This window comes from Schistocerca americana, chromosome 10 (genome assembly GCF_021461395.2).
Source record: "Schistocerca americana isolate TAMUIC-IGC-003095 chromosome 10, iqSchAmer2.1, whole genome shotgun sequence".
Lineage (NCBI taxonomy): Eukaryota > Metazoa > Arthropoda > Insecta > Orthoptera > Acrididae > Schistocerca > Schistocerca americana.
This window is the reverse complement of record NC_060128.1, coordinates 99,834,168-99,906,256: the sequence shown is the minus strand read 5'-3', so window position 1 is coordinate 99,906,256 and position 72,089 is coordinate 99,834,168. Positions and strand designations below refer to the sequence as shown.

Genomic DNA, 72,089 nt, shown 5'->3' with positions numbered 1-72,089 from the left:
TCGTACACTGGTTGCAGGTCTCGTACACCCCTTCTCGATTATCATGTTTTCCGACAACAGTGACATTATTCAGCAAGATATTGCACCGTGTCACAAGGCCAGTAGTGTGATGGAGTAGTTCAAGGAAGACAGTGACCACGTGACCACAGCGCTGGACGCTGGCGCAGTGCAGAGCGTTGTATGGTCTGATGGAATCCGATACGATCATCATCATGCCAATCGGAGGGCGCGAATCCGCCGTCTTCCAGGACAACAACTCCTTGACACCTGTACTGTGGGACGGGGACAAGCTGGCGGCGGCTCCATTATGCTCTGGGGGATATCCATGTGGGCATCCAGAGATCCAGTGAAGCTCGTACAAACCACCATGACAACCAAGGTGTATCGTACACTGGTTGCAGGTCTCGTACACCCCTTCTCGATTATCATGTTTTCCGACAACAGTGACATTATTCAGCAAGATATTGCACCGTGTCACAAGGCCAGTAGTGTGATGGAGTAGTTCAAGGAAGACAGTGACCACGTGACCACAGCGCTGGACGCTGGCGCAGTGCAGAGCGTTGTATGGTCTGATGGAATCCGATACGATCATCATCATGCCAATCGGAGGGCGCGAATCCGCCGTCTTCCAGGACAACAACTCCTTGACACCTGTACTGTGGGACGGGGACAAGCTGGCGGCGGCTCCATTATGCTCTGGGGGATATCCATGTGGGCATCCAGAGATCCAGTGGAGCTCGTACAAACCACCATGACAACCAAGGTGTATCGTACACTGGTTGCAGGTCTCGTACACCCCTTCTCGATTATCATGTTTTCCGACAACAGTGACATTATTCAGCAAGATATTGCACCGTGTCACAAGGCCAGTAGTGTGATGGAGTAGTTCAAGGAAGACAGCGACCACGTGACCACAGCGCTGGACGCTGGCGCAGTGCAGAGCGTTGTATGGTCTGATGGAATCCGATACGATCATCATCATGCCAATCGGAGGGCGCGAATCCGCCGTCTTCCAGGACAACAACTCCTTGACACCTGTACTGTGGGACGGGGACAAGCTGGCGGCGGCTCCATTATGCTCTGGGGGATATCCATGTGGGCATCCAGAGATCCAGTGGAGCTCGTACAAACCACCATGACAACCAAGGTGTATCGTACACTGGTTGCAGGTCTCGTACACCCCTTCTCGATTATCATGTTTTCCGACAACAGTGACATTATTCAGCAAGATATTGCACCGTGTCACAAGGCCAGTAGTGTGATGGAGTAGTTCAAGGAAGACAGTGACCACGTGACCACAGCGCTGGACGCTGGCGCAGTGCAGAGCGTTGTATGGTCTGATGGAATCCGATACGATCATCATCATGCCAATCGGAGGGCGCGAATCCGCCGTCTTCCAGGACAACAACTCCTTGACACCTGTACTGTGGGACGGGGACAAGCTGGCGGCGGCTCCATTATGCTCTGGGGGATATCCATGTGGGCATCCAGAGATCCAGTGGAGCTCGTACAAACCACCATGACAACCAAGGTGTATCGTACACTGGTTGCAGGTCTCGTACACCCCTTCTCGATTATCATGTTTTCCGACAACAGTGACATTATTCAGCAAGATATTGCACCGTGTCACAAGGCCAGTAGTGTGATGGAGTAGTTCAAGGAAGACAGTGACCACGTGACCACAGCGCTGGACGCTGGCGCAGTGCAGAGCGTTGTATGGTCTGATGGAATCCGATACGATCATCATCATGCCAATCGGAGGGCGCGAATCCGCCGTCTTCCAGGACAACAACTCCTTGACACCTGTACTGTGGGACGGGGACAAGCTGGCGGCGGCTCCATTATGCTCTGGGGGATATCCATGTGGGCATCCAGAGATCCAGTGGAGCTCGTACAAACCACCATGACAACCAAGGTGTATCGTGCACTTGTTGCAGACCTCGTACACCCCTTCTCGATTATCATGTTTTCCGACAACAGTGACATTATTCAGCAAGATATTGCACCGTGTCACAAGGCCAGTAGTGTGATGGAGTAGTTCAAGGAAGACAGTGACCACGTGACCACAGCGCTGGACGCTGGCGCAGTGCAGAGCGTTGTATGGTCTGATGGAATCCGATACGATCATCATCATGCCAATCGGAGGGCGCGAATCCGCCGTCTTCCAGGACAACAACTCCTTGACACCTGTACTGTGGGACGGGGACAAGCTGGCGGCGGCTCCATTATGCTCTGGGGGATATCCATGTGGGCATCCAGAGATCCAGTGGAGCTCGTACAAACCACCATGACAACCAAGGTGTATCGTACACTGGTTGCAGGTCTCGTACACCCCTTCTCGACTATCATGTTTTCCGACAACAGTGACATTATTCAGCAAGATATTGCACCGTGTCACAAGGCCAGTAGTGTGATGGAGTAGTTCAAGGAAGACAGTGACCACGTGACCACAGCGCTGGACGCTGGCGCAGTGCAGAGCGTTGTATGGTCTGATGGAATCCGATACGATCATCATCATGCCAATCGGAGGGCGCGAATCCGCCGTCTTCCAGGACAACAACTCCTTGACACCTGTACTGTGGGACGGGGACAAGCTGGCGGCGGCTCCATTATGCTCTGGGGGATATCCATGTTGGCATCCAGAGATCCAGTGGAGCTCGTACAAACCACCATGACAACCAAGGTGTATCGTACACTGGTTGCAGACCTCGTACACCCCTTCTCGATTATCATGTTTTCCGACAACAGTGACATTATTCAGCAAGATATTGCACCGTGTCACAAGGCCAGTAGTGTGATGGAGTAGTTCAAGGAAGACAGTGACCACGTGACCACAGCGCTGGACGCTGGCGCAGTGCAGAGCGTTGTATGGTCTGATGGAATCCGATACGATCATCATCATGCCAATCGGAGGGCGCGAATCCGCCGTCTTCCAGGACAACAACTCCTTGACACCTGTACTGTGGGACGGGGACAAGCTGGCGGCGGCTCCATTATGCTCTGGGGGATATCCATGTGGGCATCCAGAGATCCAGTGGAGCTCGTACAAACCACCATGACAACCAAGGTGTATCGTACACTGGTTGCAGGTCTCGTACACCCCTTCTCGATTATCATGTTTTCCGACAACAGTGACATTATTCAGCAAGATATTGCACCGTGTCACAAGGCCTGTAGTGTGATGGAGTAATTCAAGGAAGACAGTGACCACGTGACCACAGCGCTGGACGCTGGCGCAGTGCAGAGCGTTGTATGGTCTGATGGAATCCGATACGATCATCATCATGCCAATCGGAGGGCGCGAATCCGCCGTCTTCCAGGACAACAACTCCTTGACACCTTTACTGTGGGACGGGGACAAGCTGGCGGCGGCTCCATTATGCTCTGGGGGATATCCATGTGGGCATCCAGAGATCAAGTGAAGCTCGTACAAACCACCATGACAACCAAGGTGTATCGTACACTGGTTGCAGGTCTCGTACACCCCTTCTCGATTATCATGTTTTCCGACAACAGTGACATTATTCAGCAAGATATTGCACCGTGTCACAAGGCCAGTAGTGTGATGGAGTAGTTCAAGGAAGACAGTGACCACGTGACCACAGCGCTGGACGCTGGCGCAGTGCAGAGCGTTGTATGGTCTGATGGAATCCGATACGATCATCATCATGCCAATCGGAGGGCGCGAATCCGCCGTCTTCCAGGACAACAACTCCTTGACACCTGTACTGTGGGACGGGGACAAGCTGGCGGCGGCTCCATTATGCTCTGGGGGATATCCATGTGGGCATCCAGAGATCCAGTGGAGCTCGTACAAACCACCATGACAACCAAGGTGTATCGTACACTGGTTGCAGGTCTCGTACACCCCTTCTCGATTATCATGTTTTCCAACAACAGTGACATTATTCAGCAAGATATTGCACCGTGTCACAAGGCCAGTAGTGTGATGGAGTAGTTCAAGGAAGACAGCGACCACGTGACCACAGCGCTGGACGCTGGCGCAGTGCAGAGCGTTGTATGGTCTGATGGAATCCGATACGATCATCATCATGCCAATCGGAGGGCGCGAATCCGCCGTCTTCCAGGACAACAACTCCTTGACACCTGTACTGTGGGACGGGGACAAGCTGGCGGCGGCTCCATTATGCTCTGGGGGATATCCATGTGGGCATCCAGAGATCCAGTGGAGCTCGTACAAACCACCATGACAACCAAGGTGTATCGTACACTGGTTGCAGACCTCGTACACCCCTTCTCGATTATCATGTTTTCCGACAACAGTGACATTATTCAGCAAGATATTGCACCGTGTCACAAGGCCAGTAGTGTGATGGAGTAGTTCAAGGAAGACAGTGACCACGTGACCACAGCGCTGGACGCTGGCGCAGTGCAGAGCGTTGTATGGTCTGATGGAATCCGATACGATCATCATCATGCCAATCGGAGGGCGCGAATCCGCCGTCTTCCAGGACAACAACTCCTTTACACCTGTACTGTGGGACGGGGACAAGCTGGCGGCGGCTCCATTATGCTCTGGGGGATATCCATGTGGGCATCCAGAGATCCAGTGGAGCTCGTACAAACCACCATGACAACCAAGGTGTATCGTACACTGGTTGCAGGTCTCGTACACCCCTTCTCGATTATCATGTTTTCCGACAACAGTGACATTATTCAGCAAGATATTGCACCGTGTCACAAGGCCAGTAGTGTGATGGAGTAGTTCAAGGAAGACAGTGACCACGTGACCACAGCGCTGGACGCTGGCGCAGTGCAGAGCGTTGTATGGTCTGATGGAATCCGATACGATCATCATCATGCCAATCGGAGGGCGCGAATCCGCCGTCTTCCAGGACAACAACTCCTTGACACCTGTACTGTGGGACGGGGACAAGCTGGCGGCGGCTCCATTATGCTCTGGGGGATATCCATGTGGGCATCCAGAGATCCAGTGGAGCTCGTACAAACCACCATGACAACCAAGGTGTATCGTGCACTGGTTGCAGACCTCGTACACCCCTTCTCGATTATCATGTTTTCCGACAACAGTGACATTATTCAGCAAGATATTGCACCGTGTCACAAGGCCAGTAGTGTGATGGAGTAGTTCAAGGAAGACAGTGACCACGTGACCACAGCGCTGGACGCTGGCGCAGTGCAGAGCGTTGTATGGTCTGATGGAATCCGATACGATCATCATCATGCCAATCGGAGGGCGCGAATCCGCCGTCTTCCAGGACAACAACTCCTTGACACCTGTACTGTGGGACGGGGACAAGCTCGCGGCGGCTCCATTATGCTCTGGGGGATATCCATGTGGGCATCCAGAGATCCAGTGGAGCTCGTACAAACCACCATGACAACCAAGGTGTATCGTACACTGGTTGCAGGTCTCGTACACCCCTTCTCGATTATCATGCTTTCCGACAACAGTGACATTATTCAGCAAGATATTGCACCGTGTCACAAGGCCAGTAGTGTGATGGAGTAGTTCAAGGAAGACAGTGACCACGTGACTACAGCGCTGGACGCTGGCGCAGTGCAGAGCGTTGTATGGTCTGATGGAATCCGATACGATCATCATCATGCCAATCGGAGGGCGCGAATCCGCCGTCTTCCAGGACAACAACTCCTTGACACCTGTACTGTGGGACGGGGACAAGCTGGCGGCGGCTCCATTATGCTCTGGGGGATATCCATGTGGGCATCCAGAGATCCAGTGGAGCTCGTACAAACCACCATGACAACCAAGGTGTATCGTACACTGGTTGCAGGTCTCGTACACCCCTTCTCGATTATCATGTTTTCCGACAACAGTGACATTATTCAGCAAGATATTGCACCGTGTCACAAGGCCAGTAGTGTGATGGAGTAGTTCAAGGAAGACAGTGACCACGTGACCACAGCGCTGGACGCTGGCGCAGTGCAGAGCGTTGTATGGTCTGATGGAATCCGATACGATCATCATCATGCCAATCGGAGGGCGCGAATCCGCCGTCTTCCAGGACAACAACTCCTTGACACCTGTACTGTGGGACGGGGACAAGCTGGCGGCGGCTCCATTATGCTCTGGGGGATATCCATGTGGGCATCCAGAGATCCAGTGGAGCTCGTACAAACCACCATGACAACCAAGGTGTATCGTACACTGGTTGCAGGTCTCGTACACCCCTTCTCGATTATCATGTTTTCCGACAACAGTGACATTATTCAGCAAGATATTGCACCGTGTCACAAGGCCAGTAGTGTGATGGAGTAGTTCAAGGAAGACAGTGACCACGTGACCACAGCGCTGGACGCTGGCGCAGTGCAGAGCGTTGTATGGTCTGATGGAATCCGATACGATCATCATCATGCCAATCGGAGGGCGCGAATCCGCCGTCTTCCAGGACAACAACTCCTTGACACCTGTACTGTGGGACGGGGACAAGCTGGCGGCGGCTCCATTATGCTCTGGGGGATATCCATGTGGGCATCCAGAGATCCAGTGGAGCTCGTACAAACCACCATGACAACCAAGGTGTATCGTACACTGGTTGCAGACCTCGTACACCCCTTCTCGATTATCATGTTTTCCGACAACAGTGACATTATTCAGCAAGATATTGCACCGTGTCACAAGGCCAGTAGTGTGATGGAGTAGTTCAAGGAAGACAGTGACCACGTGACCACAGCGCTGGACGCTGGCGCAGTGCAGAGCGTTGTATGGTCTGATGGAATCCGATACGATCATCATCATGCCAATCGGAGGGCGCGAATCCGCCGTCTTCCAGGACAACAACTCCTTGACACCTGTACTGTGGGACGGGGACAAGCTGGCGGCGGCTCCATTATGCTCTGGGGGATATCCATGTGGGCATCCAGAGATCCAGTGGAGCTCGTACAAACCACCATGACAACGAAGGTGTATCGTACACTGGTTGCAGGTCTCGTACACCCCTTCTCGATTATCATGTTTTCCGACAACAGTGACATTATTCAGCAAGATATTGCACCGTGTCACAAGGCCAGTAGTGTGATGGAGTAGTTCAAGGAAGACAGTGACCACGTGACCACAGCGCTGGACGCTGGCGCAGTGCAGAGCGTTGTATGGTCTGATGGAATCCGATACGATCATCATCATGCCAATCGGAGGGCGCGAATCCGCCGTCTTCCAGGACAACAACTCCTTGACACCTGTACTGTGGGACGGGGACAAGCTGGCGGCGGCTCCATTATGCTCTGGGGGATATCCATGTGGGCATCCAGAGATCCAGTGGAGCTCGTACAAACCACCATGACAACCAAGGTGTATCGTACACTGGTTGCAGGTCTCGTACACCCCTTCTCGATTATCATGTTTTCCGACAACAGTGACATTATTCAGCAAGATATTGCACCGTGTCACAAGGCCAGTAGTGTGATGGAGTAGTTCAAGGAAGACAGTGACCACGTGACCACAGCGCTGGACGCTGGCGCAGTGCAGAGCGTTGTATGGTCTGATGGAATCCGATACGATCATCATCATGCCAATCGGAGGGCGCGAATCCGCCGTCTTCCAGGACAACAACTCCTTGACACCTGTACTGTGGGACGGGGACAAGCTGGCGGCGGCTCCATTATGCTCTGGGGGATATCCATGTGGGCATCCAGAGATCCAGTGGAGCTCGTACAAACCACCATGACAACCAAGGTGTATCGTACACTGGTTGCAGGTCTCGTACACCCCTTCTCGATTATCATGTTTTCCGACAACAGTGACATTATTCAGCAAGATATTGCACCGTGTCACAAGGCCAGTAGTGTGATGGAGTAGTTCAAGGAAGACAGTGACCACGTGACCACAGCGCTGGACGCTGGCGCAGTGCAGAGCGTTGTATGGTCTGATGGAATCCGATACGATCATCATCATGCCAATCGGAGGGCGCGAATCCGCCGTCTTCCAGGACAACAACTCCTTGACACCTGTACTGTGGGACGGGGACAAGCTGGCGGCGGCTCCATTATGCTCTGGGGGATATCCATGTGGGCATCCAGAGATCCAGTGGAGCTCGTACAAACCACCATGACAACCAAGGTGTATCGTACACTGGTTGCAGGTCTCGTACACCCCTTCTCGATTATCATGTTTTCCGACAACAGTGACATTATTCAGCAAGATATTGCACCGTGTCACAAGGCCAGTAGTGTGATGGAGTAGTTCAAGGAAGACAGTGACCACGTGACCACAGCGCTGGACGCTGGCGCAGTGCAGAGCGTTGTATGGTCTGATGGAATCCGATACGATCTTCATCATGCCAATCGGAGGGCGCGAATCCGCCGTCTTCCAGGACAACAACTCCTTGACACCTGTACTGTGGGACGGGGACAAGCTGGCGGCGGCTCCATTATGCTCTGGGGGATATCCATGTGGGCATCCAGAGATCCAGTGGAGCTCGTACAAACCACCATGACAACGAAGGTGTATCGTACACTGGTTGCAGGTCTCGTACACCCCTTCTCGATTATCATGTTTTCCGACAACAGTGACATTATTCAGCAAGATATTGCACTGTGTCACAAGGCCAGTAGTGTGATGGAGTAGTTCAAGGAAGACAGTGACCACGTGACCACAGCGCTGGACGCTGGCGCAGTGCAGAGCGTTGTATGGTCTGATGGAATCCGATACGATCATCATCATGCCAATCGGAGGGCGCGAATCCGCCGTCTTCCAGGACAACAACTCCTTGACACCTGTACTGTGGGACGGGGACAAGCTGGCGGCGGCTCCATTATGCTCTGGGGGATATCCATGTGGGCATCCAGAGATCCAGTGGAGCTCGTACAAACCACCATGACAACCAAGGTGTATCGTACACTGGTTGCAGACCTCGTACACCCCTTCTCGATTATCATGTTTTCCGACAACAGTGACATTATTCAGCAAGATATTGCACCGTGTCACAAGGCCAGTAGTGTGATGGAGTAGTTCAAGGAAGACAGTGACCACGTGACCACAGCGCTGGACGCTGGCGCAGTGCAGAGCGTTGTATGGTCTGATGGAATCCGATACGATCATCATCATGCCAATCGGAGGGCGCGAATCCGCCGTCTTCCAGGACAACAACTCCTTGACACCTGTACTGTGGGACGGGGACAAGCTGGCGGCGGCTCCATTATGCTCTGGGGGATATCCATGTGGGCATCCAGAGATCCAGTGGAGCTCGTACAAACCACCATGACAACCAAGGTGTATCGTACACTGGTTGCAGGTCTCGTACACCCCTTCTCGATTATCATGTTTTCCGACAACAGTGACATTATTCAGCAAGATATTGCACCGTGTCACAAGGCCAGTAGTGTGATGGAGTAGTTCAAGGAAGACAGTGACCACGTGACCACAGCGCTGGACGCTGGCGCAGTGCAGAGCGTTGTATGGTCTGATGGAATCCGATACGATCATCATCATGCCAATCGGAGGGCGCGAATCCGCCGTCTTCCAGGACAACAACTCCTTGACACCTGTACTGTGGGACGGGGACAAGCTGGCGGCGGCTCCATTATGCTCTGGGGGATATCCATGTGGGCATCCTGAGATCCAGTGGAGCTCGTACAAACCACCATGACAACCAAGGTGTATCGTACACTGGTTGCAGGTCTCGTACACCCCTTCTCGATTATCATGTTTTCCGACAACAGTGACATTATTCAGCAAGATATTGCACCGTGTCACAAGGCCAGTAGTGTGATGGAGTAGTTCAAGGAAGACAGTGACCACGTGACCACAGCGCTGGACGCTGGCGCAGTGCAGAGCGTTGTATGGTCTGATGGAATCCGATACGATCTTCATCATGCCAATCGGAGGGCGCGAATCCGCCGTCTTCCAGGACAACAACTCCTTGACACCTGTACTGTGGGACGGGGACAAGCTGGCGGCGGCTCCATTATGCTCTGGGGGATATTCATGTGGGCATCCAGAGATCCAGTGGAGCTCGTACAAACCACCATGACAACCAAGGTGTATCGTACACTGGTTGCAGGTCTCGTACACCCCTTCTCGATTATCATGTTTTCCGACAACAGTGACATTATTCAGCAAGATATTGCACCGTGTCACAAGGCCAGTAGTGTGATGGAGTAGTTCAAGGAAGACAGTGACCACGTGACCACAGCGCTGGACGCTGGCGCAGTGCAGAGCGTTGTATGGTCTGATGGAATCCGATACGATCATCATCATGCCAATCGGAGGGCGCGAATACGCCGTCTTCCAGGACAACAACTCCTTGACACCTGTACTGTGGGACGGGGACAAGCTGGCGGCGGCTCCATTATGCTCTGGGGGATATCCATGTGGGCATCCAGAGATCCAGTGGAGCTCGTACAAACCACCATGACAACCAAGGTGTATCGTACACTGGTTGCAGGTCTCGTACACCCCTTCTCGATTATCATGTTTTCCGACAACAGTGACATTATTCAGCAAGATATTGCACCGTGTCACAAGGCCAGTAGTGTGATGGAGTAGTTCAAGGAAGACAGTGACCACGTGACCACAGCGCTGGACGCTGGCGCAGTGCAGAGCGTTGTATGGTCTGATGGAATCCGATACGATCATCATCATGCCAATCGGAGGGCGCGAATCCGCCGTCTTCCAGGACAACAGCTCCTTGACACCTGTACTGTGGGACGGGGACAAGCTGGCGGCGGCTCCATTATGCTCTGGGGGATATCCATGTGGGCATCCAGAGATCCAGTGGAGCTCGTACAAACCACCATGACAACCAAGGTGTATCGTACACTGGTTGCAGGTCTCGTACACCCCTTCTCGATTATCATGTTTTCCGACAACAGTGACATTATTCAGCAAGATATTGCACCGTGTCACAAGGCCAGTAGTGTGATGGAGTAGTTCAAGGAAGACAGTGACCACGTGACCACAGCGCTGGACGCTGGCGCAGTGCAGAGCGTTGTATGGTCTGATGGAATCCGATACGATCATCATCATGCCAATCGGAGGGCGCGAATCCGCCGTCTTCCAGGACAACAACTCCTTGACACCTGTACTGTGGGACGGGGACAAGCTGGCGGCGGCTCCATTATGCTCTGGGGGATATCCATGTGGGCATCCAGAGATCCAGTGGAGCTCGTACAAACCACCATGACAACGAAGGTGTATCGTACACTGGTTGCAGGTCTCGTACACCCCTTCTCGATTATCATGTTTTCCGACAACAGTGACATTATTCAGCAAGATATTGCACCGTGTCACAAGGCCAGTAGTGTGATGGAGTAGTTCAAGGAAGACAGTGACCACGTGACCACAGCGCTGGACGCTGGCGCAGTGCAGAGCGTTGTATGGTCTGATGGAATCCGATACGATCATCATCATGCCAATCGGAGGGCGCGAATCCGCCGTCTTCCAGGACAACAACTCCTTGACACCTGTACTGTGGGACGGGGACTAGCTGGCGGCGGCTCCATTATGCTCTGGGGGATATCCATGTGGGCATCCAGAGATCCAGTGGAGCTTGTACAAACCACCATGACAACCAAGGTGTATCGTACACTGGTTGCAGTCCTCGTACACCCCTTCTCGATTATCATGTTTTCCGACAACAGTGACATTATTCAGCAAGATATTGCACCGTGTCACAAGGCCAGTAGTGTGATGGAGTAGTTCAAGGAAGACAGTGACCACGTGACCACAGCGCTGGACGCTGGCGCAGTGCAGAGCGTTGTATGGTCTGATGGAATCCGATACGATCATCATCATGCCAATCGGAGGGCGCGAATCCGCCGTCTTCCAGGACAACAGCTCCTTGACACCTGTACTGTGGGACGGGGACAAGCTGGCGGCGGCTCCATTATGCTCTGGGGGATATCCATGTGGGCATCCTGAGATCCAGTGGAGCTCGTACAAACCACCATGACAACCAAGGTGTATCGTACACTGGTTGCAGGTCTCGTACACCCCTTCTCGATTATCATGTTTTCCGACAACAGTGACATTATTCAGCAAGATATTGCACCGTGTCACAAGGCCAGTAGTGTGATGGAGTAGTTCAAGGAAGACAGTGACCACGTGACCACAGCGCTGGACGCTGGCGCAGTGCAGAGCGTTGTATGGTCTGATGGAATCCGATACGATCTTCATCATGCCAATCGGAGGGCGCGAATCCGCCGTCTTCCAGGACAACAACTCCTTGACACCTGTACTGTGGGACGGGGACAAGCTGGCGGCGGCTCCATTATGCTCTGGGGGATATTCATGTGGGCATCCAGAGATCCAGTGGAGCTCGTACAAACCACCATGACAACCAAGGTGTATCGTACACTGGTTGCAGGTCTCGTACACCCCTTCTCGATTATCATGTTTTCCGACAACAGTGACATTATTCAGCAAGATATTGCACCGTGTCACAAGGCCAGTAGTGTGATGGAGTAGTTCAAGGAAGACAGTGACCACGTGACCACAGCGCTGGACGCTGGCGCAGTGCAGAGCGTTGTATGGTCTGATGGAATCCGATACGATCATCATCATGCCAATCGGAGGGCGCGAATCCGCCGTCTTCCAGGACAACAACTCCTTGACACCTGTACTGTGGGACGGGGACAAGCTGGCGGCGGCTCCATTATGCTCTGGGGGATATCCATGTGGGCATCCAGAGATCCAGTGGAGCTCGTACAAACCACCATGACAACCAAGGTGTATCGTACACTGGTTGCAGGTCTCGTACACCCCTTCTCGATTATCATGTTTTCCGACAACAGTGACATTATTCAGCAAGATATTGCACCGTGTCACAAGGCCAGTAGTGTGATGGAGTAGTTCAAGGAAGACAGTGACCACGTGACCACAGCGCTGGACGCTGGCGCAGTGCAGAGCGTTGTATGGTCTGATGGAATCCGATACGATCATCATCATGCCAATCGGAGGGCGCGAATCCGCCGTCTTCCAGGACAACAGCTCCTTGACACCTGTACTGTGGGACGGGGACAAGCTGGCGGCGGCTCCATTATGCTCTGGGGGATATCCATGTGGGCATCCAGAGATCCAGTGGAGCTCGTACAAACCACCATGACAACGAAGGTGTATCGTACACTGGTTGCAGGTCTCGTACACCCCTTCTCGATTATCATGTTTTCCGACAACAGTGACATTATTCAGCAAGATATTGCACCGTGTCACAAGGCCAGTAGTGTGATGGAGTAGTTCAAGGAAGACAGTGACCACGTGACCACAGCGCTGGACGCTGGCGCAGTGCAGAGCGTTGTATGGTCTGATGGAATCCGATACGATCATCATCATGCCAATCGGAGGGCGCGAATCCGCCGTCTTCCAGGACAACAACTCCTTGACACCTGTACTGTGGGACGGGGACAAGCTGGCGGCGGCTCCATTATGCTCTGGGGGATATCCATGTGGGCATCCAGAGATCCAGTGGAGCTCGTACAAACCACCATGACAACGAAGGTGTATCGTACACTGGTTGCAGGTCTCGTACACCCCTTCTCGATTATCATGTTTTCCGACAACAGTGACATTATTCAGCAAGATATTGCACCGTGTCACAAGGCCAGTAGTGTGATGGAGTAGTTCAAGGAAGACAGTGACCACGTGACCACAGCGCTGGACGCTGGCGCAGTGCAGAGCGTTGTATGGTCTGATGGAATCCGATACGATCATCATCATGCCAATCGGAGGGCGCGAATCCGCCGTCTTCCAGGACAACAACTCCTTGACACCTGTACTGTGGGACGGGGACTAGCTGGCGGCGGCTCCATTATGCTCTGGGGGATATCCATGTGGGCATCCAGAGATCCAGTGGAGCTCGTACAAACCACCATGACAACCAAGGTGTATCGTACACTGGTTGCAGTCCTCGTACACCCCTTCTCGATTATCATGTTTTCCGACAACGGTGACATTATTCAGCAAGATATTGCACCGTGTCACAAGGCCAGTAGTGTGATGGAGTAGTTCAAGGAAGACAGTGACCACGTGACCACAGCGCTGGACGCTGGCGCAGTGCAGAGCGTTGTATGGTCTGATGGAATCCGATACGATCATCATCATGCCAATCGGAGGGCGCGAATCCGCCGTCTTCCAGGACAACAGCTCCTTGACACCTGTACTGTGGGACGGGGACAAGCTGGCGGCGGCTCCATTATGCTCTGGGGGATATCCATGTGGGCATCCTGAGATCCAGTGGAGCTCGTACAAACCACCATGACAACCAAGGTGTATCGTACACTGGTTGCAGGTCTCGTACACCCCTTCTCGATTATCATGTTTTCCGACAACAGTGACATTATTCAGCAAGATATTGCACCGTGTCACAAGGCCAGTAGTGTGATGGAGTAGTTCAAGGAAGACAGTGACCAAGTGACCACAGCGCTGGACGCTGGCGCAGTGCAGAGCGTTGTATGGTCTGATGGAATCCGGTACGATCTTCATCATGCCAATCGGAGGGCGCGAATCCGCCGTCTTCCAGGACAACAACTCCTTGACACCTGTACTGTGGACGGGGACAAGCTGGCGGCGGCTCCATTATGCTCTGGGGGATATCCATGTGGGCATCCAGAGATCCAGTGGAGCTCGTACAAACCACCATGACAACCAAGGTGTATCGTACACTGGTTGCAGGTCTCGTACACCCCTTCTCGATTATCATGTTTTCCGACAACAGTGACATTATTCAGCAAGATATTTCACCGTGTCACAAGGCCAGTAGTGTGATGGAGTAGTTCAAGGAAGACAGTGACCACGTGACCACAGCGCTGGACGCTGGCGCAGTGCAGAGCGTTGTATGGTCTGATGGAATCCGATACGATCTTCATCATGCCAATCGGAGGGCGCGAATCCGCCGTCTTCCAGGACAACAACTCCTTGACACCTGTACTGTGGGACGGGGACAAGCTGGCGGCGGCTCCATTATGCTCTGGGGGATATCCATGTGGGCATCCAGAGATCCAGTGGAGCTCGTACAAACCACCATGACAACCAAGGTGTATCGTACACTGGTTGCAGGTCTCGTACACCTCTTCTCGATTATCATGTTTTCCGACAACAGTGACATTATTCAGCAAGATATTGCACCGTGTCACAAGGCCAGTAGTGTGATGGAGTAGTTCAAGGAAGACAGTGACCACGTGACCACAGCGCTGGACGCTGGCGCAGTGCAGAGCGTTGTATGGTCTGATGGAATCCGATACGATCTTCATCATGCCAATCGGAGGGCGCGAATCCGCCGTCTTCCAGGACAACAACTCCTTGACACCTGTACTGTGGGACGGGGACAAGCTGGCGGCGGCTCCATTATGCTCTGGGGGATATCCATGTGGGCATCCAGAGGTCCAGTGGAGCTCGTACAAACCACCATGACAACCAAGGTGTATCGTACACTGGTTGCAGGTCTCGTACACCTCTTCTCGATTATCATGTTTTCCGACAACAGTGACATTATTCAGCAAGATATTGCACCATGTCACAAGGCCAGTAGTGTGATGGAGTAGTTCAAGGAAGACAGTGACCAAGTGACCACAGCGCTGGACGCTGGCGCAGTGCAGAGCGTTGTATGGTCTGATGGAATCCGGTACGATCTTCATCATGCCAATCGGAGGGCGCGAATCCGCCGTCTTCCAGGACAACAACTCCTTGACACCTGTACTGTGGGACGGGGACAAGCTGGCGGCGGCTCCATTATGCTCTGGGGGATATCCATGTGGGCATCCAGAGATCCAGTGGAGCTCGTACAAACCACCATGACAACCAAGGTGTATCGTACACTGGTTGCAGGTCTCGTACACCCCTTCTCGATTATCATGTTTTCCGACAACAGTGACATTATTCAGCAAGATATTGCACCGTGTCACAAGGCCAGTAGTGTGATGGAGTAGTTCAAGGAAGACAGTGACCACGAGACCACAGCGCTGGACGCTGGCGCAGTGCAGAGCGTTGTATGGTCTGATGGAATCCGATACGATCATCATCATGCCAATCGGAGGGCGCGAATCCGCCGTCTTCCAGGACAACAACTCCTTGACACCTGTACTGTGGGACGGGGACAAGCTGGCGGCGGCTCCATTATGCTCTGGGGGATATCCATGGGGGCATCCAGAGATCCAGTGGAGCTCGTACAAACCACCATGACAACGAAGGTGTATCGTACACTGGTTGCAGGTCTCGTACACCCCTTCTCGATTATCATGTTTTCCGACAACAGTGACATTATTCAGCAAGATATTGCACCGTGTCACAAGGCCAGTAGTGTGATGGAGTAGTTCAAGGAAGACAGTGACCACGTGACCACAGCGCTGGACGCTGGCGCAGTGCAGAGCGTTGTATGGTCTGATGGAATCCGATACGATCATCATCATGCCAATCGGAGGGCGCGAATCCGCCGTCTTCCAGGACAACAACTCCTTGACACCTGTACTGTGGGACGGGGACAAGCTGGCGGCGGCTCCATTATGCTCTGGGGGATATCCATGTGGGCATCCAGAGATCCAGTGGAGCTCGTACAAACCACCATGACAACCAAGGTGTATCGTACACTGGTTGCAGGTCTCGTACACCCCTTCTCGATTATCATGTTTTCCGACAACAGTGACATTATTCAGCAAGATATTGCACCGTGTCACAAGGCCAGTAGTGTGATGGAGTAGTTCAAGGAAGACAGTGACCACGTGACCACAGCGCTGGACGCTGGCGCAGTGCAGAGCGTTGTATGGTCTGATGGAATCCGATACGATCATCATCATGCCAATCGGAGGGCGCGAATCCGCCGTCTTCCAGGACAACAACTCCTTGACACCTGTACTGTGGGACGGGGACAAGCTGGCGGCGGCTCCATTATGCTCTGGGGGATATCCATGGGGGCATCCAGAGATCCAGTGGAGCTCGTACAAACCACCATGACAACGAAGGTGTATCGTACACTGGTTGCAGGTCTCGTACACCCCTTCTCGATTATCATGTTTTCCGACAACAGTGACATTATTCAGCAAGATATTGCACCGTGTCACAAGGCCAGTAGTGTGATGGAGTAGTTCAAGGAAGACAGTGACCACGTGACCACAGCGCTGGACGCTGGCGCAGTGCAGAGCGTTGTATGGTCTGATGGAATCCGATACGATCATCATCATGCCAATCGGAGGGCGCGAATCCGCCGTCTTCCAGGACAACAACTCCTTGACACCTGTACTGTGGGACGGGGACAAGCTGGCGGCGGCTCCATTATGCTCTGGGGGATATCCATGTGGGCATCCTGAGATCCAGTGGAGCTCGTACAAACCACCATGACAACCAAGGTGTATCGTACACTGGTTGCAGGTCTCGTACACCCCTTCTCGATTATCATGTTTTCCGACAACAGTGACATTATTCAGCAAGATATTGCACCGTGTCACAAGGCCAGTAGTGTGATGGAGTAGTTCAAGGAAGACAGTGACCACGTGACCACAGCGCTGGACGCTGGCGCAGTGCAGAGCGTTGTATGGTCTGATGGAATCCGATACGATCTTCATCATGCCAATCGGAGGGCGCGAATCCGCCGTCTTCCAGGACAACAACTCCTTGACACCTGTACTGTGGGACGGGGACAAGCTGGCGGCGGCTCCATTATGCTCTGGGGGATATCCATGTGGGCATCCAGAGATCCAGTGGAGCTCGTACAAACCACCATGACAACCAAGGTGTATCGTACACTGGTTGCAGGTCTCGTACACCCCTTCTCGATTATCATGTTTTCCGACAACAGTGACATTATTCAGCAAGATATTGCACCGTGTCACAAGGCCAGTAGTGTGATGGAGTAGTTCAAGGAAGACAGTGACCACGTGACCACAGCGCTGGACGCTGGCGCAGTGCAGAGCGTTGTATGGTCTGATGGAATCCGATACGATCTTCATCATGCCAATCGGAGGGCGCGAATCCGCCGTCTTCCATGACAACAACTCCTTGACACCTGTACTGTGGGACGGGGACAAGCTGGCGGCGGCTCCATTATGCTCTGGGGGATATCCATGTGGGCATCCAGAGATCCAGTGGAGCTCGTACAAACCACCATGACAACGAAGGTGTATCGTACACTGGTTGCAGGTCTCGTACACCCCTTCTCGATTATCATGTTTTCCGACAACAGTGACATTATTCAGCAAGATATTGCACCGTGTCACAAGGCCAGTAGTGTGATGGAGTAGTTCAAGGAAGACAGTGACCACGTGACCACAGCGCTGGACGCTGGCGCAGTGCAGAGCGTTGTATGGTCTGATGGAATCCAATACGATCATCATCATGCCAATCGGAGGGCGCGAATCCGCCGTCTTCCAGGACAACAACTCCTTGACACCTGTACTGTGGGACGGGGACAAGCTGGCGGCGGCTCCATTATGCTCTGGGGGATATCCATGTGGGCATCCAGAGATCCAGTGGAGCTCGTACAAACCACCATGACAACCAAGGTGTATCGTACACTGGTTGCAGGTCTCGTACACCCCTTCTCGATTATCATGTTTTCCGACAACAGTGACATTATTCAGCAAGATATTGCACCGTGTCACAAGGCCAGTAGTGTGATGGAGTAGTTCAAGGAAGACAGTGACCACGTGACCACAGCGCTGGACGCTGGCGCAGTGCAGAGCGTTGTATGGTCTGATGGAATCCGATACGATCATCATCATGCCAATCGGAGGGCGCGAATCCGCCGTCTTCCAGGACAACAACTCCTTGACACCTGTACTGTGGGACGGGGACAAGCTGGCGGCGGCTCCATTATGCTCTGGGGGATATCCATGTGGGCATCCTGAGATCCAGTGGAGCTCGTACAAACCACCATGACAACCAAGGTGTATCGTACACTGGTTGCAGGTCTCGTACACCCCTTCTCGATTATCATGTTTTCCGACAACAGTGACATTATTCAGCAAGATATTGCACCGTGTCACAAGGCCAGTAGTGTGATGGAGTAGTTCAAGGAAGACAGTGACCAAGTGACCACAGCGCTGGACGCTGGCGCAGTGCAGAGCGTTGTATGGTCTGATGGAATCCGGTACGATCTTCATCATGCCAATCGGAGGGCGCGAATCCGCCGTCTTCCAGGACAACAACTCCTTGACACCTGTACTGTGGACGGGGACAAGCTGGCGGCGGCTCCATTATGCTCTGGGGGATATCCATGTGGGCATCCAGAGATCCAGTGGAGCTCGTACAAACCACCATGACAACCAAGGTGTATCGTACACTGGTTGCAGGTCTCGTACACCCCTTCTCGATTATCATGTTTTCCGACAACAGTGACATTATTCAGCAAGATATTTCACCGTGTCACAAGGCCAGTAGTGTGATGGAGTAGTTCAAGGAAGACAGTGACCACGTGACCACAGCGCTGGACGCTGGCGCAGTGCAGAGCGTTGTATGGTCTGATGGAATCCGATACGATCTTCATCATGCCAATCGGAGGGCGCGAATCCGCCGTCTTCCAGGACAACAACTCCTTGACACCTGTACTGTGGGACGGGGACAAGCTGGCGGCGGCTCCATTATGCTCTGGGGGATATCCATGTGGGCATCCAGAGATCCAGTGGAGCTCGTACAAACCACCATGACAACCAAGGTGTATCGTACACTGGTTGCAGGTCTCGTACACCTCTTCTCGATTATCATGTTTTCCGACAACAGTGACATTATTCAGCAAGATATTGCACCGTGTCACAAGGCCAGTAGTGTGATGGAGTAGTTCAAGGAAGACAGTGACCACGTGACCACAGCGCTGGACGCTGGCGCAGTGCAGAGCGTTGTATGGTCTGATGGAATCCGATACGATCTTCATCATGCCAATCGGAGGGCGCGAATCCGCCGTCTTCCAGGACAACAACTCCTTGACACCTGTACTGTGGGACGGGGACAAGCTGGCGGCGGCTCCATTATGCTCTGGGGGATATCCATGTGGGCATCCAGAGATCCAGTGGAGCTCGTACAAACCACCATGACAACCAAGGTGTATCGTACACTGGTTGCAGGTCTCGTACACCTCTTCTCGATTATCATGTTTTCCGACAACAGTGACATTATTCAGCAAGATATTGCACCGTGTCACAAGGCCAGTAGTGTGATGGAGTAGTTCAAGGAAGACAGTGACCACGTGACCACAGCGCTGGACGCTGGCGCAGTGCAGAGCGTTGTATGGTCTGATGGAATCCGGTACGATCTTCATCACGCCAATCGGAGGGCGCGAATCCGCCGTCTTCCAGGACAACAACTCCTTGACACCTGTACTGTGGGACGGGGACAAGCTGGCGGCGGCTCCATTATGCTCTGGGGGATATCCATGTGGGCATCCAGAGATCCAGTGGAGCTCGTACAAACCACCATGACAACCAAGGTGTATCGTACACTGGTTGCAGGTCTCGTACACCTCTTCTCGATTATCATGTTTTCCGACAACAGTGACATTATTCAGCAAGATATTGCACCGTATCACAAGGCCAGTAGTGTGATGGAGTAGTTCAAGGAAGACAGTGACCACGTGACCACAGCGCTGGACGCTGGCGCAGTGCAGAGCGTTGTATGGTCTGATGGAATCCGATACGATCTTCATCATGCCAATCGGAGGGCGCGAATCCGCCGTCTTCCAGGACAACAACTCCTTGACACCTGTACTGTGGGACGGGGACAAGCTGGCGGCGGCTCCATTATGCTCTGGGGGATATCCATGTGGGCATCCAGAGATCCAGTGGAGCTCGTACAAACCACCATGACAACCAAGGTGTATCGTACACTGGTTGCAGGTCTCGTACACCCCTTCTCGATTATCATGTTTTCCGACAACAGTGACATTATTCAGCAAGATATTGCACCGTGTCACAAGGCCAGTAGTGTGATGGAGTAGTTCAAGGAAGACAGTGACCACGTGACCACAGCGCTGGACGCTGGCGCAGTGCAGAGCGTTGTATGGTCTGATGGAATCCGATACGATCATCATCATGCCAATCGGAGGGCGCGAATCCGCCGTCTTCCAGGACAACAACTCCTTGACACCTGTACTGTGGGACGGGGACAAGCTGGCGGCGGCTCCATTATGCTCTGGGGGATATCCATGTGGGCATCCAGAGATCCAGTGGAGCTCGTACAAACCACCATGACAACCAAGGTGTATCGTACACTGGTTGCAGGTCTCGTACACCCCTTCTCGATTATCATGTTTTCCGACAACAGTGACATTATTCAGCAAGATATTGCACCGTGTCACAAGGCCAGTAGTGTGATGGAGTAGTTCAAGGAAGACAGTGACCACGTGACCACAGCGCTGGACGCTGGCGCAGTGCAGAGCGTTGTATGGTCTGATGGAATCCGATACGATCATCATCATGCCAATCGGAGGGCGCGAATCCGCCGTCTTCCAGGACAACAACTCCTTGACACCTGTACTGTGGGACGGGGACAAGCTGGCGGCGGCTCCATTATGCTCTGGGGGATATCCATGTGGGCATCCAGAGATCCAGTGGAGCTCGTACAAACCACCATGACAACCAAGGTGTATCGTACACTGGTTGCAGGTCTCGTACACCCCTTCTCGATTATCATGTTTTCCGACAACAGTGACATTATTCAGCAAGATATTGCACCGTGTCACAAGGCCAGTAGTGTGATGGAGTAGTTCAAGGAAGACAGTGACCACGTGACCACAGCGCTGGACGCTGGCGCAGTGCAGAGCGTTGTATGGTCTGATGGAATCCGATACGATCATCATCATGCCAATCGGAGGGCGCGAATCCGCCGTCTTCCAGGACAACAACTCCTTGACACCTGTACTGTGGGACGGGGACAAGCTGGCGGCGGCTCCATTATGCTCTGGGGGATATCCATGTGGGCATCCAGAGATCCAGTGGAGCTCGTACAAACCACCATGACAACCAAGGTGTATCGTACACTGGTTGCAGGTCTCGTACACCCCTTCTCGATTATCATGTTTTCCGACAACAGTGACATTATTCAGCAAGATATTGCACCGTGTCACAAGGCCAGTAGTGTGATGGAGTAGTTCAAGGAAGACAGTGACCACGTGACCACAGCGCTGGACGCTGGCGCAGTGCAGAGCGTTGTATGGTCTGATGGAATCCGATACGATCATCATCATGCCAATCGGAGGGCGCGAATCCGCCGTCTTCCAGGACAACAACTCCTTGACACCTGTACTGTGGGACGGGGACAAGCTGGCGGCGGCTCCACTATGCTCTGGGGGATATCCATGTGGGCATCCAGAGATCCAGTGGAGCTCGTACAAACCACCATGACAACCAAGGTGTATCGTACACTGGTTGCAGGTCTCGTACACAGCTTCCCGATTATCATGTTTTCCGACAGCAGTGACATTATTCAGCAAGATATTGTACCGTGTCACAAGGCCAGTAGTGTGATGGAGTAGCTCAAGGAAGACAGTGACCACATGATCACAGCACTGGACTCTGGCGCAGTGCAGAGCGTTGTATGGTGTGATGAACCCCGATACCATCTTCATCATGCCAATCGGAGCGGGAGAATCCGCCGTCTTCCAGGACAACAACTCCTTGACACCTATACTGTGGGACGAGAACGAGGTGGCAGTGGATCCATTATACTCTGGGGAACATTCACGTGGACATCCAGCAAGATAATGTACCATGTCACAAGGCCAGTTGTGTGATGGAGTGGTTCAAGGAAGACAGTGTATGTCTGTTGATATGTGGTCCCCTAATTCGCCAGATCTGAAACGATCGAACACGTCTTAGAAGTGACTGAACGTGGCGTTATAGGTCATCGCCCACCCTCCCCAGAATTCACGGGAATTAGGCGACTTATGTGCGCAGATGTCGTTCCAACTCCCTCCAGGGGGCCTGTCGAGGTCGCGTTGCTTCCGTACCACAATGCATCGCCACTCCCATCGTAGACATACCCACTGTTAGCTACGTGGTCATAATGTTCTGGCTGACCAGTTGATTGGTTGGTTGATTAGTTGTTTTGATGTTTAAAGGGGCTAAACTGCTAAGGTTCTAGTACCTCACGCCGCGGAAGTCGAACACGCGCCAGAAAAGATGGACATGGTCAGCCCATAGAGGGCTCCGCGTCTGCGGCGGCTCTTCCGCGTAGCGAGGGCGCCACCGCTACGCCACGTGCAGACAGCGGCCAATAGCCGCTCCCTCCGGCTCACAACCGCCTCCGCCTCCTGAAACTCCTGTCCGGCCGGACTTGGGGTCTGCATCCTTCCATCATCCTTCACACCTACAAATCCATGATCCGCCCCATCCTTTGTTATGCCAGCATCGCTTGGATTTCCGCCCCTCCCCGGTTCTATAAAGCCCTCCAAATCCTCGAACGCCATGCACTCCGCCTCGCCTTCCGCATCCGCCTTCCGTCCCCCACGCGCATCCTCTATGACCTCATCCCCTTCCCCCACCTTCTCCTTTTCCTTGAACACATCCGCACTCTATATATTGTCCGCCACCTTGATCCCCCTCACCCCCTGGTGTCTCCCTTCCTCTCCACTCCCAACCCGTTGCCGCGCCTTTACCGTTGTGTCCCTCCCTCTCTCCATCTCCACACCCTCCATCTCCTTTCCCAATACAACTTCCACCGTCTACCACTCCCGGATGATGAGCTTCGCCCTGACATCTACCCTTCCTACCAACTCTAACCCCCTCTTCCTGCCTCCTCCTCAGGGCTCCCTCTCCTCCCCCTCCCTCCCTCTGAGCGGATTTCCCCTCCTACTCCCCCTCCATCTCTTGTGCCTTTTTTCAGTGTCTCTGCGCTCCCTCCTGCCCTGTCTTCCCTTTTCCTCTCCCTCCCCATGTGTCTCCTGCCTCTTCGTGAACCCACGGTTGCCCCTCCTCTCTTCCTCCCGCCGCTTCCCCAGCTGCCCCATGCTCTCCCCTCCTTTTCCATCCTCTCTGACCTTTCCCACGGCAGGTCCCGCCTGGTAATTTTATTCTTCGTCGTGTGTGCTCCAAGTGAGTTTTAAGTGTGTTGTTTCGGTGTGTTTCTAATACTGTGGCCAACTTTTAACCTGTGCATGGGCATCCAGTGTCTTCTCTGTGTTTTAAGTATCGCCAACAGTGTTTTTTAACTTTCTGGTGACTTTTTTAACTGTCCCCAATCAACTTCTACATGTCAGTGTATTTTTACCTCCATTTTCTCCCCTTACACTGTTTTATGTTCCCCTTTTTTACCTCCTTATGTATGTATTATTTTATTCTTGTTTTAGTTGTCATGTCACTCGGCTGAAGAGCGGCGGATTGTGCTGCTGACAGCCCTCCCCTGCCCATATGGGGCAGGGGCATGAAATCACAATAAAGAAAAAAAAAACCAAGTCCAGCCAGTCTGGTACTCGCTCTGGATTTCGTTTCTATCTCGGCGGTACTGCGTTCTGGTCGTCGCTCGTTGTTGACATTTGCCTGGCTCTGGTTCCGAGTGGATTTACTGTTGGTGTTTGGTGTTGTGGTTTCTACAAACCTCCGTTGTGCATCTCTTCTTTGTTGTGTCGGTCATAGTCGGTAGCGGTCGGTTGTTGTCAGTTGTTGGTCTGTCGTCCGACTCGTCCTGTGTTTACCCGGTGGTGCGTGCTCCACCGTCGGCGGCTTCCCCGCCTGGCGGCTCCGATCCGCAGCCCAAGGCGTTCCCGCAGTTGGTTGTAGTTACTACAAAGTTCGACAGTCCATAAGCACACCCGTCACCATTCGCAGGCCACTCTACAACGAACTAAAGCCTCCAGCCAAAAAGCTTAGATCGAAGTCCAGATACATCTATATCTACGTCTGCATGGATACTCTGTAAATCACGTTTAACAGTGTGACAGAGCGTCCTTCGAACCACCTTCACAATTCTCTATTATTTCTTTCTCGGATAGCGCGCGAAAAGAACGAACACCTATATCTTTCTGTACAAGCTATGATTTCTCTTACTTTCTCATGATGACAGTTCCTGAGTCAGAATTGGTTAGAGCGCATCTGTGGATTCTGAATGGGGCAAAATTCAGCATGGAGTTCCCCAGGGATCTGTCCTTGGACCCTTGCTGTTTTTAATATATGTTAATGATTTACCCCTGTCCATTAGTAAAAATTGTGAATTCACAATGTTTGCTGATGATACAAGCATTGTCGTTGATGGTCAGTCTACTGCTCATCTGGAGACTGATGTTAATGATATACTCAGAGAAGTTACAGCTTGGTTTTCAATTAATTCTCTTTCAGTTAATATTAAAAAAACTAATTTTATACAGTTCCACACAAAAAATAAAACTCTAGAAAGTATAGTAATTGCTCATGACAACCAGGAACTAGAACAGGTGCAATCCACTAAATTCCTGGGGGTTCACATTGACAGTAGGCTCAACTGGGAACAGCATGTGTCCCTCACTCTAAAAAGGCTTTCATCAGCAACTTTTGCTCTAAGAATAATTACTCATTTTGGGGCCATCAACATTTTAAAATCGTTACGGAATAATATTCTGGGGTAATTCACCAGCCTCAAAAAAAATCTTAACTGCTCAGAAGAGAGCAGTCAGAATCATGTGTGGGGTTCCTCCACGAACCTCATGTAGAAAACTTTTTATACAGTTAGGTATTCTGACCAGAACATGTCAGTACATATACTCTCTGATGAATGTAGTTAATAAAGACTATGCTCAGTATGAAACAAATTGTTCATACCATAACTACAATACTAGAGGTAAAGATGATCTACATGTTGAACTAAAAAATTTAACACTTGTACAGAAGGGAGTAAAGTATGCGGCTATAAAGACTTTTAATGCATTGCCTAATTATATTAAATGCACAATAGAAAATGAAACGCTGTTCAAAGGTATGTTAAAAAAATACCTGCTCGACCATCCACTGTACTCGTTAGATGAACTCTTTTCCAGAAGTAATGCCCTCCCTTAATAATAGATGTATTTAGTCTCTTAGTTATTAGATGGATGATACAATATTATGTTAATGATATAGTGTTAATATTACAGTTATAATGTTATATTGAGAATTGCTATACTAGTTTAATGACAGCTTGTAATATCTATATCATTGAATTATATTACTATTCTGTAGCATTAATTGTATTTGTACAATTGTATTGACACGTTCCACATCCAGGCGAATCACTCGCATGTACGGATCTATGGAATACGCTTACCAAATAAAATTAAAAAAAAAAATGTGCAAGCGTCCAGGTGTGAGACGCTAGGGGATGGACAGGAGGGGAGCAAAGTGGTCAGTTCCACAAGAGTCGTCGTGAGCTCTGTAGTGGATAGACGGTAGAATGCCAGAACTGCAGATGGAGAGATCAGTGGCCAAGTATGTGTCATGTGTCACACAGAAATGAGTGGGGGCACTGGTACAGGGTGGCGCAGGGGAACGGGAAATTTTGAACGTCACAGTTGGCAGCACTGTAGCGCCGGCAGATGTTCGAAACTTTGCACAACTGATGTGAACGCGTTGCCATTTAGTAATCGTGGAGAATTGGACTGGTGCGGAACGTGCAGTAGCTGTGAGAGCGTTTTACAAAAATGGTGATAGTGCGACTGCCGCGCAGAGAACATTTCGACAGCTTTACCAGCTTGGACGCCACGGACGTGTCCCATCTGCGCATGCGATTACAACGTGGGTGCGTAATTTTGAAGAAACAGGATCTGCCTTGAAAAAGAAATCTCCAGGTGGCATTCCAACGGTACGTACCCCAGAGAACATTGCAGCTGCTAGAGCTGCAATCGAGGGAAGTCCTCGCCGCTCCGTTCGACACCATGCATCTTCGCTAGGTGTTAAGCTACGAAGCTTACAAAGAATACTGCACGAATTAGACTTCCATCCCTATAAGTTGCAGATTGTGCAACACTTACATGAACGAGCCCCAGCGTCACGTATTGGCTAAAATCAACGAGGACGCGAATTTCCTTGGTAACTTATGGATATCAGACGAAGCCCATTTCCACCTGAACGGATTCGTGAACAAACAGAATTTTCGTTATTGGGCACAGGACAATCCTTGGGAGTTTGACCAGCGACCACTACATAGCGCCAAGGTCACAATATGGTGCGCTGTATCATGTCATGGTGTCATCGGCCCTTATTTTTTTGAACGTGAGGATGGTAGTGCAGTGACAGTAACATCCGCTCGATATGTTGAAATGCTTCAAACATTCTTTACACCGAGACTGCACGAGCTTAATCTTAACGTCGAAAACATGTGGTTTCAGCAGGACGGAGCCACGTCACACACTGCTCGACAATCGATGGCAGCAGTTCGTCAATTGTTTGGAAGACGCATTATTTCACGTAACTGTGACATTGCATGGCCTGCGAGATCCCCTGATCGTAGTGTGTGCGACTTCTTCCTGTGGGGATATCTTAAAGGCAAGGTGTACCGTACACGGTCTGCTACAATCCATGAACTAAAGGAGAACATTGAAAACGAAATCACTGCCATTCCCCAAGATTTGCTACATCGCGCATTCCAGAGTTTTCATAACAGGCTGTTAGAGTGTGAACGCCGAATGGGAGCACATCTTTCCGATGTCATCTTTAAAAAGTAAAGAGACACTTTTGGACATTTTGATTGTAAAGACATACTGAATAATGGCATACTGAATACATTCACTTTCGTTAGTAAATTACTGGTGTTATGAATTTATCCATGGAAATGACGTTATTTCGAAATTTCCCGTTTCCCTGCGCCACCCTGTATTTAGCAGGCAAAGGTTGTGTTTAGTTATTAGAATCTCAACATCCTTACCATAGCCAGGAATCTTGGTTCCACCCTACAGTGGGTTACGAGTGTTGAAATTACGCACGAGTAGCAAAGATGTGTGGAGTTGACAAATTAGTGTACAGCCAGCACATGTAGTCATACTTCAGTATCTGGATTAAGATGGTAATTTCCTGCATTCTCTTCACCCTGAAGCCACGGTTTCTAAAAGCGTTTGAAGGGGCACAGGTTCCTTATACACAGAGGTGCTCTACCCGTCATCCTGTTACAAATGGCTCTGAGCACTATGGGACTTAACTTCTGAGGTCATCAGTCGCCTAGAACTTAGAACTACTTAAACCTAACTAACCTAAGGACATGACACACATCCATGCTCGAGGCAGGATTCGAACCTGCGACCGTAGCGGTCGCGCGGTTCCAGACTGTAGCGCCTAGAACCGCTCGGCCACCCCAGCCGGCGTCATCCTGTTACAGGCAGTACGATTTTCCTACCACAAATGGTGGTAGTCCAGTTTGATGGATACCAGGTCGCCTAGAGGGCATTGCAGGATGCAGGTGTAACGCTTAAGAGTTGTGGAAACTCAGAAAGTAGGGGAAAAGCCGCTACAACTCCACTGGAGGTTGACACTTTCTGTTGTCTGGGAAGGCATGACGTCACCAAGGAGGCAGTTCACGTCGCAGGGTCACCTGCTGCCACCTATTGTGCGTTGGTATCACCACTGTGTCTGAGGCGTTGGCAGGGTCCAGCTTCTTTGGGGACTTAGAATGTCCCCTCATCCTCAGACGCGAAACCATCAGGAAATGGTCTCCCTTTTCTTAACAGACTTTTTTGTTGCTTTTTTACCCTCTGGCTGTTCTTTAGGGACTTTCTGGTAGGTCTTCTCTGAAGTAACTTCCAGACTTCCACAGACACAGAGAGACTGTGAAATCCTTCGACCCACAACTAGTTGCTGCTCCACTCACTGGCGAGTGTGGTTGATAGAGTCTCAAGCGACCCCTTCTGTGCAAGAGAAGCTGGGGGATCTGTTGCTTCTCTGGGCAGTGGTGAGGGAACCCTGGCTTTTCGGGGGCAATGATCTCGAAGTAGAAAATTTCGGAGCAACAGAAGAAGATGTGCCCCCAACGACCAGGAGGGTGGAAGTAAATGGGCCCAGAGAGCCCACTGTAGAAGACTTGGTCGAGGAGTGTGTCGTCGCCAGCGAGGCGACGTCGTCATAGCAGCAGCGTAAGGCGATAGCAATCGAATGCGGTTCAACCTTTCGTATTTCAGCTTAGCTTCTTGGTAAGTCAGCCTGTCCGGGGTCTTATTCTGCATAATTTTCTTCTCCCTTCTGAGTACTTTGCAGTCTGGTGAGAAAAGGGAGAGGTGCTCTCCACAGGTGACTCAGATGGAAGGAGGGAGTGGACGTGACATGTGACAAAGAATATGCACCGGGTAGATATGTGCCCGAATATCCAGCACTGCATTGGGTAAGGAATGTATGGTTTTACGTCCCATCAATAGACCATCACCTTGATCTTTTCAGGTATCGAATCGCCCTCAAAGGCCAAGGTTAAGTGACCAGTAGCAACCACGTTTCTTTAGGTCCCAATAGACACACCATACAAAGGGAATGCTCTGTCGTTCTAAACTGGCCCGCAGCTGATCGTCGGAGTGAAACACAGGGTTTCGATGAGATCTAATCCCCTAGACCGTCAGCTGGCCGGAGTGGCCGTGCGGTTCTGGGCACTGCAGTCTGGAACCGAGCGACCGCTACGGTCGCGGGTTCGAATCCTGCCTCGGGCATGGATGTGTGTGATGTCCTTAGGTTAGTTGGGTTTAATTAGTTCTAAGTTCTAGGCGACTGATGACCTCAGAAGTTAAGTCGCATAGTTCTCAGAGCCATTTGAACCCTAGACCCTCTTGAGGCTTTTGTGGGGAGTGACTGAAATGGGAATATCACGCAGCTAGTCACAGGTGAGTAACGCCCATGACTGGATTGTGGATACTGCCTGAATCAGCACTATCCAATTTCGCAATTTGGACAGCGGCACCACTTCCCCAACCTATCTACGAAAAATAGAGGGTTAATAGCCAGAAAGGAGTCCCCGCAATAAATAACGAGGCGAATTTGGTTGTCTTATCTCTGTAGCTCTAAGCACAAGCTGGACCTAGAGAACAAAACGGTTTGGAGTCATACTTCCCAGCTTTTAATTCAACTTTACCCTTCTTAGAGGTTGCTTGGGTTATTCACTCCCCAGCAATAGATGACTTGGTCTGCTTCATTGTGTGTCATCTGCTCTGATGCCAACTACCGCGATCAGGGGCTCTCTCCACAGGTACCACTCAGGCACAGCAAAGGCCACCTGGTGCGAGGGCCATTTCTGGGAGTCTTGATGCTCCAAGATGATGAGCATCCACTCTGTAGCGTACATGAGGAGTTTACAGCTCAAGCATCAGCAGTGTGATACCTGTGTTGTCCGGGAACTACAAGCAAGTTTATACATGATGCCACTCCCCAATGGGCTACCTGCCGTGCTGGTACTGGGTGTGTAGAAATTGAGCATTGTCATGGGTGCAAAAGAAGACAGCAGACAATGGATGAACATTATGAATCCTATAAGGTCTCCTCGCCAAATACCTAGACTATGGGTGGAACTGGAGAGCCATTGCAATGATAGGTGCAGAAGATCTTAATGCACGATGGATGGGTGATGTAGTACATAAGTAGTTCTTTTCCAAATGGCCCGCACTTCGGAAAAATCTGGAAAGAGTCGAGGTCCAACCGCAAAGGGGAGAATAAAACTGAAGGCAGAAATGTAAGGAGACACATTTTATAGTCCCTTACGATTGGCAGGAATACCTCTGGCCTATTCTAACCCTGTAACCCACAGGGGGAGAGAAATAGACGAACAGAGAGAGTGTAGAGGAGCAGATGGACAGCGAGAGTGTGGAGAAGCAGTTGGACAGAGAGAGGGCTGGTGGGTTGGTAGGTTGGTTGGCTGATTGGTTTGGAGAGTAAAGGGACTAAAAAACAGCGTCATGGGTCTCTTTTTCCTGATTGAAACAGAGCGAGTGGGAGAAGACGATACATGGAGATTGTGGGAGACGGAGGTGGAGTTTGAGGGGGCAGAGGAGTTGGACAGAAAGAGAGATAGGCTAATGGAGATCGAATAAATACATACTGAAGGAATTATCTCAGTACAAGTGCCAGTGGGTTATTTCAAGTAACAACCAGTGGCATCACTTAGTGGCAGGTGGTAATATTTCGACATTTTGTTTGGTCTGTGTAAAGTTGTAATTCAATTTTTTATTATATTTCAGTAATACATTCGTTTCGTTAAGGATTTTCATGGTATGGAGATAGTACAATGTGGAGCAAGACAATATAATATTTGTAAACACTAGAGAGAGAGGGGGGGGGGAGCTGCACTAGGTAGAGCAAAGACATTATTTGACATTAACCATATTTAGCGTCTGTAATCTGTAGTGGTGTGTAATATGAGCTCCAAGAGGAAGAAATGTGGCTCGCTGTAAATGAAGTAGGAATGCTGAGACGATGAAGGAAGCCGTTTATTGCCATGGACTATTAGCCACAATATGTCACTGGAGTTACTATGAGGGACTAAGACGAAGAGAGAGAGAAAGAGAGAAAGTATTAAAACTGCGGTATGTACTTACACACTGCGTTCGTCCAGCAATAAATGAAACAAACTATTTAGAGCGCTGTTTCCGTTATTTCTTGAATGACTTTAATTTTCAGAATAAACTGTTGTGAATGATAAATGCATTATTTGAGATTTCACGATCATGGTATTCGCCATGAAAAAATTACATCTGCGGTGAAATGTTGCAACAGTGACAGAAACAAGTAACTGTTGCTGTGAAGTGAGATGAAAATTGGGAGTAGCGTCTCTTAAGTTCATCTGTACTATTTGATACAAGAGTTCATTATTGCAGGACAATATTTTAGCCTCATAATTTGGTGGCGTTGCATGCTTAATAGTTATCAATATTTATGACATTGCATTTTTTTGAGAGTTTTCATTGTTACTATTGAACATGGTTAACGACAACGTAGTGTATTTGAGTGTGTATGTGAAATGTGAATACATTTCTATGGTTATGGTAAATGCGATTCTGATAGGTTTCTTTATTAATCATTGACCATACTTCCGCCAGTGTTATTTATGACAAAAGATTTCGTTTGACTTACTTCATTTTTAAGATACGTACGTGCAGGTGCAGTTTCAGTCATACGTGTGCTTGATATTTTTTGTTGACATGAAATTAGTTTTCTGATTAGCAAACCGTCAATATTAGGCCTGCTTACTAGGAAAGGTATTTAAAAAATAAAAACCACACATCCATTTTACAAGCTCCACATCTGCGCTCTTATATTTTGCATTATGACCCACCACAGCAGTCTACATACCCAGACGACATGAATTTATGATGCTGGCGTTTACAAAGACATATGTAGAGTTTCACACGAGGAGGAAGAGCTAAAATTGTGACAAACAGTGTATACATATCATCATGGCTTCTACTATAGGATATATTTAGCATGGAATTTCGCATGATAATGAGACTTACGATCACATACTACGTAACAGACGTACAGAAGATCTTTCTGTACGCCATGAGGAACCGAATTTAGGAACTAGAATATCCAGAAGCCACCCAGTGTAACAGTGGTGAAAGAATTTGACCTGGAGCACATTGTGAAGAAGAAACAGCTACTAATGCTATGAGAAATATTCTGTTGGAATGGTTTTACGGTTGTGTCACGTTATGGAAGCAAAAACGTTCTGTGTGGGGAAAGAAAAAAAGAAGTAGGAAAAATGGAATGAAAAGAGTGACAAGAGAGGAGAGGATCAATTGTGAGATCCCAGTATTAGAAGCTAGTAGGTTTTTCATGATAGTCTGCACAAGTAATTCTTATACCACTGTTTCAACGTGTTTTTCTTTTTTCAGCATTTCTGATCGTTTAAATTGTTTCTCAAGCAAAATTCAGTATCAGTTGCACATACAAATTAATAATTAAAAAACAAGTTAATATCACACTACATTACATAGGAAATAACTTGCAAATATTTTAAAAAATGTAAATGCACTCTACATGATGTGGCAGTAAAAAAGAATAACCCATCTTCAATATATTCGATGTACATTTTATTGTGGAACACTTCATAGCATGCTGTCATAAGTCACCTGAATGTATATCAGGTTTACCTGGTCACAGACCATGATTGACTGTATTGTGTCTTATTGAATTAGGACCCAGGTTTCCGCCTTTTACAACATTTTCAAGTGATTGAGGTTATCTATGAACATATATTACAGGACATCAAGCTTAAAAATGGCCATTTCAGTGTGCTTGGTGCTCAACACAAGACAAACACATCTTCAAAGTACAGTGTTAACAGGCTATTAGTAACATGCAGGGGTGCATACCACATGTGTTACATGCTGATTGTCCATTCATTGATGACCAGCATGGGTTCCTTCGACAATGCTCAGCAACTTATAGATGGTGTTTGCATACAAGGGATCCCTGGGAGGTGGGATCCACGCTCTTGGGACAGAGTGGCCGTTAATCTTGAGGTAGAGCTCGTGGAAGAACTTTCCATCACAGCAGGCATCCAACTGACAGTCAACCTCCCGTAGACTGTGGCACCATCCAGCACGTGCAAGATGGTGCTTCGCTAGGAAGATTTGATGAGGGTCAGGCTTGGGAAATTCTTTTTGGGCCAGATGCCCTGGTGTGAACTTGCTCACTGTTACGGCGACCTCAGCAAAGATCTCAGCCTCTCAGGGACCCAGAAATGGCCAGTAGTATCTCACACAATGATTGTCCACTCAGTGTACATTAGTTAGCTTGTTCTATTATATTCAGCAGCTTGTGGATTGGGTTGAGATGTGATGGGTTCCAGGAAGCGTGGGTCCCAACTCTTCGGAACGATTGGGCCTTAGCACTGAGGTAGAGCTCATGGAACAACTTACCATCAAAGTAGGCATCCAAGTGGCAGTCTGCCTCCTGTGGGAAGGACAAGCCACAGACAGCGGCCGCATCCAACACGTGCAGGGCAGTGCGGATGAAGAGTGTCGCTAGGAAGATGGCGTGTGGGTCTAGCGTTGGGATGCTTTTCTGGGCCAGCTGTTGAGGTGTGAGGCCGCTCACAGTGACGGCGACCACAGCGAAGATCTCAGCCTCATGGCGACTCAGAAGGCAGGTCTCGTGCCGAAGGAAGTGCAGTGCGGTGGCTGGGACTACTAGGCACTGGGGCTCCAGGGACCTCAGGGCGGACGGCTGTGGGAACCCCACTATCCAGCTGAAGAGCCGCCAGCGGGTTTCCAGATCTCCAGACCACAGTTTCAGCAGGCCCGGGTGTACCACACTGGGTGGCAGCTGCTTCTGGACCACAACTTGCGTCCGTTGCACCTCAGTCTTTCTGGTCACCTTCTCCTCCACCTGGAATGGACCGTCTCCACTTTCCCACAGCAGCACAGTGTATATCCTGCTTCTCAAACGTTGAAGCTGTTCTCCTAGCGAAGTGATACCACTCTTTGCATTTGACAAGTCTTCCAGTGCAGCACCTACCTGCAGTGCACGGCACTTGGCAACTGACAGCAATACTGCTGGTATCTCGCCAGTTGAGTGTTTGTCTGTAATATGCTGGAGAACATTAGACCAGCTGGAGCTTTGTGGAGTCCTTTCAGATGTCCTTCGCTTGTAACTGTAATGGTCAATTTCTGCTTTCACTCTGTCCACGTTTACTCGCCACCTGTCACCGAATGCTATGTGACACATTTCCTCCAACGTATTATTCTTGACCAGCTCAGCTACAGCGCTTTCTAGAAGTTCTTTTCGCCCATAAAGTTCACCAATTCTTCGATGTGCGTTCCGCATCTCGTCCCTGTTGATGGTATCACTTGCTAAGAATGTCTGAACTGCAGGCAGGTGGTGTTGCTGGATGCCAAGATGTGAGGCGATGTCAGAAGAACAGTAACGCATCGTCCTCACCCCTCTGTCTCCCTGTTTATCTTTACTGTGTAATAAGAACATGCTTGGTACATCTTTGTATATCAGGAAATTTCCAGTGTTGGACAATATTCCAAGGCAATTTCTGTGGCTTGCTGCGAACTGAGCGATCTCCTGATGATAATCTTCCACACAGAGGCGCACCTCACATGATGGTTCACACTTGAAAATCACCCGGGCACACGGTATTAGCCCTTCGGGTAGTTGTTTAGGCACTTTCGCTGTGGAATTACTAGCATGCTCTTTTCCTAATCTCTTATTACTTTTTTTCACTCCTTCTCTAGACCCCTCCACCAATTTCCCATTCTTCTCAGCAGATGTTAGCCCATCGAAGAAGAATACGAGCCGGACGCCGGAGCTCCTGAATTTCTGCGTTAGGTTCCTACAAGCCTCCCTGAATTCCTTGTACTGCCCACCACAATGGAAGTCACAGTTTCGATACAAGTACCACACAACTCCATTTCCGTCCACCACAATTACCGGCTCCCCGCCAGTCTTGCTCTTGTGTTCCTCTGCGATTTCTGCAAGATCCACATCTTCATATAACTTATTTATGTTGGCGTACCGCGTAATCCATTTACCACCCATCCTAGTGACCTGCTTCTCGCCCTGCGGACAGAAAATGAGAATGTTATAACGTGGCACTCACTGAAGGTATTTTATGGTAGACGCAAAGCAAGTGCATATGCTATAATGCAATGAGTAGTTGCAGGGAAAGTGTACCATCGCTGGTGATAGTGTACTATCACTGGCCCATTTACTGAAAGTGGGTTACTGATTGCCGCGCGGGATTAGCCGAGTGGTCTTGGGCACTGCAGTCATGGACTGTGGGGCTGGTCGCGGCGGAGGTTCGAGTCCTCCCTCGGGCATGGGTGTGTGTGTCTGTCCTTAGGATAATTTAGGTTAGGTAGTGTGTAAGCTTAGGGACTGATGACCTTAGCAGTTAAGTCCCATAGGATTTCACACACATTTGAACTTTTTTTTGGTAACTGATTCCAGTTCTGTCAAACAATACACGTTGACTGGGGATAGTGCACTATCACTAGTGAATGTATCCCTTCACTGCGAAGAGGCAAGGAATGTGAACCATGGCTATAATAACAAAACAGTCGTACTTCGAAAGTGGCATTCATCACCTGTAGTTGAAAACATAGTCATATTATGTAAAATTTAGTTATTGCAGCAAGGAAGTGCACCATGGCATTTTGGGTTGCACAAAACATTTTTGTTTTTGCAAAAGCACCTCAGAGTGTAACATTTTTGCTGGCAGTTGCATCTGAAGAATCCCTGGCCGCTTCGCATGCTTGTTGAAGACAAACCATGTTTAGGAGGGCAGCCAAATATCGCTTCTTCAGAGACCTTTTAGTTCCAAAATGTGCAGCGCTATTCTGCTGTAGCTGGTCAAATCTTAATGCACTGCTCCACTCCGCGGTGTTGTGCCCCTGCATCCGTGTAATTAGAATATTTTCTGGGTCGATTTCCTCGTTCTACGCTCCTTCGGTCCTGACTGTCTAGGCTTACCGTGGACAGTCTTAAAATTAGCTGCTCATGTTTTGCTAACGAACTCTCTACCATTGTCAGACTACAATGCTGAGGGAGCGCCTAACAGCGTGAAAGTCTCAATAATGATATCGCATACCTCTCCAGCTGTTTTCGACTTCAGTGGCATGGGAACAACGAATTTAGTGAGATGGTCGAGATAAATCATCACAAACTTACGATCTCCATGTGGTTGCGATTGGAAGTAGATGATATCAACTTGACATCTAGCATTTAGCTCCTTGATCAGCATTTGCATCACTACTATACTCTTTTTCTGACCTTTTTGCTTCTGCAAACAATCCACACACAAACTAAGATACACTACTGACCATTGACATTGCTACACCACGAAGATGACGCTCTACAGACGCGAAATTTAAGATGCTGTGATATGCAAATGATTAGCTTTTTATAGGATTCACACAAGGGTAACACTGCCCTGAGGGACACCATTCTCCTGCTCAAAACGATCTAACAGTGGGTGACCATCTCGGGTCTGAAAAAAACTGTAGAGACTGGAAACACCTTAAGAGCATGGGGATGTAGCCAAGCAGGCCGCACTGATGCAGTTATGCAAGAATACAATGTCTTTAAGTAGTATTGTACACATTACTTTCATCGAAGAATAGATTGATACATTGATGGGTAGGAAAGACTGCTGAGTAGCCGCCTCTAGCAGGGCCAGGTTATCGACAGTGGACCAAAATCCCAGGAATCCACAGTGAGTTCAGCTAAGGAGTTGTCTTGTCTCTAATCACACCAGACGCTGGTTAACGATTCGCTCCAGATTGTTTCCTATGCAGCCCGTTAAGGCGATACTCCTTTAACTACTGGGAGACATATGGTCTTTTCCCTGTTTCAGGAGATGTATCAGAACCCTCGACAAGCTGGGGAAGTTGCCTGTCTGCCACATAAGATTAAAGCGCTTTAGGAGGAATTACTTTGAGGCCACTGGCAATTGTGGAAGCATGCGGTACCGGATTTGGTCTTGACTGGGTGCAGTATCACGAGTCTCAGACAGTGCTGATTCGAGCACCCAGATGGAGAAAGGAGATCTGTAGGCCTCAGAACCGTTGGATCTGAAGTCCAGCTTGTCCCTCTCGACAGTAACATGGTAGCGACGAAATGCCGGATCATGGCTTTTATCGGCTGTAGTATGTGCAAAATGTTCCGATACTGTCTGAGCAATGACTCTGAACGTCGTTGGAGTTCACACTGCCGCTATTGGTAAATGACTATCAGAAACCCTCTGGATGGCTTGTCATACTTTCGTAGAACAAGTGGAACGGTCGATGGTGCCCAGGAACGGTTGACATGACTGGTTTTTGCTCTCTTTAACTCGACCCTAGTCTCTCGCGACTCGAAGGGCAGTAATGTTGCCCGCTGTCAGGTGGCATTGAAACTTTCGAAGAGCCACACTCCTGGTCTGGGTGGTTGAATGGTACTCTTCTGTTCCACCATGGGACAGATTTCCTCCTAAGAGGAGCAAAAGACTGTGGTATGGATAGTTCAGGGGCATGATGGATCACGTGAATGGTCCACCAACTTCTTTATGCCATCATGGTGTTCAATCACAACCAACTGGCTGAGCAGTGCCCAGTCCGACCTGCCAATCATCCATGTTGATGGTTTCTGTTCCAACACTCCACCATCCAGTAGGCGGACATGGAATGGACAGTGGTCGCAGCTCGTGGTCGTGTTGTAGCGTTCTCGCTTCCCACGCCCGGGTTTCTGGGTTCGATTTCCGACGGGGTCAGGGATTTTCTCTGCCTCGTGATGATTGGGTGTTGTGTGCTGTCCTTAGGTTCGTTAGGTTTAAGTAGTTCTAAGTTCTAGGGGACTGATGACCATAGCTGTTAAGTCCCATAGTGCTCAGAACCATTTGAACCATTTTGACAGTGGTCACTCGAATGGAAGTTGTCAGTGAAATCCCACTGAACGCAGTCTGTGAGGGTGGGAGAGCAGAAAGAGAGGTCGATGGCTGAGAATGACACAGTGGAAGTACAGAAGTGAGTATCTGTGTTGAGGACACACTGCACATGAGATATCATGAGGTTCTCCAAAACTCGACCCTGAGGGGAAATAGAGGTCGAGCTCCACAGGACATGTTGGGCATTAGAGTCTCCCAGGAGTAGAAATGGTTCAGGGGAGTTGTTCCATAAGATCTGTGAGAGCCTCTGCATCCAGCGAAGGTAGATACAGAGAGCAAATTTTAATCCTCCGAAGTGCAATAATTGAAACTGCAATGGCTCACAGGTCATTAGCCAGGGGAACAGCAGAGGAATGATTCAAAATATTCAGAAACATAGCAACCCCTTCCTTGGCCCTTTCTCCGGGCAGTTAACCCTTGCATTATGGCTTATAGCCCTGCAGTACAGGGGTATCAGATGCTTTAAAATGTGTTTCGTGCAAACACATGCACAGGGCGCATCGTTGTGCTATTTGTTTTAGTTCCTCCACATGTGTCCTGAACCCATTAATGTTCAACGGTATAATGAGAGTGATCTATCATTGGGGGGGGGGGGGGGGGGGGTAGTACTTCGATCTTGACTTTCTGCAAGGGATGGGAATCGACAATGGGTGGAGGCTCAGCCCCGTGGGGCGAGATGGTTGTCCCTATCTGACATCAAGCCCCATCATCTCTGAAGAAGATTCGAGAGATATGTCAGATAGGATGACGTTGACATCGTCAGACTTACCTCCTGTCTCCCTCAGTGGACCATTCTTCGCCTTCGATATTTTGGTCTGAGGCGGCTTTGGAGCCACAGCCATGGAAGTGATCGTAGCAGTGATGGGTGGTGCACAACATTTGACCTGTTGAGGTGGCAGGAAACTGCACGATGTCAGCAATCACGGTCTTTTTTGGAATTCTGGTTGGAGGAGCAGGCTTCAAAGGAACTGCAGCCACACAAGTGCATCGACAAACGCAGTTGGTAATGCTGACAGTGGCAACCTCCCATTGTGTAGCGGCATCAGTTTTCAGAAGGAAAGGAGGCAGCGAACGTGGGCATGTGCATTGACCTCTACAAATTCTTAACTCCACCATATGGGGCGCGCTTTGTCGTTTTGGTCTCCAGGAGGCTCCGTTACTCAAGAAAAAGTCTGGAGTCTGTGCTCCTCACAGGTTGGTCCCCAGAGCAGTTGACTCTCTTTGGAGGAGAGAAGCAACCATCCGCGTCTGGGCGACTGCACCACATTTCCAAACAAGTGGCATCTTTACACCGCCCAAAGTGTTGGCATTTAAAACGCCGCATTGGGTTAGGGACAAAATGTCGCACACTTAGTGGTAGGTAACCTGGCTTGAGACGCTCTGGTAGTTTGGTGCCATTAAAAGTAAGTGTCGGATTTTGCAAGATCACCATCGACCCGTTTCATACATCAGGCATCTACGTTGCCTTCCTGGGACGATTCGGCTTTCACTTCTTCTCGGGTAGTGTCAGCTGGATACCTGCAACTTACAACACCTTTGTTGAAGTTCAGGGTGTTGTGCATTCAGTTTCTATCGCATACTCCCAGAGGCGTCGAGATTTCTGAAGGTTCCTGACTTGTTGGGAGCTAAATGTTTCAACAGTCCCATTGCACAAGATTTTAAGGTGCCAGCATTGCCTTCTGAGCCTTTATCTATAAAAAATGGCCAAACATTCTCAACTTTCTCAAAACAACCCTCTTTCCTTTCACCTATAAGAAGCACATTCTGCAAAACATCATGCATTCTTTTACTACTGACTGATTCAGAAGGACTGGCTGCACCCGCCCTCTTGTTAGACTGAATGTTGGTACCTTCCAGCGACCCACTCTTTCCGCTGGAAGGGGTAAAAAAGAAAATTTACGAGTATTCATTTCCGTCCCACGAGCAGATATGGAAGTAATGCACCAATCAGACAGAGCCTCACGCGTCTGAGTAATCCTTATACAACTGAGGTGCGGCAGGTTCCCCAGTGGTTGCCCGCTATCCACTGTTCCACCTCAACATCCACGCATCCCATCAGAGTGCAGCATACCGTGAGATTGAAGGGACTTTATAGAGTTAAAATTAAAATTTAAAACAGTCTTGATCGCAATCTTGTTAAAAAAAATTTATTGGAGTGAGTAACAGGTTTTGACTCTATAAAAGAGTCATCTTCAGACTCTATATATTGCCAAGGTAGTATAGACGTTATGATAAGCAAATAAAAATAAATAGTAATAAATTTTACCCAGAGCGGTGGATGGACACTGGTAGATGAGTTCTGTCGACCCTCGACGCTCGTGTAACTTAGAGGTTTATTCTGTCCTCGCGATCCGAGTGGTCAGGGCAAGATCCCCATTCCATGAGTCACACGACGTTCCACCGCTGCATCTCACAGTGGTCGCTGAAGCATGGCCAGAGCTTACAGTGACAAGCGACTAGCGGTGCTTACCTGTCCCTAGCACAAGAACCTCCGGGTCGCCAAGCCTGTATCCAGCAAATGAAAGCTGAGACCATGATGTCAGTAAAGGGACCAAACTGCAGGGTCATCAGACCATTCTTCCTCATGCCAAAAGGTGTTTGGTGAAAGCATTCCGAAAACGAGTCGGGGGAAAGCAATAAGTGAAAAACGAACTAGGAACCACGCTGAAAAAGAAAGCGAAAGAAGTAAGCCAAAATGGAGAACATGCACTACAAGGAAAATAAAATCGGTTGAAGGTATTAAAATAATATACGTAGCAGATGGCCTGGGCTGGCTAATCGTAAAAATAAAAAAGGATGAGCCAACCACTCTGCAACACACTAAAAATTCCGGGCGACAAACACAAGGCTAGAGAAACACAGACATTGTGTATGGGAGTGTGTTTTTTGGTGCTTACACGTGCCCTATGGCGAAGTTACCAACGCCCTCACATTGAAAGAAACGAATGTGGAAAAAAATTACTAAAATGTGAGCATACACACTAAGACTACAGGAAAGAATAAATGATGTTACACAGGAGACTAAAACACAAGTAAAACGACAAACGTAGCTTTGAAATATGTTTCCTGTAAACACAGGCACAGGTTGAAACGGTACAGTAGTTTCCGCTTTATAAGCAGGAGGTTTCGATGCTCGCTCGCACCGGGAAATAGCAACAGAGGCGGCTCCGCAGCCAATTTTATTACACGACGCGGCCGGCCGCGGGTGCAACAGAACCCATGTGGACGGGTGGAAAGAAATGTGAATCTGCACATGAACTTTCCTAATCCTCGTCACACCTTTCCGTAAAGCGTGGCCAAATCTTGGCTGGGAAGTAGTCCTGTAGTACAGTAGTGCCAACCTTACTCCTGACTAGGGGATCAGAGAGACAGCACAGGCAGGTAGAAGTCACATTCCAGGGTCACAAGATTTGGGGTGGAGAGGTTGGTCACGGCCAAGTGGTTCGACCACCCCCTCCACCGGAGCCCAGGAAGACCACCATATTCTAGGAGTGTTACAGAAGACGTGCCCTCAGTGCGTCTGTCTCAATGTTCACGCACGGAAGAGAGGTTTTTGAATATTTGTACTAATTCTTTTATTTCCAGCTTCGGATTGTGTAAGGAAATGAATGATCTCGTTAATTTAGGAAATTTGAGCCCCTGTGTTAATGTATCTGGTCCCCAGTTTGCCTGTTACCCTCCTCACGTAGTGGATGTCCTATGTAAAATATTGGGAGGCTTTGGTGGTATAAATTTGGCCAACGCAATTCCGTCTTGCCCGTAGAAAAGTGCGTGCAGATTGGTATATAATATACCCGAGTTATAAGTTGTAAAATTGTAATATCTATAAACTGAATCAATTGCTGCAATCGCTGTAAAATCGAGTGATAATATTTCAAATAATTACGTAATCAATTGTCATCAATCTTTAACATACCTTAAAAACCACAAAGAAGTCAAGTTAAAGGAATTTATTTAAAATAGAAGCTATAGAATGCAGGGACCCACACATCAGCGTGTGAGCCCTCCAGCCCCTTGCCTAGTATCGTACAGAAAGGGCACGCTCTCTAGGTAGCGCTCTCAAGCTCCCCTCCCCAGTTATCCGTTGCGCAATTTTGATTCAGGGCTCGACGACATCAACTTTCATCTGGCGTCCCTAGGCAAGGAGGTAAGATGGTAAACTTTCAAGGTGTTGGGTCTGTGACAGAAGTTTGTGTTACTCCACATGAGTCCTGAAGCCGTTCATGTTCCACTGTTATATGGGATCCATTTATCATGGTGGTTGAACATCCAGCTTGTCTTTCCGCCAGGGAAGGGAACGCATAATGGTTGGAGTTTCTACTTTGGGGCAAGATGTTTGCCCGGGGCAGACTTTGCAGATCATTGGCTCCGAAGTAGAAGCAGCAGAGCCATCAAGTCGCATGACGTCGACATGATCTGATGATTTATGGCCTCTTATCGCCTGTGGTGAAAGCATCACATTTGCTTTTTTGGTCTGGGGGGGGGGGCTACTGCCTAAGTGAGCCATGGTAAAAAATTGTTGTTTTGAAGAGCGTGCCGCAGCGCGTTGTGTGAAGCAGTCGCCCTCCGTTTCTGGCGGTGGCGCCGCTGTGGCAATCGCAGCTTTGGTGTCCCCCTCTGGTGGGAAAGCGGAAAGGTTGCCTGGTCACGTGGGTCAGTTGCAGTGAGGCTAGGTCAGTCCCGCGTCACCAGTAGCTGGTCTGTCTCTCGTTTGCATTTGTGCCGCATTTAGTGTCTGTCTGTCGTTCGGAGTGCTAGTATGTCTGTCGTTTCGATCACACACGCCGGCAAAATGAGAGTCTTACCACTAAGCCAGTAACAGAACTCAGCTAATGGTCGCCCGGTCGGGGCTGAGTTCCTGCATCTGAGTCTGCCTGTTAGGCCGCCAGTCTGCTCGAGTTGCTCGGGCAACGCTCATTGGCGGTTGGATCGGTCGGTTGGTCGGTCGCGCACTGAGACACGAGATGACTTGTCCGACTTGAGCGTCGGCGCATGTGAGGTCGCCACGTGAGTCCAGTGGGCCGCGCCGTATAGAAAGGGGTAGTGGCTTCGCGGTTCATACGAGAGCAACAGGAGTCAACCCACGACGTCGGTCTGGCCGGTGCGAGCTGCGACGCCGTGAGACGGGAGATCGGCGCGCCTTCCTGCGTCCGTTGAAGCGGCTGGCAGCGGACGGTTCGGGAGAGCGTTTTGGGGGAGCTGCGCCAGGTCTTCGCCGGAAACAGCAGTTTATTAGAAGTTAAGTGATTGGAGATATGTTGTTTCATTTACTTGTTAAAATCTGCTTGAGATCACCAGCCGCTTTGTTTTGGGGTCGTCCCACCATTCTTCTACGTTTGCCCACCCGCGGGAAGGTGGTTATTTGTGAATTGGGTGTTTTCCCTTGTGGAACTGGGGAGGTTTAGAGCAACCTGCGGTTCAGGTTGTTTAGTAACCCCCCCGTCAATCGGCCATAAGTTAATAGTTTATTGCTTAAAGACCGAATTCTTGAAAGATCTTTTTATCTTGCCTACCATCTTGCGAGGTGGTATATGTGTAATGTAGAGCATGTTGTACATTTTATGTAAGTCTGCATTTTATGGGTTTTATTTAAATAGTCAGTTTAGGTTATAAGGTTGCCACCATCCCACCGTAAGAGTCCTTTAAAAAAAAGAAAAATTGCACTTTCGGTGACAACTAATTTGAATACTGTACCATTTCCATCCCTCTTAAGGGTGCAAAGTTTACGTGTTTGTATGAGTTGTTAAAATTTTTTTTAGTTTAAAGTAATCTGGTGTGTTGCAGATTTGCACCAGTGTACTCTTTCAGAGGTTGTTGTGAGCGGCCGTGTTGAAACGGTGCAAGCAAGCTTCTCAGCCCAAAGGCTCCTACTGTTAATATTGTTCTTTCTGCCTCTAAATAAAATTGTAACTTCATATTTCGAGGGTGCTTTTCTGCTTATAATTTTGAATCTGTCTTGAAAAAGTTTTTAGGAATAAAATTCACATTTATTAAAAGTAATTTCATTTTCCATCAGTTACTTCCTGGCCACTACTTCCACGCTCACCTAGTGTGATTTAATATGTTAATGTTCTTGATGAATCGCTAGTAAATTAAGTAAATTCCTCAAGAAAAGATTTTGAAAGTAAATTCACAGTTCAATCAGCAGTGGAAGTAGTGCCAAATTTTTCACCTGGCTCTGCCTTTGCAGGTGCTAGGAGATCAGCAGAGGTGGTAACTATTGTAAGTAGGCTGTTTAAGTTTTTATATTGGTAATGCCACCGCCACGTAGCGCTCTGTATGAAAATCAGTGACTGTACTCTGTGCAGTCTGAGGCTGGTCGGCATTGTTGCAGTACTCGCTATTGTAGTGTTGGGCAGTTGGATGTGAACAGCGCGTAGCGTTGCGCAGTTGGTGGTGAGCCGCCAGCAGTGATGAATGTGTGGAGAGAGACGGCGGAATTTTGAGAGCGGATGATCTGGACGTGTCTCCATCAGAAACAGTAAATTTGTAAGACTGGATGTCATGAACTGATACATATATATATAATCATTTTTGAACACTATTAAGGTATTAAGGTTCTCTATCAAAATCTTTCATTTGGTAACTATGCCTATCAGTAGTTAGTGCCTTCAGTAGTTTGAATCTTTTATTTAGCTGGCAGTAGTGGCGCTCGTTGTATTGCAGTAGTTCGAGTAACGAAGATTCTTGTGAGGTAAGTGATTTGTGAAAGGTATAGGTTAATGTTAGTCAGGGCCATTCTTTTGTAGGGATTTTTGAAAGTCAGATTGCGTTGCGCTAAAAGTACTGTGTGTCAGTTGAGTGTTGATCAGAATAGGTAAAGAGCGAAATGTCTGAGTACGTTCAGATCTGCTCAGCTGTTTGAAAATCAAATAGCGTAAGAGTTTTATCAGCACAGTAATTCATTAATTTTTCAAAGGAGGCGTTTCACTATTGCTTCATCTGACGTTCTTGGAAGGGGTATGTGTGGTGTCACCGCCAGACACCACACTTGCTAGGTGGTAGCCTTTAAATCGGCCGCGGTCCGGTAGTATACGTCGGACCCGCGTGTCGCCACTGTCAGTGATAGCAGACCGAGCGCCACCACACGGCAGGTCTAGAGAGACGTACTAGCACGCGCCCCAGTTTTACAGCCGACGTTCATAGCAATGGTTCACTGACCGATACGATCTCATTTGTCGAGACGATAGTTAGCATAGCCTTCAGCTACATTTGCTACGACCTAGCAAGGCGCCGTATTCAATTGATATTTATTATATGAAGCATGTATCATCAAGAGCGATGTTCTACAATTGTGGATTAAAGTTAAGTATTATATCAACTACGTACTTTATTTGCAATTCTCAAGATATTGTCCTGTTCCAGACCTCACGCCAGTCAGCGTGTAATTAAACGCGTGCATTTCGGCCTCCTCTAGAAAAAGTGTTGGCTTTTCTGCCAACACTACAGTATGGGCCTGAAACAACTGCAGCTTGACATGTGCACTGACAAGTGTGACCTCCATTGGCGTAGAAGCGTTGGCTGTGGAAATCGGCTTTTTAAGGGCCAAAGCAAAAGATGTAGGTAATGTGGGAGATTGTATGGCCTCACCACATGGGATGTGTTTCGATGTTTCAATCTCCTGTACGTTCCTTTCTTAAGGAATGACACTGTGGACCCTACTGGAGACTGAGTCGTGCCCAGAGCAATTTAAATACTTCGGAGGGAAGGAACAACCAACTGCTTCGTGGGTGGCTTTGCCACATTTGCCAAAAGAGGCTTCATCCTTACATCCTAAGGTGATGTGCCCAAAGCACTGGCATTGGTTCGTTGGCTAGTTTGGAGAGTAATGGAACTAAACACATTGGTTGGCATATACAACTGAGGTGTCGTAGGTTCTCCTGAGGGTGCCCATTAAGGACTGTTCCATCTCAGCAGCCACGCATCTCAGCTCTGCGTAGCAGACCTGGAGACTAAGGGCTTTCTTTATAAAGGTTTCTACCATCCTTGCCATCAGGGCAGTCAAACTAACATGCACTTTCGCTGTGACACACAACGTTCCATCACCACGCTTCTGAAGGATGTCTAGAGCTTACGGTGACAGAGGACTGTCGGCACTTACCAGTCACCAGCTCAGGGACACCAGGGCCGCCAAGCTCGTACCCAGGAAACGAATGCTGAGTCTTTGAGGTCTCAATGTTTTGGCGAGGCACAGCGTTATTTCTCCTGGTATTACGGACATCCATTGCATATGACTTCCTGTCACGGCTGGTAGTGATTGACGGACCTATGATATCACAACAGCACTTCGTGGACATCCTTACCAGGTTCCAGCTCAGGGACACCATGGTGGCCAATCTCATTCCCAGGAAACGAATGCTGAGTCTTTGAGGTCTCAATGTTTTGGCGAGGCACAGCGTTATTTCTCCTGGTATTACGGCCATCCATTGCATATGTCTTCCTGTCACGGCTGGTAGTGATTGACGGACCTATGATATCACAACAGCACTTCGTGGACATCCTTACCAGTCTCCAGCTCAGGGACACCAGGGTCGCCAATCTCATACCCAGGAAACGAATGCTGAGTACCTGAGGTCTCAATGTTTTGGCGAGGCACAGCGGTATTTCTCCTGGTACTGTGGACATCCATTGCATATGAGTTCATGTCACGGCTGGTAGTGATTGACGGACCTATGATATCACAACAGCACTTCGTGGACATCCTGCAAAAAAGATGGTTCAAATGGCTCTGAGCACTATGCGGCTTAACATCTGAGGTCATCAGTCCCCTAGAACGTAGAACTACTTAAACCAAACTGACCTAAGGACATCACACACATCCATGCCCGAGGCAGGATTCGAACCTGCGACCGTAGCGGTCGCGTGGTTCCAGACTGAAGCGCCTAGAACCACTCGGCCACATCGGCCGGCTGACATCCTCCATTCTCCTGTCTTCTCTCTCATACTACAGTAACGGGGCGCCATTTTTCAACAGGACAATGCTCGTGCTCACACGGTTTGTGAGTCTATACACTGTGTGTGCGATGATGAAGTAGTCTCGTAGCCAGCTCCATGCCCACAGTTCACCTCAATGGCACATGTGTTGGACCAGTTCAGATGTCAACTCCATCCCAGTCCCAGTATCTGTGATGTCAAGAACCAGTAACAAGACTTGTGGGACAACTGGTCTCAGGAGTGGATACAACGGTTTTATGACACCTTTCCCAATCGAATGAATGTATCTCTCCAGGCATCAGGCGGTGCAACGTTATACAGAGAAGTGGGCTCATAACTCAATTTTGTAATCACTAGAGTAGCCTAAGATCCTCTCTCAACCAATGAACTTGGTTTTATTTACTTTTGAATGCATTACGGGAACAGCAGTGATCAATGTCTTATAAATAATTACCATTAAAAACAGTCTTGATCAAGATTTATTTAACAAGGTGACCGGTTTCGACCACTACTGCGGTCATCTTCAGACCATTGAGTAGGAACCTCTTTCTGTTGGAGAATCACTACTAAGTGAAACCGGTCACCTTGTTAAATAAATCGTGATCAAGACTGTTTTTAATAGTAATTATTTGGTTTAATTTCGTTCCTCCTCCCTTTTTCTATTTTGTTGCCTCCAGCATACCAGCAGAGGGGCTGGGGAAACTTGCAGGGGATAATAGACTCGACAAGATACAGAAATCAGAGCTGGTACCGCAAGATTTAGGCGTTCATGGCTCCAACACGCTATTCCAGAGTAAAATAATATTTTTGTCTTGCACTCATTCCAGTGTGCGATTTGCAGGGGGGGGATGGGGTGGATTTCCCCTCCTCCTGCATCTGACCATCCCCTCCTCTGGTTTTAGTTTATGCATCCCAACCTGGGATAATTATTTCCCACGCACTGGAGTAAAACTTTACATATAATGTAAATTTGTGGAGCCGAACACTGAAAGTTTTTAGTAAGTCTTACTATTAACACTAATAATATGTTTCAGTTTTATATCATCAGAATAAGTACAACTTTTCACAAATGTGCCTCTACGTTTTGAATTCCCCTCGTATATCTGTACCCGTATGTAGATGATTTTGTAAATAAGCCTTACCTATAATGTACTTTTAAAGATATAACAAGGGATGGCTTTTCTGATAATGCATTTGCGTCAATAGTGAGTTTCGGCATTAACATCTATTTATAAATAGCTGTTTAGCCATGCGTAACGCCACGGTCCAAGCTAGTAACATGTATAACTCTACTAACCCCCTAAGACATCCCCCCCGCTGGTAGAAGAACAAATCGCACCCTGACCCATTCCCAAGCACTGGTTCGTGATTTTATGAAATGCATGACAAGAAGCTGTCCATGTGATCCTTGCTATTTCAATACCGGTTTTAATTAATAGCCATCATCACAGTAACTGTATACAGGAAAACGAGACAACCGGAAAGGCAGAGTGTAGAATCGATTAATCGATTATACGCGAGGTGGTGTAACTTGCAAAAAGTCATGTGTTATTGGCGTTTCAAAAAAAAAAAAATGTTCAAATGTGTGTGAAATCTTATGGGACTTAACTGCTAAGGTCATCAGTCCCTAAACTTACACACTACTTAACCTAAATTATCGTAAGGACAAACACACACACCCATGCCCGAGGGAGGACTTGAACCTCCGTCGGGACCAGCCGCACAGTCCATGACTGCAGCGCCTAAGACCGCTTGGCTAATCCCGTGCGGCTATTGGCGTTTCAGATGGTGTCTTAACATTATGGCAATGGTATTAGTACTGCCCAGTCAGAACTTTTGAACATGAAAAGGATAATCATACAGTGAGTCAGATGTGAAAGCACTGTTATCTGGTCATTCGCTAATTACATACAAACAAGAGAGTAGTTAAACACAGACGTGTTCTGCAAAAAACAAACCAAAGGTGAGAAATAGCTACAACTATTTCAGTGATCAAAACTACTAAAAACATGGAACAAAAAGTTGACTCTCCACGTAGAACTTCCATAAACGTGTGCTCGACTAAAGCGCCAAGGCCGGCCGGAGTGGCCGAGCGGTTCTAGGCGCTACAGTCTGGGGCCACGCGACCGCTACGGTCGCAGGTTCGAATCCTGCCTCGGGCATGGATGTGTCTGATGTCCTTAGGTTAGTTAGGTTTACGTAGGTCTAAGTACTAGGGGACTGATGACGTCAGAAGTTAAGTCCCATAATGCTCAGAGCCATTTGAACCATTTTGAAGCGCCGAGATACTGGTATAGGCATGTGTAAGACATTAGAGAAATATGTAAACAGGCCGAATACGGAGCTATGGTCGGCAACGCCTGTATAAGACAACAAGTGTCTGGCGCAGTTGTGAGATCGGATATTGCTGCTGCAATGGCAGGTTATCAAGATTTAAACAGTTTCAACGTGGTATTGTAGTTGGCGAACGAGCGATGAGAGACAGCATCTCCGAGGTAGCAGTGACATGGTGATTTTCCCGTACAACCATTTCACGAGTGTAACGGAAAAAGATCCTGTAAGAACTGGACCAACGACGACTGAAGAGAACCGTTCAAAATGATAGGAGTGCAACCCCTCCGCAAATTGCTGCAGATTTCAATGCTGGACTATTAACAACTGTCAGTGTGCGAAACACTCAATGAAACATCATCGATATTGGCTTTTGGAGCCGACAGCCCACTCGTACATCCTTGATGATTGCACGACACAAAGCTTTACGCCTCGGCTGGGCCCATCAACACCAACAATCGGCCGGCTGCGGTGGCCGAGTGGTTCTCGGCGCTTCAGTCCGGAACCGCGCTGCTGCTACGGTCACAGGTTCGAATCCTGCCTCGGGTATGGATGTGTGTTATGTGCTTAGGTTAGTTAGGCTTAAGTAGTTCTAAGTCTAGGGGACTGATGACCTCAGATGTTAAGTCCCATAGTCCTTGGAGCCATTTTTGAAGCGACAATGGACTGTTGATCACTGGAAACGTATTGCCTGGTCGGACGAGTCTCGTTCCTAATTGTATCGTGCAGATGGACGTGTACGGGTATTGGGACAACCTCATGAATCCATGGACAATGCATGTCAGCAGGAGACTGTTCAATTTGGTGGAGGTTCTGTAATGGTGCGGGGTGTGTGCAGTTGGAGTCATATGGGACCCCTGACACGTCTAGATACGGCCCTGACATGTGACACGTACATAAACATCTTGTCGTATCACTTGTATCCATTCAAGCCCATTGTGCATTCCGACGGACTTTGGCATTTACAGCAGGACAATGCGATACCCCACACGTCGAGAATGGGTCGAGGAACACTCTTATGGGTTTAAACACTTCCGCTGGCCACCAAACTGTCCAGACATGAACGTTATTGGGCATATCTGGCATGCCTTGCAACGTGCTGTTCAGAAGAGATCTCCACCCACTCGCACTCTTACGGGTTGATGGACAGCCCTGCAGGATTCATGGTGTCAGTTCCCACCAGCACTACTTCAGACATTAGTCGAGGCCACGCCACGTCGTGTTGAGGCACTTCTGTGTGGTCGTGGCGGCCACGCACGATATTAGGCAGGTGTGCGAGTTTCTTTGGCTCTTCGGTATAAAAAAGTACATGTCAGTTGTAGAAGATTACCAATTAAAAAGAAAAAGAAATTTAAAAAGTGCAGATACAAGTAGCATAAATTTAATTATGTATTTATAGAATAATATACGGGATAATAATTTCGTGTGGCTCAGAACCCTGTTGCAGGTCCTTTTGTTGAGCGCCACTTTGGGATCTAGAGTGCCTCTAATCTACGGCAGTTACCAAAGTGGGGAAAGGGGACCTACAGTTTAATGTGGAACCCGAACCACTTGTTGTTCAACGCTACACTTTCTATCGCTAAAAGTTGAAATCTGGGTTTAAACGAAGACTAATAAACCCGTGACCTGCCCCAGATTCGACGGCAACGACTCTCGGTTTCTAGACTCTTGCTTTGTCACAAAAGCATCAGGTTTCACATGTAAGAACATGGTGCGTCCTTAGATTAGGATGAGTGAGTTTCCGAGTATCAAAATATGTGCATCTTTTTACCGTATTTACCTAGGACCTGAAATTAACCGGCCAGAGTGGCCAAGCGGTTCTAGGCGCTACAGTCCGGAACCGCGCGACCGCTACGGTCGCGGGTTCGAATCCTGCCTCGGGCATGGATGTGTGTGATGTCCTCAGGTTAGTTAAGTTTAAGTAGTTCTAATTTCTAGGGGACTTATGACCTCAGCAGTTGAGTCTCATAGTGCTCAGAACCATTTGAACCATTTTTTGAACCTGAAATTATTTACACCACAAAGGGACCAATAGTCCTCAGTGATTGACATGAATTTCCAGTTGACACCTCTACCCGTTTTTTCACCAACAAAGAAGTGTTGTCCACAATATTTGACATAAATTTCAAGTTGTTATCTCTATAGTGAGACACTTAAAGTAGTAAAGGAGTTTTGCTATTTGGGGAGCGAAATAACTGATGATGGTCGAAGTAGAGAGGATATGAAATGTAGACTGGCAATGGCAAGGAAAGGGTTTCTGAACGTGAGAAATTTGTTAACATCGAGTATAGATTTAAGTGTCAGGAAGTCGTTTATGAAAGTATTTGTATGGAGTGTAGCCATGTATGGAAGTGAAACATGGACGATAAATAGTTTGGACAAGAAGAGAATAGAAGCTTTCGAAATGTGGTGCTACAGAAGAATACTGAAGGTTAGATGGGTAGATCACGTAACTAATGAGGACGTATGGAATAGAATTGGGGAGAAGAGGGGTTTGTGGCACAACTTGACAAGAAGAAGGGACCGGTTGGTAGGACATGTTCTGAGGCATCAAGGGATCACAAATTTAGCATTGGAGGACAGCGTGGATGGCAAAAATCGTAGAGGGAGACCAAGAGCTGAATACACGAAGCAGATTCAGAGGGAGGTAGGTTGCAGTAAGTACTGGGAGATGAAGAAGTTTGCACAGGATAGGGTAGCATGGAGAGCTGCATCAAACCAGTATCAGGACTGAAGACCACAACAATATCTCTATAGTTCCTCAGAAAATGGGGACTTCACAGACGGATAGACAAGCAGGCGAACAACAAAAGGCTAAATCGCTAAATCACACGTTATCTATATATCTATACCAACTAACAATTTTCGGACTTTTCCGGTTTACTTGTACTGTGAAACTTTGCTCATTGGTATATTTTACGATTTTAGGTCCATGGGAAGTCCACTATAACGTTATATCTATAACCATTCCTGAGAAAAAGGCGTATTAACACCTGGACAGACGGACAAGAAACTGATCATACAGCGTTTCCATTCTTACCGATTATAGTATGGAACCCTAAAAACAAGTGTGGTGTCACCGCCAGACAACACACTTGCTAGGTGGTAGCCTTTAAATCGGCCGCGGTCCGTTAGTATACGTCGGACCCGCGTGTCGCCACTATCAGTGATTGCAGACCGAGCGCCGCCACACGGCAGGTCTAGAGAGACTTCCTAGCACTCGCCCCAGTTGTACAACCGACTTTGCTAGCGATGGTTCACTGACAAAATACGTTCTCATTTGCCGAGACGATAGTTAGCATAGCCTTCAGCTACGTCATTTGCTACGACCTAGCAAGGCGCCATTATCAGTTGCTATTGATATTGTAAATAATGTACAGACAAGAGCTACGTTCAACATTAATGGATTAAAGTTAAGTATTCCACCAGCTTAGACTTACTATACAACAGAGTAAAGACTATGACATGGGAACGAAACAGAGCAGGAAGTGCTACTATGGAAATTTTGAGTAAAGACGAAGAGGTAGTGTATAAAGATCGTGACGATGTCCTCCAGAGATGGGAAGAATATATAAAAGAGCTATATGACACAAATAGCAAACCAGAAACTCTGGAACTTGAGTCACACAACAGTGTAAGTGGTGAAGAGAAAGGACCGACCATCATAATGGAAGAAGTAAAGTCTGCCATTGCTGCAATGAAAAATGGCAAAGCAGTAGGTACAGATACAATACCGGGAGAAATACTAAAATGCTTGAACCACAATGGAATAAGAGAAATATTGAGGTTATGTAATAAAATATATGACAGTGGTGAATGGCCTGAGGACTTTTTGACAACAGTAATGATTCCATTACCGAAAAAACAAGGAACCAAGAAATGCAGCGAGCACAGGACAATCAGCCTCATTTCACATGCAGCCAAAGTGATGTTAAGAATAATTAATAAAAGACTTGAAAAATTAATAGAGGAGAATCTCGGCGAAGAGCAGTTTGGCTTTAGACGGAATCCGGGCACCAGAGATGCAATAGGGCTCCTACGAATCTTGGGAGAAAGGTTTATTGAAAAAGGAAGAGACCTATATATGTGCTTCATCGATTTAGAAAAGGCATTTGACAATGTGGTTTGGGACAAGCTGGCGACTATTATGAGGGAAAAGAGAGTGGACTGGAAAACCAGAAGACTTATAAACTCATTGTACCTTAAGCAAAAAGTTTCAGTTAAAGTGAGAGGAGAAAGTACAAACTGGATCAGACTAGGGAAAGGAGTAAGACAAGGATGCTGTTTATCACCTACTCTTTTCAACCTGTACTTGGAAAATATGATTGACTAATGCTCATTAGATGACAAAGGAGTAGAAATTGGAGGAAGAAGAGTAGGGTGCTTGAGATTTGCTGATGACATGGTCCTTCTAGCCACAGGGGAAAAAGAATTACAGGATTTGGTGGACACCATTGCAACTAACGGAAAAAAATATGGAAGGAAAATTAACACAAATAAAACAAAAGTATTGGCAATAGGAGGAAATAAGGAACTAAAAATTGTGCTGAATGGAGAAACACTAGAACAGGTGCAAAATTTTAAGTATCTTGGAAGCAGGATAGACACCGACTGGAAGTGCACCACAGAAATTAAAACAAGGATAGCAATGGCAAAAGAGGCGTTTTATAAGAAAAGGAGAATCTTCTGCAGCGGTATGGACAGGGAACTCAGAAAGAGACTCATAAAATGTCTTGTATGGAGTCTTCTTCTATATGGCGCTGAAACATGGACTATGAGGAAAAAAGACAGAGAAAGGCTGGAGGCTTTTGAGATCTCGACATGGCGGAAGACGGAAAGAATAAGTTGGATGGACAGAGTAAAAAATGAAGAGGTACTGAGAAGAGTGGGAGAGAAAAGACAGTACTAGATGTAATAAAGAGAAGAAAAAGAAATTGGATTGGGCATATATTAAGAAAGAATGACGGACTGATAAAAACAGTTTTAGAAGGTTATGTAGAAGGGAAAAGGAAGCGAGGAAGGAAGAGATTCCAGATACTGGATGACATGATGGACGGTACAACATACAGCAGCCTTAAGAAGGAAGCAATGGATCGCAGAAAATGGAGAGGCAAAGGACCTGCTAATATAGCAGATAACTGATGATGATGATGATTCCACCAGCTACATCCTTTTTTTCTAGTCTAACTTCCTTGACCTGTTACAGACCTCACGCCAGCCTGCGTGAGCTAAAACGCGTGCCTTTCGGCTTCCTCCAAACTCCGTGGGTCGGCTCCTGCCAATCCACAACAACAAGAATGTTAGCATCTTATAGGTAATAGTCTAAATATTTAAAATGTGAAATAATATAAGCATATAAGTACAGATAAAGAAAATATGGAAGATAGTTTGATGGTGGATGTTATTTTAAGCTATCAGTGATAAGAGAGGATATCAGCGCAGCTGCGCGTAATGAATTTCGTAGAATACTAAGGAGTTGGTGGCAATTGCCTCCAAAACCTGTTGAGCTTAAACTTCAGTTAGGGAGTAATCAACTATGTGAAAACGTGGGAGTAGACGACAAAATAAGAAACTGATTTTGTCTCACGAAAGGTATAATTTCGAAACCAGTGTCTGCAAAAGAAATGCATGGTTATATTTTCACCGCCGACCGATTGAAAATTCATTCATGGAATCGAAATTACAAACACAGTGACACGCAAATAGCAAACTTTTCAGACAAACGACGGAAAATTTTACACTTATTGTTCACTACATTGTTAAACATGTTTAATAGACACAGACGTTTTCAGCGCCCCGGCAACAGAAACACAAAATGGAGCAGCTTCCGAATTTATTAGTAATAGGCTGTGCTGCGAAATGTAAACTTACGTTCAGCAGATGTAGCTTCGTCGCTGTCGCCAAAAGATACGTGCGTGTACAGCTACAGCTGTTAACAGTGCAGTTCTTCACAATCGCACGGTATATATTACATCAGCTGCTTACTTAGACAGATTCTCTAATCTTTGATAAACACTTCACATTCGTCACGATACCTGCTATCAGCAACTGCAACGAATCTCGAGTAAACTTGCCGCACCCTCTCCGTTGCATTTCTGACGCACATCTGCCAGAAAATTTCTTTTCGTCGCAGCTATGCTCGCGTTAGCGAGTGTAGTAGAACTGTGCCGCACATTTGTCTAAGACACAGATAATAACGCGGGTGCTACGTGTGCTGCGGTAGGATTCTCCTTCGATATCAGACACCATTCAATGTGTTTTCTAATGCAAAGCAGGACCAGTGGATGTTGGCAGCACTGCTACATGGCTTTGCCATTTCAGCTTCATCCGACAACTTTAAACCCAGCGTTATCAGTTGGTTGTCGCATTTTTTGCTCTCCAGATCCGAAATCCCTTGTGGCGGGTAACAAAGTACATCTCTCTCTCTCTCTCTCTCTCTCTCTCTCTCACTCTCCAACTCTCTTTCTCTGACACGGAAAACATCTGCAGTTAGTATCGTGTTCCGTGGCCCATTATACACGGAGTATGGTAGTTACACTACTGGCCATTAAAATTGCCACACCAAGAAAAAACGCAGGTGATAAACGGGTATTCATTGGACAAATATATTATACTACAACTGACATTTGATTACATTTTCAGGCAATTTGGGTGCACAGATCCTGAGAAATCAGTACCCTGAACAACCACCTCTGGCCGTAATAACGGCCTTGATACGCCTGGGCATTGAGTCAAACAGAGCTTGGTTGGCGTGTACAGGTACAGCTGCCCATGCAGCTTCAACACGATAACACAGTTCATCAAGAGCAGTGACTGGCGTATTGTGACGAGCCAGTTGCTCGGCCACCATTGAGCAGACGTTTTCAACTGGTGAGAGATCTTCAGAATGTGCTGGCCAGGGCAACAGTCGAACATTTTCTGTATGCAGAAAGGCCCGAACAGGACCTCCAACATGCGGTCGTGCATTATCCGGCTGAAATGTACGGTTTCGAAGGGATCGAATGAAGGGTAGAGCCACGGGTCGTAACACATCTGAAATGTAACGTCCACTGTTCAAAGTGCCGTCAATGCGAACAAGAGGTCACCGAGACGTGTAATCGACGTCACCCCATACCATCACCCCGGTTGACGTGCCAGTATGGCGATGACGAATACACGCTTCCAATGTGTGTTCACCGCGATGTCGCAAACACGGATGCGACCATCATGACGATGTAAACAGAACCTTGATTCATCCGAAAAAGTGACGTTCTGCCATTCGTGCACCCAGGTTCGTCGTTGAGTACACCATCGCAGGCGCTCCTGTCTGTGATGCAGCGTCAAGGGTAACCGCAGCCATGGTCTCCGAGCTGATAGTACATGCTGCTGCAAACGTCGTCGAACTGTTTGTGCAGATGGTTGCTGTCTTGCAAACGTCCCCATCTGTTGACTCAGGAATCGAGACGTGGCTGCACCATCCGTTACAGCCATGCGGATAAGATACCTGTCATCTCGACTGCTAGTGACACGAGGCCGTTGGGATCCGGCATGGCGTTCCGTATTCTGCTAACAGTCATTGGATCTCGACCGACGCGAGCAGCAATGTCGCGATACGATAAAACGGCAATTCGCGATAGGCTACAATCCTACCTTTATCAAAGTCGGAAACGTGATGGTACGCATTTCTCCGCCTTAGACGAGGCATCACAACAACGTTTCACCAGGCAACGCCGGTCAACGGTGTATGAGAGATCGGTTGGAAACTTTCCTCATGTCAGTACGTTGTAGGTGTCGCCACCGGCGCCAACCTTGTGTGAATGCTGTGAAAAGCTAATCATTTCCATATCACAGCATCATCTTCCTGTCGGTTAAATTTTGCGTCCGTAGCAGATCTTCGTGGTGTAGCAATTTTAATGGCCAGTAGTGTATATTGGTTCACTACAATTCAAGTGCACCAGCGGAATTTTCTTCCTTATGGCCGTTTACCTGCCCTGGCCACTAACGTAATTTCAGGCAGTGTCCTCTGCTCACATGTCGTCGCTGTCCAACACGGTGTATATTTTTGACAGATTAATACATGTTTCATTGTGGATAATTACGTCGGTAACAGTTTGGTCTTTTCATGTACCGATTGGTGGCTAGCAAGTCGTTTGGTCGATCGGTCCGTGACTGTCTCCACCACCTGACTCGTCTAACTGAACGTTACTGTTTCGAGGGGAGGAACCCCCCCCCCCCCACCTCCCCCCGGAGGAGTCTCATTTTCGTTGTCTATACTGTCCTTTTCATGGGTGTTTAATGGTGTGTTGGTGATCTATTATAGCCAGTGCTTTGAAAGAAAAAAAATTATTGTGTTTTATGTAAATCAATGGCCTTCAGCCCGCGTAAGTAAGTTTGTATTCTGGTAAGTGGATATTTTTCTGAAAGTTACTGTTGTTGTGATATCTTTTCATTTAATGCACTGTCAGCCACTTAAAACTTAAGGGTTTAAGGTATTATTGAATTTTTGGGAAATCAATTGTGGGCCTTCAGCCACTTAAAACCTTATTCTTAAAATTTGTTATTGCCGTTGCATTGCTTTTTCATTTAGTGTGCTTTCAGCCACTCAAAATATAAAAGGTTAAGGTATTTTTTTTTAATTTTTGGAAAATCGACTGTGGGCCTTCAGCCGCTTAAAGACTTATTCTCAAAATTTCCCCTCAAGCAAAAATATTGCGGCCTTCTGCCTTAAAAGATTATGGTGACATATTTTAAAATTTTGAAAATTAGTTGTGGCCTTCGGCCTTCAGCCGTTTCTATTGCACCTTGTATATGTTTGTTCTACCCACTTTTGCCTGGAGGCTTTCAGCCTAGCTGTGATATATATATATATATATATATATATATATATATATATATATATATATATATATATATATTACTTTATTTGCAATTTTAATTGCGTATCTTCAGTGACTTGAAATTCATCTTGTTGATTTTTAAGATTTCTTGCTTGGAGGCCTTCAGCCATGAAAGGATCGAATTTTGTAGTTGTGTAGGTTCGGCTAAGTGCTGTTTTGGTTTAAATGTGTAATTAAATTACAATAAATTACAATTTTGAAGTGAAACTGACCGCCAACTTATTTGGCCCTTTCCACAATCCTAATTACCTGTTCTGCCCAGCGGGTTTAGCGGGCGAATCAGCGCTTTCATAAAAAGACCGAATGAAGATGGGGAGATGGCCATTCGTGGAGCTACCCTAGAGCAAGGTGTGTCCAAACAGTGTCCTACACCTTACAAATATAGAAGAAATACCTACCCAATGCTATTTCCGTAGGAAAGCCTTCTGAATAGCCGTCTCTAACAAGGTCAGGTTGTCGGCACTGAATCGAAATCTCCTGAACACCGACGGGGAGCGACGTAGGAGCTATCTGGTCGCCAACATCCACACCAAACGACGGTCAACCATCCGCTCCGAGGTGATTCCTACTCGGCTCGTTACGGCAACGCTCGGGAATGTACTGGGACACGTTCGGTTCTTCTCCACTTTGAGAAGGGGTACCAAAATGGCCTCCTTCCAGAATTTGGGAAAGCGACTGACCACCATATCATATTAAAACATTGTAAGAGGATTTACTTCGACAAATTCCGCAGCATTCTGAATGGTATTTGGTCATGACTGGGCGCAACATCACGAGCTATAGAAAATGTCGAACCAGTAAGGTAGCCAGAAAGATGGGACTGATAGGATCACCTATAACAAGACAAAGACAGTAAATACCACTGCAGACTGGGAAATGGTGGACAAATTTAAATATCTGGGAGAATTTGTAACAGGAAGGAACAGGAGCAAGGAGGGAATAACAGAGAGGATAAAGAAGGTGAGGTCAGCCTTCTACATGACGAGAGACATATACAATAAAAAGAATATATCCACAGAGGCAAAGATACGCCACTACAAGGCAACGGTGAGGAATACAGTGTTATATGCTGCTGAGACGATGACACTAGGAAGAAATGGGGCAGAACAACTAGAGAAAAATACTGAGAAAAATAATAGTTCCCAAAAGAGGTGGAGAGAGGTGGATGCGAAGACCTAGGGAAGAATTGTATCAGAACGTGAGAACAATATCCGGGCAAATCAGACTCAAAAGGGCAAGGTTTGCTGGACATGTAGCAAGGATGAGTATGGCTAGAATGACGAAGAGAAACAACAGGGAGGACAAGGGGAAAGATAGGAACCAAGTGGGTTGTTGAACTTCGGAAGGACCGGTTGGAATTGGGGATCAAGGTCGAAGGAAAGGAAAATTGGAGGAACAAATATACACCGCCCAATATGCCGGAGATCAATAACAGAGAAGAATACGGGAAAAGATTAGAGTGTCACCAGTGGAGCCGACAAGAGAAACGGAAACTGAAGATCTCGGAAGAAGAGCGGGAGAGAAGAGGAGAAAGAATGAAGAGGTTCTGAGAGAAGAAGAGGAAAATGCAGTCCACGAAGGGGTTACCTGTGGTCCTACAGAGGCCGTAACGCAAGAAGAAGAAGAAGAATGTCGAACCAGCTCCCACATAGAATATTGACAGTTATAGGATTGGATTATTAGACCGGAAGTGCAACTCACCCCTTTCCACTGTGTCACGGTAACGACGGAATATTGGATCCTGGCTGGAAGTACCAGTAGTCAATGGAAAATGCTCTACCACTGCCTGTGCAATGTCTCCACGTGTTGTTTGGAGACACCCCTGGTTTAACAACGCTGCCTCGTACTTTTGTATAGTAGAACGGTTGATGGGGTCCAGGAACGCTTATCATGATCTTTCCCTGATCTCCTTAACTACGCGACAAGCCTTGGTAAGGCTGCGAGGTTGTTGCTTGTTGGGTGACATTTAAACTGTCGAGCAGGTGCACGCCTATCCTGCATTGTTGACCAGCATTCATCTGTCCACAGAGGTGCAGGTCGCCTCCTAAGATGACGAGAGGACTTTGGGATGGAGAAAGCAGCATAATGCATCATTCATCGGATGTGGTCCACCCATTCCTGGAGGCTGTCACTTTGAGAAGAGGTTCCAAAATTGCCTCCTTCGACCATTTGGGAACGTGGCCTGGATAGCGTCCAGTTGGCCCGGCTGACCAACTGTTTTGCTGGCTTCTCTTCAGGTAGTGCTCCATCCAGCAGGTGAATGTGGAATGGGAAGTGCTCAGTGGAATGGCGGTCATCACTGACCGCCCACTGAACAGTGTGAGGTCTAGAGAGCAGGATCACAGGCCGATGGCTGAGAATGACCCAGTAACAGCACAGAAATAAATGGGTGTAACTGTGTTAAGGATGCACAGCTCCTGAGCCGTCATGAGGCTCTCCACAACATGACCCCAAGGTTAATCAAGGGTAGCTGCTTGCTGGGAATTAGAAGATTCTCCTAACAATGCCTCTATGCACAAGCGCTTCTTGACGGACTTTAAGGAGCCACAGATTCCCTCTAAACCCTTTTGGACACACAAGAACGAAACCTCACCAAAACGTCGCTCTTTCCACTTCACTGTGAAAAACACTTTCTGGCCAGCAGCATATGTTCCAGTACTGCAAATACCACCACTCTGAATAAATCCAGAATCAGGAGGACTGATTGCACAAGCCCTCTAGTTTGGTTGGTTGTTAGTACCACCCTTACGCTGAGGAGAAGGAAGACATAAAATTTCAAAGCATCCATTCCTGTCCCATGGGCAACTAGGGAAACAAAAGTCCATCTAGACAAAGCCTCTTGAGTCTGAGTAAGCCTTATACAACTGAGATGCAGCAGTTCCCCCAGATGCTGCCCACTAAAATCTGTTCCACCTCAGCAGCCATGCATCTTAATGGTGCGCGTCACACATTAAGACTAAGGTTAGTTTTTTAGAGGTTTTTACCATCCTTTCCATCCAGGCAGTCAAACCTAGGTCCCTGTTCCCCATGACATGCAACATCCTACTGCTCTGCCACACAGTGCTCGCTGAAGCCTGCCCAGAGCTTACAGTGACAGGGGCCAGCTTCATTTAACAACCCCTAGCACATCAACCCTGGGGTTGCCAAGTCCGTACCCAGCAAATAAATGCATGGCCCCTGAGGGCTCGTCCACGTGTAGCCCGACTGTCAACTTCCATAATGGCGTGACTGGAGCATTGGCACTCTAAGCAGCAAATTGGATTTGGTACATAAGATCTAATCTTAAGCTAGAGGAACCTTGCTGCAATATACGCAGGCAACTCTGGCAGATTGAATGTCACAACAAATGATGCTAACTTTTGGAGCTTACCATCAACCACCAACACCTTTCAGTCACCATTGTACTTTCCCACTGCTGTTACTCTTCTTTTGTATCCACATCCATAATGCCCCAGCACCTTACAAAGCCTTTAACGCCATTTCGCCTGGTGTGCACCTCACTATTGGTGGGACGTATCCAAGCAGCATGGCATTTAGCAGCTTCTGTACTTGAGGAGGCCTCATAGTCTTCAGCAGGAGAGTGTCATTCCACAGCCTCTTGATCGATCTGAGTTGCACTGAAAGTTTCTCTAAAGATTTATAGACATAAAATGGCGATAATTTCTCAAAAGATAAGTCCATACATTTCATGACAATAAAAACGTTTCTTAGCACAGTAGAAATATAGGAACACATGAGGCAATACTGACGCTACGACTTATCTTAGAAGCCAGATTAAGAGAAGGCAAATCTACGTTTCCAGCATTTGTAGACTTAGAGAAAGCTTTTGACAATGTTGACTGGAATACCCTCTTTCAAATTTTGAAGGTGGCAGGGATAAAATACAGGGAGCGAAAGGCTATTTACAATTTGTACAGAAACCAGATGATAGTTATAAGAGTCGAGGGGCATGAAAGGGAAGCAGTGGTTGAGAAGGGAGTGAGACAGGGTTGTAGCCGATCCCCGATGTTATTCAATCTGTATATTGAGCAAGCAGTAAAGGAAACAAAAGAAAAATTTGGAGTAGGTATTAAAATCCATGGAGAAGAAATAAAAACTTTGAGGTTCGCCGATCACATTGTAATTCTCTCAGAGACAGCAAAGGACTTGGAAGACCAGTTGAACGGAATGGACAGTGTTTTGAAAGGAGGGTATAAGATGAACATCAACAAAAGCAAAACGAGGATAATGGAATGTAGTCAAATTATGTCGGGTGATGCTGAGTGAATCAGATTAGGAAATGAGACACTTAAAGTACAAAAGGAGTTTTGCTATTTGGGGAGAAAAGTAACTGATGATGGTAGAAGTAGAGAGGATATAAAATGCAGACTGGCAATGGCAAGGAAAGGGTTTCTGAACGTGAGAAATTTGTTAACATCGAGTATAGATTTAAGTGTCAGGAAGTCGTTTCTGAAAGTATTTGTATGGAGTGTAGCCATGTATGGAAGTGAAACATGGACGATAACTAGTTTGGTCAAGAAGAGAAGAGTAGCTTTCGAAATGTGGTGCCACAGAAGAATGGTGAAGATTAGATGGGTAGATCACATAACTAATGAGGAAGTATTGAAAAGGATTGGGGAGAAGAGAAGTTTGTGGCACAACTTGACTAGAAGAAGGGATCGGTTGGTAGGACATGTTCTGAGGCATCAGGGGATCACCAATTTAGTACTGGAGGGCAGCGTGGAGGGTAAAAATCGTAGAGGGAGACCAAGAGATGAATACACTAAGCAGATTCAGAAGGATGTAGGTTTCAGTAGGTACTGGGAGATGAAGAAGCTTGCACAGGATAGAGTTGCATGGAGAGCTGCATCAAAGCAGTCTCAGGACTGAAAACCACAACAACAACAACACAGGATGTGGCCCATTACTATGATTACTGTTGTTGAGTCAGAGATGACCTAGGTGCACTAGCTACACGAGATCTCTTATGATTATGGGTGTTAATACCACCCAACCGTCCACCTAAAATACAGGGAGTGGAAACGTGGGATATAGACTACATGGAAGCAAAGGAAGAAAGAGCGAGAGAAGAGGTGTTTGTGTGTGTGTGTGTGTGTGTGTGTGTGTGTGTGTGTGTGTGTGTGTGAGAGAGAGAGAGAGAGAGAGAGAGAGAGAGAGAGAGAGAGAGAGAGTGTCTGTGGAGCTTACAGGTGTTCAGTGCTGAGGTTATCAGTACCCTTACACATACTAAAGAAACCAAATATGGCTAAAGGGACCAAATTGGTTCGAATGGCTCTAAGCACTATGGAACTTAACATCTGAGGTCATCAGTCCCCTAGACTTAGAACTACTTAAACCTAACTAACCTAAGGACATCACACACATCCATGCCCAAGGCAGGATTCGAACACGCGACCATAGCAGCCACGTGGTTCGAGACTGAAGAACCGCTCGGCCACAGCGGCAGGCCCAAAGGGATTAAAGGTGCTATCTCACAGTGACGAGGAAACCTATAAACGACACTCACTCACTCACTCCCACCTCACTCGCATTGACCCAAACAAACACTCTCTTTCACAGGCCTGAACAGGACAGAGATACGATGTATTGAAACAGAAGTAAAACAAGAGGAGCTAAAAGAAAACTGCAGGGCAGTGTGACTGGCTGCACTCTTACGAAAAATATAGGTCAGCCAGTCAACATCTTAACACATTACCATCTCCATAAAATTTTAGGAACCTAGCTGGATCGATCACAAAACCATAAAACTCTAACCACGTTCGTTTCAATGTCACTTAAACTAGAGGGCGGATCTGCGAACAAAACAGCCGCTACCCTATGGTCTGGAAATACAACACAGTCTAGTAAAACGTCGCGCACAGCAATTTGTACACCACAAGCACTACACACTGGAAAATGCTCTCGCCAGAGCAAGAAGCCATGAGTCATTGGTCTGTGATCCATGCAAAGACCAGTAAGAAGGAAGTCATCCTATCTTCATCACTGGAAGAAACTGTGCCATGGTTGAGCGGCATTCACCTCTTCGTCAAGGAACAGGTTGCCTCCTAACGTGATCTGAGGAATTTTGGACGGATAAGTCAGTGGCATGATGGGTCACTCGTGTGATGTACCCCTGGACGCTGTCACGGTGTTCAAACACAGCCAGCTGGCCGTCCAGTTAGTCCTGCTGACCATCCATTTTGATGACTTATCTTCAAGTAAACCTTCAGCCAGTAGGTGGATCCACTAGGGAAAGTGGTCTCTGGAATGTTTCTTTACCAGATAGGACTGACAGAGTGTATCCAAAAAGTCCAAAGAAGGGAAGCACGTTTTGTTTTATCGCGAAATATGGGAGAGAGTGTCACTGAGATGCTACATTATTTTGGCTGGACATAATTAAAAGAAAGGCGTTTTTCACTGCGGCGGAATCTTCTCACGAAATTCCAATCACCAGCTTTCTCCTCCCAATGTGGAAATATTTTGTTGACACCGACCTACATACGGAGAAACGATCGCCACGATAAAATAAGGGAAATCAGAGCTCGTCCGGGAAGATATAGGTGTTCGTTCCTTCCTTGCGCTATACGAGTTTGGAAAAATAGAGAATTATGAAGGTGGTTCGATGAACCGTCTACCACGAACTTAAATGTAACTTGCAGAGTATCCATGTAGATGTAGATGAAGATCATGGGCGCTGAGAGAGGTGTTTCTCACAACACCCCAGAGCCTCGCTGGCAACACACATAACCTCAAACTGGAAAGCCGAAAACATATTAAGATATTAGTTTTCGTCTAATGGAACAATGGATGGGTGGAAACAGAAGACTGAAGGCGCCTACGAGGAGGAAGACTTAAATTACGAAGTAATACAAAAAGTAATGAGAGGTGATGTGATGTACAGGGTGTTACAAAAAGGTACGGTCAAACATTCAGGAAACATTCCTCACACATAAATAAAGAAAAGATGTTATGTGGACATGTGCCCGGAAACGCTTAATTTCCATGACAAAGCTCATTTTAGTTTCGTCAGTATGTACTGTACTTCCTCGATTCACCCCTAGTTGGCCCAATTGAAGGAAGGTAATGTTGACTTCGGTGCTTGTGTTGACATGCGACTCATTGCTCTACAGTACTAGCATCAAGCACATCAGTACATAGCATCCACAGGTTAATGTTTATCACGAACGTGGTTTTGCAGACAGTGCAATGTTTACAAATGCGGAGTTGGCAGATGCCCATTTGATGTACGGATTAGCACGGGGCAATAGCCGTGGCACGGTACGTTTGTATCGAGACAGATTTCCGAGAACGAAGGTGTCCCGACAGGAAGATATTCGAAGCAATTGATCGGCGTCTTAGGGAGCACGGAACATTCCAGCCTATGACTCGCGAGGGGTGAAGACCTAGAATGACGAGTACACCTGCAGTGGTCGAGGCAATTCTTCGTGCAGTTGACGATAACCCTAATGTCAGCGTCAGAGAAGTTGCTGCTGTACAAGGTAACGTTGACCACGTCACTGTATGGAGAGTGCTACGGGAGAACCAGTTGTTTCCGTACCATATACAGCTTGTGCTCGCACTATCAGCAGCTGATTGACCTCCACGGGTACACTTCTGCGAATGGTTCATCCACCAATGTGTCAATCCTCATTTCAGTGCAAATGTTCTCTTTAGGGATGAGGCTTCATTACAACGAGATCAAATTGTAAATTTTCACAATCAACATGTGTGGGCTGACGAGAATCCGCACGCAATTGTGCAATCACGTCATCAATACAGATTTTCTGTGAACGTTTGGGCAGGCATTGTTGGTGATGTCTTGATTGGGCCCCATGTTCTTCCACCTATACTCAAGGGAGCATGTTATCATGATTTCATACGGGATACTCTACCTGCGCTGCTAGAACATGTGCCTTTACAAGTACGATACTACATGTGGTTCATGCACGATGGAGCTCCTGCACATTTCAGTCGAAGTGTTCGTACGGCTCTCAACAACAGATTCAGTGACCGATGGATTCGTAGAGGCGGAACAATTCCATGGCCTCCACGCTCTCCTGACCTCAACCCTCTTGACTTTCATTTATGGGGGCATTTGGAAGCTCTTGTCTACGTAACCCCGGTACCAAATGTAGAGACTCTTCGTGCTCGTATTGTGGACGGCTGTGATACAATACGCCATTCTCCATGGCTGCATCACCGCATCAGGGATTCCATGCGACGGAGGGTGGATGCATGTATCATCGCTAACGGAGGACATTTTGAACATTTCCTGTAACAAAGTGTTTGAAGTCACGCTGGTACGTTCTGTTGTTGTGTGTTTCCATTCCATCATTAATGTGATTTGAAGAGAAGTAATAAAATGAGCTCTAACATGGAAAGTAAGCGTTTCTGGACACATGTCCACATAACATATTTTCTTTCTATGTGTGTGAGGAATGTTTCCCGAAAGTTTGGCCTTACCTTTTTGTAACACCCTGTATACAGGGGACCCAGTGTTAGAGTTAGAATGTAACAGAGCTTTGGATGTTTTATGATCAAATGAAGGGCAAGGCATGGATGATGAATTTCTTTGATACGTCGACTCTATCGGAATGCAGACATAACATGCGAATTTCGTAAAAATATTTTCCACATAATTATGAAACTTCCTGCCAGATTAAAGCGGTGTGCCAGACCGATATACGAACTCGGGATCTTTAGCTTTCGCAGGCAAGTGCTCTACCGTATGAGCAATTGCCCACGAAAGGCAACGGTTCCGAGTTCGTGTCTCGGTCCGGCACACAGTTTTAATCTGCCAGGAAATTTCATTCTGGGCACATAATTATGCATTACAGCTAGGATAGACAAATGTGAGTGCTATCACCCAGTCATCTTAACAGTTAATACATCGAAGTTGCTGACGAGAGTAATGTATAGAAGAATGGTACTGGCGTGTTACACGATGGTCAGTTCAGCTTTAGGAGAGATAGAGAGAGCAGAGAGGCAATTCTGAAATTGTACGGGACAATGGAAGCGTTATTTAGGAGACATCAAGACCCGTTCATAGAATCTGTCGCAATGAAAGAAGCGATCGAAAATTCCTAACGTTGCAAGACGTTCGACATTCCGAGAAAAATAGGAGTAAGATGTAGGCAAAGAAGGGTAATAAGCGATATATTGAAGACACAAGAGCGAACAACGTGTCTGGAAGACCAAACATGAAGTGGGCGGCTTGAAAGGGTGTAAGACAGGGATTCAGCCTTCGGACCTACTTTCCGGACTATATATCATGGAAGCAATGACGTACATAAAAGAAAGGTTCAAGAGTTGGGTTAAAATTCAGGATGAAAGGATATCATAGTATTCGCTGGTGACATTGGCTATGCTTTGTGAAAGTGAAGAAATGCAGAACATGTTGAACGGAATGAACAGTCTCATGAGTACAGAATACGGACTGAGAGAAAACCTAAAACAGACAAAAGTAAAGAGCAGCATCAGTAATGAAAATAGCAAGAGGGTCAACATCAAAAATGATAGAGAAAGTTAAGGAATTCTGCTACCTTGGAATCAAAGTTAATAGTTAACGGACGAGGCAGAAAAGACATGTAAAGTCTATCACAAGCGAAGAGGAGATCGAACATTTTTGGAAGTTGAGCAGTAACAGCTGTCGTGTTAAGCCTTATCTTTAGTACTATGGACTTTATTTGGATAATAATGTCGTGGTTTATAAAACGCATGTTTGACCATCAGCTGCTTTTTTATACAAAAACCAAATATCGGCTTGTTTGAGTCAGAGACCAACTTCAAGGATTAGGGTGGAAACAGTTTAGGCCACAACATCACATCCGTTCAAAAAATGGTTCAAATGGCTATGAACACTATGGGACTTAACATCTGTGGTCATCAGTCCCCTAGAACTTAGAACTACTTAATCCCAACTAACCTAAGGACATCACACACATCCATGCCCGAGGCAGGATTCGAATCTGCGACCGCAGTGGTCACACGGCTCCAGACTGAAGCGCCTAGAACCGCACGGCCATACCGGCCGGCTCACATCCGTCACTACTTAAATAATGACCACATTCGTATGAACAGCATGCCATGAATTCTAGGACTTTTAAGGACCAACATCCTACACTTGAAAAATATGCGTAAAAAGAAGACAGACAAGTAAAATAAAAATTGAACAAAATGTTACTACTGGTCCATCGCATCCTACGCCGCACAATGACTCAAATACCATCCAGGGAGGACTCTAGAATTAATAAAGTTAACACACTGCTTTTTTATAGCAGTTTGTGCTGGACAGGTGCACATTTCGTACCATATTTATTGCTGCAATAGGTTATCAACAAAAATAATCTATCTACTGTCGTTTCACATTTTAGTCTTGACTGAAATTTCTTGAATAAGAACAACCCTTATTATTGGTTTAGTTATGAAATATTTCATATGTTCGTGTATGCACATTATTTTTCCAGAGAGAATGTTCTAGCCTTACAACCTTTTAAACCACTTGCAACCTAAACCCATCTCGTCGCATAGTCAAGAAAACTTACAGAACTGAAACTTTTCTCTGCTGTTATCTTTTGGCTTACGCTTAATATTGTCAGGTTCGTCGTAATATCTACCCACTTACAGCATAAATGGTTACCTTCTCATGATGCAAAAACATTTAGTGTGCGAACGCTAACTGACAGACGACATTATTTTCTTTCTCTTCCGACTCAATTAATGATTTAATCTACTTTGAAACATCTCAGTACAAGATCAAACATGTTATACAGGTAAAGGCACCTGAAAGGCTGTTTGATGTTGAGAGCAAGTCTTTAGAAAAATCAATTGCTCCGACTTCAAGTTGTTTTCAATGAGTGCAGTTTTAATATTACTGATTCTAAAAAATAACGTAGTATGCATGAATTTGTGTCAGTGCGTGTGTGTGTGAATGCTGTTCTGTAGCTGTTTTAAGTTACTCCTTACGTAAATGCCGTACTGACAGGTGTTATTAAACATTATTGACCACACTTAAGTCGGTAGTATTTATTTTCTATGATTTCATTTGGCTCATTTCAATTCAAAAATTTACGCATCAAGCTATAGTTATCGTCCGACATACTTTAGTGGCGAGTGGAAATATTTGTTTTTGGATTGTCACCACAAAACTTTCATTTTTTTAATTTCCTTTCAATAATACATGTTACATTGTTTTGTTAAAGATTTACATGAGTCGCAAACAGATGAATGTACAGCTTAAAAGACAATATATGCTTGTAAACATTTTATTAACAGCAGAAAGAGGCATTACGTAGAGCAAAGACATTAGTGAGCAACGAGAGCATCTGTGATCAGCAGTGACACACAATGGCGGTGCTAAGAGGACGGGATGTGATCATTGAGTAGAAACATCTCTGGGGTGAACATTGCGTCCTGCGCATGTTGTCAACATTAAACTGGAATTGTCACGTGATCTAGGGACGACGTCGATTGTTTAACACCAATTCGCTTCCGCCATCAGGTGACGTAACGTCTCGTCACATAACATCAAAACATTCTACAATACCTTTCGAATGGAGGCCTTCGCACAGGTCGTCAACGAAACGTCACGTCGTTTCACGGTTCATCAAGGTTTCTCGGGAAGAAAATTTCGACGGTACCAGTCTATTAACATCTTAAGTTAACCTATTTTCGCCGTTCTCATTCTCCTTATAATAGTGGAATTTGTACTGTTCTATCTTCATAATCTTTATTTCATAATAGCGCTTTGTTTTAGTGGCAAATTGGAGATGTTCCATGACGACTGGGATATTTTTCCACTTTCTTACACAACCGAGGTCGTATATCCGAAGGCGAAAAGTTATTTAGGTATTACGATAACACAACAACGCCGACGCCCACAGTATATAAGAACATAAGTAGACGAAGCAAATTCCACCATATGACGTTTTAAGCAAAAAAGTCAGCTTTAATGAAGGAGTAAAATACAGTTGTTTATGACGTTATTAATTACGTAAGAAATAACATAATGGATAAGTTTAACAGGCTTAATTAATTCTTTTGAAGCTTTCTTTGATGTGTATGAATGTACGTATTTTCCCTAGCAAGTAATTGTCAATGTTTTGAAACGTTGTCTCACTTCTCAGTAATTTACCAAACATAATTGATCAAGAGCATAGGTTATACAGTTTGCTTCGGCCATTGCCAAACTTTGTCGTTGTTAGCTCCTCAGTTCTAATACTATAACATTTTATGCATATTAGGCATGGTGACTCAAAACCCCAATACGTCGTTCAGTCCTGTGTTAAGCGACTTGACGAGATGTGACATGAAAGACAGTGTAAATACATGCTGATGTGAAGCTTCTGTGACGTTATGCCCGTTTATTTTGCTCTTCAAAGCTAAGAGCTCAATTTATTTCAAATATCAGACGTAAAGTGCTATGGTGCCTGCAAAACGTCTATACTAAATCCACAGCACTTACGAAGGGCATCTGTCTTCACTAGCGATATGACAACATTCAAAATTTATAGGACAAATGTTGGACAAATATACGGCGCCCCGAGATCGCGTGGTCATTGTGGCAACGTACGTTGACAACACAAAATCAATTCTGCGCTTCTCAGTGCTCACTCCAGAGATATTTCTACTCTATGGATGTGATTCGCTGTAAGTGTATTGCAATATTCTTAGATGGCGGAGGAAGCCGTTTTCTGCCACGGAGTGCTAGCTGCAAAATGTCACTGCAGTTATTTTGATACGGAGAAAAAGAACGAGAAGCAAAGAAGATAACGCTCGTCTGCCCTTAACACACCCATACACACTTCTTCAATGCGTATTTCCAGCAACACAGATGAGTCCAACAAGCTTTGTACAGTACAGCACTCGACAATTCTTGTACAACCTCAGTTTTCAAAATAAACTCTTCTGAATAATAAAGGTATTACACTCAGGTTTCAGTGACAGTGTTAAACGCTAGATCTGTGACGAAATGTTACAACAATGACCGGAAGAATTAACTGTTGCACTGAAAAGGGTTGAAAATTCTGAGTTGCGGCATTTAAGTTGATTGATAGTATTTGAACTAAAATTCATTACTACAGCACCATATTTCCGGTCCATGAAGCAGTTTGTTGGTATTATGTACATAAAATCTCATTTCTCAGTATTATACTAACTGCACAATCTATTCGACATTTCGTTGTTTTCAAAATTTGCAGTGTCAGTATTATACACGCTAATTTACAATGTAGTGTACATTTATGTGTGTGTGTGTGTGTGTGTGTGTGTGTGTGTGTGTGTGTGTGTGTGTGCTGTTCTGTAGCTATGCTAAATTATTCGTTATGTAAATGCAGTTCCGATAGGTCAATGTTATCATAACATACGATTTCACTTGGCTTATTTCGTTTCAAAAATATATACCTCAAGGTACCTTGCTCAGCACGTACTTGAAATGTTTTGCTGGAGCAAGCTTTGGTCAATATTCCTTACGTCCGCGTTACAAGTAGCACGTTTAGGCATTTGGGTTCCGGTTGGAAGCCGCTAGAGTGAACTACATGTTCGTACGACATGAACTGTAACATGCAAATTACAGCAACCTTTGTGCGAGGTCACACTGAGTCGAAAAATTATGGCACGAGCCATATTTACGCCAGTTGCTTCGACTCTACTCTGGGAAATGTTTACGATGGAATTTTGAGTGATAGTGAATCTTTCGACATAATGGAACAAATGTATTAAGGACATTTTTCTTTTTTGTGATGAGAAACTGCATTAATCAATGAGAAAATTTGAAAGTG

The 72,089-nt window shown here is 47.2% G+C and overlaps 1 protein-coding gene across 1 annotated transcript; it reads right to left on the bottom strand.

The window, feature by feature from the left end:
* Positions 1-32,084: 32,084 nt before the first annotated feature.
* On the bottom strand, positions 32,085-55,392 carry LOC124552634 (constitutive coactivator of peroxisome proliferator-activated receptor gamma-like). The gene is made up of 2 exons (XM_047126961.1): positions 55,328-55,392; positions 32,085-35,328 (listed from the first exon to the last, which is right to left on the bottom strand). The coding sequence occupies exon 2, from the start codon at positions 35,305-35,307 to the stop codon at positions 33,547-33,549; it is 1,761 nt and encodes a 586-aa protein (XP_046982917.1). The 5' UTR covers positions 35,308-35,328; positions 55,328-55,392; the 3' UTR covers positions 32,085-33,546.
* Positions 55,393-72,089: the final 16,697 nt, after the last annotated feature.

Bases quoted from the DNA above. Each gene is read 5' to 3' on its own strand.
- LOC124552634 (XM_047126961.1), bottom strand. From the start codon at position 35,307: ATGGGTGGTAAATGGATTACGCGGTACGCCAACATAAATAAGTTATAT.